General features: G+C 48.3%; 1 protein-coding gene and 1 long non-coding RNA gene across 2 annotated transcripts in view; both read right to left on the bottom strand.

The window, feature by feature from the left end:
• The window catches only part of LOC115091754, a 6948-nt gene extending 5966 nt beyond the window's left edge, over nucleotides 1–982 (bottom strand). Inside the window, exon 1 of the long non-coding RNA XR_003856808.1 lies at nucleotides 534–982. This is a non-coding gene — a long non-coding RNA (uncharacterized LOC115091754). The remainder of the gene's footprint in view (nucleotides 1–533) is intronic.
• An 18109-nt stretch (nucleotides 983–19091) lies between these two features.
• On the bottom strand, nucleotides 19092–69767 carry LOC115091753 (ecto-ADP-ribosyltransferase 5-like). Its single transcript, XM_029601930.1, has 5 exons — nucleotides 69643–69767; nucleotides 52191–52271; nucleotides 38522–39251; nucleotides 29784–29831; nucleotides 19092–19708 (listed from the first exon to the last, which is right to left on the bottom strand). The coding sequence occupies exons 2-5, from the start codon at nucleotides 52257–52259 to the stop codon at nucleotides 19602–19604; spliced, it is 954 nt and encodes a 317-aa protein (XP_029457790.1). The 5' UTR covers nucleotides 52260–52271; nucleotides 69643–69767; the 3' UTR covers nucleotides 19092–19601.
• Nucleotides 69768–71515: the final 1748 nt, after the last annotated feature.

Below are 71515 nucleotides of genomic sequence, written 5' to 3'. Positions count from 1 at the left end.
CCTTTTCTCAAAACTATCCCCACAGTTCACCCAGGACTCAGACACCGCTGAAAACGTGAACTAAAACAGGCTCTGCGATTCACACAGGACTCAGCTTTTAACCAAGAACGTGAAACGACAACAATTACCACGATCCACTCAGGACCCAGCCTATGCTGGGAACGTGAATCTAAAACCTCACAGGTGCACCTTTCATCATGATTCACCCAGGACCTGGCTTTAAACTGATTCCCCGGGCCAAGCTGATCATTCGAGGCCCTAGGGGAATCGCCAAGGAACGTGAATCTTCTATGCCTTACTAGAAACAATCAGAGTTGCCCCTACAAACATATATGGACGATTGCCCGTTGTCCTCACACGGGGCACCAATTGTTAAAAAACCCACCTGATAGGTGAAATAGTTTATAAGAACAACTCTGATTCTCTGAATCAACGTTTAACTAATAAGCTTTATTTACTCATACACTATTAATATACAAAACATATTAATATCAAAGCACAGCAAAAGAAAAGGGTGGTGCACAGATACTTACATGATTAGAGCTCAGCGCTGGCTTTGTAACAGCTACAGAATCCCTGCCCGCTTTTACTATCTATCAGCATTGCTTATATAGGTCAAAAATAAAAAAGTCAGCTAATTATCTGAAGTCTGCTCGCATGTTTTCATACCACTCAATTTTACGCTGTCTGCCTACAGGCAGCTGTTGTTTGTCTCCCCTTATCTTATTGCCCTCCTTGCATTCTTTCCCACAGACTATCTCCTGCCCCATCCTGGTTTTATACTTTGTTGATTCTCCGGCGTTTGTGAATTACTGCAAAAACAGTTTTATGGCTTTCTTCCTTGGCATCTGGAATTCAAGGTCCCCTGGTTCGTGTTCAGAGACTTGCTGGTATTTTTCCATACCAGCAGTATGTTCAGTAATGATGGAAAGGCCGGGATTGGAACCCGGGCATAATCAACAATGTGTATGAAGAATGTAATTTTAAAATATCTGCAACATTTTCTATACATTGTGACAATGTGCTTCTAAGAAACCAGTTCTGGCTAGTTTACTCTCTTGTGAAACAAAGAACATCCTGTTTTGGCACGAAAAGGAGCCACCACCCCCAAGGCTGGACCTGATTGGATTAGGAATAACAAGTCCTATTGGTAACCGGAAACAAGAAACACACCCAGGAATGTTGCTGGTGCATTCTGATTGGACACAAGGAAAGGTTTAAAAAGTTGTGCACCCAGCAAGAAAGCTGAGTAGCTTTGGAGTTTACGCTGTTGCTGTATACCACCTTGCTACTCCAGGGAACAAATTATCTTTTTTTTCTTCTCTTTTATTTATTTTTGTTCCTCTCTTTGTCTTTTTGTTTTTTCATTAATAAAACTTGCTTTCTAGATATCAACTGACTACAGCCTCATTACTCAGATCTACACTGCTTAAGAAAAGAATCAGAGGTATAGTAACTACAAATATCAGGATAGCATATGGGTAGCGGTTGGGAAATTTTAAGATTAAGCAAGCCTTCCCATAGCACCCACTCACCCCAGATCATCCCCAGAACCCGATACACCCCACCAACAGCCATGGTATACAAGTTTTTTGTTGTTAACCCTTACCCCTACTACTTCCTGTCAACTACCCCCATCCCTGGGTTAAAATCCACTGTTTCAGTTTCCTATCTCCAAACTAACTCTATAATTTGATCTGTATCTCTTATGCACAGTTTTCCTCTTTCGTTTTAAAAATTGTTCGTTTTCAACAAATGTTATTATGTAACTTCATTTTCACCGTTCCATCGTTTCAATGTAAACCGATGTGATGTGTATACGAAAGTCGGTATATAAAAATTTATAAATAAATAAATAAATTGTAAAGCGCCAAATCAGGCACCTCTATTCCTCCCGTTCTCTAGCGTTCCTTCAGCCAGGAGAGGGGAATCCTGTATTTCCCACCCTGCCAAATAAAGCGCCGGAGAGTTTCCTTCAACAACTGGATGATGTTGCGCTTTAACAAGACTGGCAAATTTTGCAAGACATATAGCACGTCACATTTTTAACCAGCACTCTATCACGCTCTTCTACTGAGGATGGTATCACTTTTGCATCCCATCTGCGTTTGTTGGCTGATTGGTGCTTCTCGGCTTCCTGAGTAGCTAATTTATAAGCATACTTTTTGCCTCTGACGTAACTCTCTCACATACTGGTGATGGGTCTTAGCATTGTGGCCCACTGGACTGATGCCAAAGCATAAGTCTACTGGAAGCCGTGGTTCTCTCCCAAACATGAGAAAGAATGGAGAAGTTCCAGTGCTGTCATTGCGAGTACAACTATAGGTGTACACAAGTGGGTGAACATGCTTTCTTCAGTGTTCTTTATGCTTATCTTCTAATGTACCCAGCATATCTATGAAGGTTCTATTGAAGCGTTCCACTGGATTACTCCAAGGATGGTATGGAGTGGTTCTGGATTTTGTTCCTGTTATTTTGCATTGCTCCAAGATGAGTTCAGATTCAAAAATTGGCTCCTTCGTCACTATGGATTCGTTTTGGAAATCCATAGTGGCAGATGAAATTTTCCCACAAGGTAACAGCAACAGATCTTGCAGTTTGATCTCTAGTGGGATAAGCTTGAGCATACTTAGTAAAATGATCTGTGACTACTAGGATATTTTGTGTGTCCTTGTCATCGGCCCCAGCATGAGAAAATCAATGCAAACTAGATCCATGGGAGCATAAGCTTTTATGTTTACCAAGGGACCTGCCTTTTCTACTCTAGCTTTTCTCTGCACGCATCTTTTGCAGATCTTCACCCACTGCTCCACTCCCTCTGCCATTCTTGGCCAATAAAATCATGCATGTGCTAAACCCAAAGTTCGTTCACAGCCCAAGTTGTTATGGAACCCTGCCCACAGGTCCCCCCGCGAGCAGGCACTGCTCACCTTTCCTTCATGCTGCCTTTTGCTTGACGCGGCTGGTGCCTCCAGAGTCAGGCCTCCTGCGCGGCTGGAGCCGCAGACTTGCCTTCCCCTGCGGCCCAGAGGCCGCCCCTGGTATTCGTCTTCACCGCAGCCGGAGCCGCGGACTTTCAGCATCCTCTTCACGGCTGGAAGCCGCCGCCGATGTCATCTCCTCTTCGAGGAACGGAGGCCGCATCCCCAGGCTCGATTGGCAGCTGGAGCCACCCCCGGGGCTTCCTGCAGCGGCTGGAGCCGCTGCTGTCATCGAGGCCTGCTTCTCTGGCCAGCCCTGCCTTCTGCGTGGAAGACGTCGGTGCAGGCCGCTGTCCGCGGTCCTGCACAAGCTCCTGCTTCCTTCCCTAGGCGCGCAGGTTAAAGGGGCACTTAGAGAAGATAAGGCCATCGTGGATAGACTGATAAAATGATAGACTCATAAAATGGAGAGCAGCAATAAAGATACTGGAAACTGTGTGCGTTCCAACTCAATTGTAATGGTAGGTTGTAAAAGTCAATTAATGGTTCTTTATAAGAACATAAGAACATAAGAAAATGCCATACTGGGTCAGACCAAGGGTCCATCAAGCCCAGCATCCTGGTTCTTTACAGCTCTTAATGATGAGAGTTCACATTTATTCTTACAAGGTAAAATTCAGTTAATTTGTGACCTTACTCTTCTAGTAAAAGTCTTCAGAATTTTTAAGCCAAGTCCTTCCTTGTTTGTACTCCCCAGGTAATTTAATCCTCAAATTCTTTCCATTGTCAATAATTAGAAAATGTATGCCAAATGATTATCAGACTGAAAAGTCCCAGTGTTCATACCTCCCCTACAGTCTTCTCCATTCTCCTCTCCTCTATTGATAGTACAAGGGTGGCACTATATTCCCCCCTCTATGCACAGACGTTTCTCAAATGAGTCAGTAGCCAAAACTCTCAAACAATACTTCCCAGCTCCCTCTCACTGATGATGCATGTGTGTCCATTCCTCCTCGTTAAAAAAACTTCTCCTCGGGTCCTATATAGGCCAAAGATACATCTTCTTCTTGACAACAACAATATGAGTCCCTGGGCCCTACGGTTCTCAGGCAATAGAAACACAGATGGGAAAATCTTACTCAAAAGAGAAACCAAATAAGAGAGAGGATGGGTGTAAAACCATAAAATACTCATCCATAGATTATCTGAAATTGATCTCACAGGTTCCACTTTAAAATGGTTCACATCATATCTCAAAAATAGAACTTTTCAGGTAAACATTAACTCCACTAAATCTGAAATAATACCGCTTGATACAGGTGTGCCTCAAGGCTCTTCTCTTTCAGCTACTCTTTTCAATATTTATCTACTTCCATTATATCAACTTCTTTCCAGTCTTGGTCTAACATACTACGTCTATGCCGAAGACATACAGATCCTCATTCCTATCCCAGATACAATTGAACAAACTAAGTGAAATGTATCTTAACATTATTAAACAGCTATTAATTCACATGAGACTCAGCATTAACCTTGATAAAACTGAATTTATTTTAATGGAATGGAAGATATCGCTTTCAAATGTAAACTATAGCATGCAGCTAGAGAAAATTTCAATCAAACTCAGTGATAAAGTTAGAGATCTAGGTATATGGATCAACTCCGAGCTAAATCTTAAAAAACACATTTCAATAAAGATTAAGGACGGTTTTAATAAACTTTTAATGCTTAGGCGTCTCAAACCACTTTTAAATTACGATTTTAGAACAATTTTACAATCACTTATTTTAACTGGTATAAACTACTGTGTTACGCGCCCCGTCCGCACCCGGCCCGCACACGGGCCTGCTCTCCTCATTGGTTCCTCTGCAGGCCAAGGGTTGGCCTCCCCAGCGGCAGCCGCGAACTCCTCCAGGCCTCAGTGTCCGGCGGCAGCAGTCGCTAGGCCTTCCACTGTGCGCCAGGCCTCACGCCGGAGTTCGACATCTCCAGTGGTGTTGGCCATGCCCCTACATGCGCGCGCTCCGCTCGGTCTTTTGTAGGGCCAGGGGCGGGTCTTAGCTCCGCGGCACGCCCTGATTGAATGCTCAATATAAGGAAGTTCCTGCCTGCACTTCCTTGCCTTGGCAATCGGGTCGGCATTGTATTGTGTGCTAGATTGTCACTGCGTCCTAAGCCTTGTTCCAGCCTCGTTCCAGCCTTGTTCCAGTCTCGTGCCAGCCTTGTTCCAGGATCCTACTGTTCCCGCCTTGTTCCTGCATCCTAGTGTTTCAGCATCCCTCTGTTCCTGCGTCTCTCTGTTTGTCTCCCAGGTAGTACCCTCGGACTGTCTCTCCTGTACTGACCTCAGCCTGTTCCTTGACCTTCCTTGATTGAAATTTTCTCTAGCTGCATGCTATAGTTTACATTTGAAAGCGATATCTTCCATTCCATTAAAATAAATTCAGTTTTATCAAGGTTAATGCTGAGTCTCATGTGAATTAATAGCTGTTTAATAATGTTAAGATACATTTCACTTAGTTTGTTCAATTGTATCTGGGATAGGAATGAGGATCTGTATGTCTTCGGCATAGACGTAGTATGTTAGACCAAGACTGGAAAGAAGTTGATATAATGGAAGTAGATAAATATTGAAAAGAGTCCCCTATGAGGAAAGACTAAAGAGATTAGGACTTTTCAGCTTGGAGAAGAGACGACTGAGGGGGGATATGATAGAGGTGTTTAAAATCATGAGAGGTCTAGAACGGGTAGATGTGAATCGGTTATTTACTCTTTCGGATAGTAGAAGGACTAGGGGACACTCCATGAAGTTAGCATGGGGCACATTTAAAACTAATCGGAGAAAGTTCTTTTTTACTCAACGCACAATTAAACTCTGGAATTTGTTGCCAGAGAATGTGGTTCGTGCAGGTAGTATAGCTGTGTTTAAAAAAGGATTGGATAAGTTCTTGGAGGAGAAGTCCATTACCTGCTATTAAGTTCACTTAGAGAATAGCCACTGCCATTAGCAATGGTTACATGGAATAGACTTAGTTTTTGGGTACTTGCCAGGTTCTTATGGCCTGGATTGGCCACTGTTGGAAACAGGATGCTGGGCTTGATGGACCCTTGGTCTGACCCAGTATGGCATTTTCTTATGTTCTTATGTTCTTATGTTCCTGACTGCTGCCTGCATCCTGACCTCTGCCTGCCTTGTGACCTCATCTAACCTCCGGAACCTGACTGCCTTGTTGACCACTCCTCGGACTGATCCCCGGATTCTGTCCTCTGCCTGATTGACCACGTCTCCTGATTCTGGCTCTGTTCCTTGCCTTGTCCTTGCCTACGCTGTTCTGGTCCTCCCTGCTCCATCTGACCTGCAGTCTCGAATCCGACCACGCTCCCTTGCTGTCCATGGGCATGCCTGTCTACCACCTCTCCAGGAGACCCTGCAAGGCCTACCTAAGTCCAAGCGGCCCGGGTCCCTACAGGCTCCACCTGGGGGGACCTCGGGCTTCCAGTGGTGAAGCTCATCCAAGCCTCTGTCTCCTCCAGTGCTCTGCTCCCTGGGGGCAGGTGCTTCCTGGTCCCTACCAGGGAGCCATTCTCCCCTGCCCCAGGACAAGGGTCCACCCCCGAGCGCAACAGGTTGCCAAGGCCATGGAATCGGCAGAGTCTCCCACCTCCAGGGCCCTACTGGGTTTGGCCGCCACAGTCCAAGAACATCGCATGGCTTTGGAATCCTAGCCTCTTCAGTGGAAGAGTTTCCTTCACAGCTGCGAGATACAGCCCTGGCCAATCCCGTGGGCCTATCGGCCTCTATGCTACAATACCCAAAGCATCATTGGCACTCCCTGCACCTCCTCGATATAATGGGGACCCACGTTTCTGTCGTGGCTTCCTCAATCAGTGCTTCATGCAATTTGCACTGCAACCCTCCTTGTTCCTGAAGGAGATCACCAACGTGACCTTCATCCTTTCCCACCTGGAAGGGAAGGCTCTTGCATGGACCTCTCCCCTATGGGAATGCTCTGATCCCATAATTTCCAAGTTATCCGAGTTTGTTACTCTTTTCAAACAGACTTTCAGAGACCCAGGCTGCCAAGCTATAGCCAGCCATGATCTACTCCACCTGTGTCGAGGGTCACGGACCCTCTCTGAGTATACGGTGGAGTTCAGGACCCTGGCTATTGAGCTCGAGTGGCAAGAAGATTGTCTACGAGCCATCTTCCTAGATGGACTCTCCAGCACTCTCAAAGATGAACTCTCCATCTGTGAGACTCCCACATCTCTAGAGGACCTGATTTCCCTCACCGGGAAGATCAACAATCGTCTCGGTAAAGGTGCCTAGAAGTAAAGGCTTCCCGCTCTCCAGCACCGTGTCCCACGCATGTCCAGAGTCCTCCAGCCAAGACTCCAGCACCACCGCTTTCTTTCGTGGTGGAACCTATGGAGGTGGACCGTGGGCGACTATCTCCGACCGAACATCTCTGTCGGAGGAAGGAGGGTCTTTGCCTTTACTGTGGCACTTCCGGACATCTTTGGCAGTCCTGTTGCGATCCCGGGTCGGCCCCAGGACCGCCACTCACCTCCTCACCGAGCCCGGCCCGCCTCCACCACCGTTCGGCCTGCACAGGCCTCTGACGCCGTGCTCCCGCTCCGGAGGAGCAGCCGGCGTCCTCCCGTGGCTGGCCCCGCCCCCTAGCCGCGCGCGCGCGCTAGGCCTCCTGATTTAAAGGGGCCAGCGCGGGAAAACGCTGCTTCCCTTCAGATGACGTCAGACGCTGTAGGGCTATTTAAGCCCTGCAGCTAGAGCCATTCCCTGCCTTGCAACGAGGTTCCTCAGGGCTCCCTGATGTCTAGTTGCTGCGTTCCTGAATTGATTGTCTCCTCTGACCCGGCTTGCTTCCTGACTCTTCTTCAGCCTTCTCCACTGGTTCCGGCATCGTTATCTGACCCCTGGCTTGACCTGTTTCCGTCTTCGACTCCGCACTTGTCTCTCCCTTGGTTCTGGTTGTTCCTCTGTCTCCTGGCTCTGACCCGGCTCTGCTATACGACTCCGCCTTTTGCCTCTCCCTTGGATTACGACTCGTCTTGCCTACAGGACCCTGCCTCGGACCTCCACGGCTCTTCGGTTCCTTATCTGCTGGCCCCGAAGATTCTCCTAAGTCCCAGCGGCCGGGCCCCTACGGGTGCCTCCTGGGGGGGCTCCGGCTTCCAGGGCGAATCTCCAAAAGTCCCAGCGGCCGGACTCCTACGAGCTCCTCTCGGGGGAGTACCGGTCTCCAGGGTGAAGACCTTTGAGCTACAGGGCCAACGCCGTCCACTCCTCATTCCATTACCGTGCCCTCGGTCGCATAGGGCTCCACCGTGGTCCATTGTCCAGCCGTCCACGAGTCCGTCAAGCCGCCTCCCAGTCGGGACACTTGCTGTGACCCTTCACAGCGCTCCATCTCCAGTCCTGACTGGCCCAAGGGTCCACGAAGCTAACAGATTGCAAGGCCATGGACCCGGCGGATCTCGCAGGTCTGAAAACTATTCCGGGCATTGCCCAGAAGCTACAGCAGCAACAGATCTGCCTCGACACCCTGATGTCGACAGTACAGCGCTTAGCAGATCGCGTCGAGGGGGTCTCCGCCGCCAGCCCTGCGGCATCAACCTCCCAGACCAGCCCCGGATCCACCGTTCCAGTACAGATGCCTGCTCCATCCCGGTATTCGGGGGACGTGAAGTCATATCGGGGTTTACTCAACCAGTGCTATATCCGGTTCAACCTGCTGCCGGCACAGTTTCCTACCGATCACGTCAAGACAAGCTACATCATCTCCCTCTTGGATGGGAGGCCCTTGGCGTGGGCTTCGTCCCTCTGGGAACGCCAGGATTCCCGTTTAGCCAACCTAGTTCAGTTTGTCAAATCCTTCCGAAGAGTCTTCGACGAGCCGTCTCACGCTTCCACGGCCGCCTCAGAACTGCTCCAGCTACGACAGGGGAACCGGGCCCTGGAGGAGTATGCCATGGAGTTTCAGACCCTTGCCACGGAATTGGCTTGGGGAGCCGACAGTTTGCACGGAATATTCCTGGAGGGGCTTTCTCCACGACTCCAGGACGAACTGGCAGCCCGAGACCTTCCGGATGATCTCCATTAGCTCATCGAGCTGGCCGGTCGGGTAGATCGATGCATCCAGCATCGGTTCTGGGAGCAAAGATCCACCCAGGGACAGACCATCCATAGGACCACACCCCCTCGTGTCCGACCCTCACCTCCCGCTCCAACTACCGCTCAGGGGGAAGAACCCATGCAGTTGGGCCGGGGGCCTCTTTCTCCAGAAGAGCGGAAGCGGCGCCGCTCCCAGGGCTTATGTCTCTACAGCGGTGGTAAGGGCCATTTTCTGGCCCGCTGTACCGAGCACCCGGGAAACGCCCGAACCTAGAGTCTAGCGGGGAGTTGATTCTAGGCAATACCTCATTTAACTCCCCATGTACCGTCCCGGTAAGACTGTGTCTCCCGGAGGGGGGCTTCGACACCTTAGCCCTGCTCGACTCCGGGTCCGGGGGGAATTTTATCCTCCGAGATCTGGTACAGCAGCTTCAGCTCGAGATCCAGCCCCTGGAGCCACCCGTACGAGTGTCTTCCATTCAGGGGACCCCACTTCCTGGGACCATCTCCACCCGAACTCGCCCTCTCAAGCTCCAGGTCGGTGTCCTCCATTCTGAAGAGATCTCGTTCCTCATCCTAGAGAAGTCCATCCACCCAGTCATCTTAGGACTACCGTGGCTGAGAAAACACTCGCCGGTGATAAACTGGGATTCTCTTCAGATCACGTCCTGGGGTCCTACATGCTTCCGTCAGTGCCTTCCCGCTCGCTCTCCGCCAACGCTTCCTCTTCTAGCAGCTCCGCTAGCAGTACCTTCGCAGTACCATGCCTTCCGGGACGTCTTCTCTAAAGAGAAGGCCGAACTACTCCCCAAGCATCGGCCCTTCGACTGCGCTATTAACCTGTTGCCAGGTACCATGCCACCCCACGGACGAGTATACCCGCTATCCCTTCCAGAGACCCAGGCCATGTCCACGTATATCAAGGAAAACCTGGAGCGGGAGTTCATCAGACCGTCGAATTCCCCGGCTGGGGCCGGGTTCTTCTTCGTGGGGAAAAAGGATGGGTCCCTTCGACCTTGTATCGACTACCGTGGCCTGAACCGCATTACCCGACGTGATCGCTACCCATTGCCCTTGATTCCCGAACTCCTGGATCGTCTTCAAGGGGCCCGAATATTTACCAAGCTGGACCTCAGAGGGGCTTACAATCTGGTACGAATCCGTCCGGGGACGAGTGGAAGACCGCCTTCAATACTAGAGACGGCCATTATGAGTACCTTGTCATGCCATTTGGACTCTGTAATGCCCCAGCTGTGTTCCAAAATCTTATGAATGAGGTACTCCGCGACCTGCTGTATTCCTCTGTAATCGTTTACCTCGATGATGTGTTAATATACTCTCGGGATCTTGAGTCTCATCACCAACATGTTCGCCAGGTACTTCTGAAACTGAGGGAGAATCGGTTGTACGCCAAATTGGAGAAATGCCAATTTGAACAAGAATCTCTACCCTTCCTGGGGTACATCGTCTCTTCCGCCGGCTTCCGTATGGACCCAGACAAGGTCGCCGCCATAGAAAACTGGCCGCAACCACTGGGAGTTAAAGCGCTTCAACGCTTCTTGGGCTTCGCCAATTTCTACCGCCAGTTTATCCCGCACTACTCCAACCTGGTAGCCCCATTGACGGCCCTTACCCGGAAGGGCGCCGACGCCCGAAACTGGACCCCCACTGCCGTACAAGCCTTCCAGGCTCTCAAGAAGGCCTTTCTACAGGATATCTGCCTCCGCCATCCTGATCCTCAGAGCCAATTTATCGTAGAGGTCGACGCCTCCGACGTGGCGGTGGGGGCTGTGCTTGCCCAACTTTCCAAGAATGGTAAATCCCGGCCCTGCTCATACTTCTCACGGAAGTTTTCCCCCGCAGAGAGGAATTACAGTATCGGGGACAAGGAATTACTTGCCATCAAATTAGCCTTCGAGGAATGGCGCCAATGGCTGGAGGGAGCCCAGCATCCTATCATAGTCTACACAGATCACAAGAATCTGGAATATTTATGTCACGCCCAGAGGCTCAACCCCCGGCAGGCGCACTGGTCCCTCTTCTTCAGCCAGTTTAATTTCTCCCTCCACTATAGGCCAGCAGCTAAGAATGTTAGGGCGGACGCCCTCTCCCGTGCTACGGAGACTAATGATGCCATCGAACCTCCTCGATACATCCTGGACCCGGCTAAGGTTCGGTTAGCCGCCTCAGAAGTTGGACCCGCGGGGAAGACGGTCGTTCCTGCTCGCTCTAGGAGGAGGGTGTTAGCATGGGCTCACGACTCACTGACGGCCGGGCATCCAGGGATTGCCCGGACCCTAGAGCTCTTGACGGAGTTCTATTGGTGGCCACGGGTCAAGGAGGACGTCCGTCTTTACGTACAGTCATGCCCTACATGCGCACAACAGAAACCTCCACCAGGCCGCCCCTGGGGCCTCCTCCAACCGCTCCCCATCCCAACAGAGCCATGGACCCACGTGTCCACGGATTTTATTGTGGAATTGCCCCCATTAGAGGGAAAAACCGTGATCTGGGTCACGGTTGACCGGTTCTCAAAAATGGCACATTTTGTGCCTCTCGCGAAACTGCCCACGGCCCCTGAACTGGCCGAGCTATTTATCCAGCATATCTTCCGACTACATGGGTTGCCCTTGCACATTACGTCTGACCGGGTTCCTCAATTTACGGCAAAGTACTGGAGGGCTCTCTGTAAAAAATTTGGAGTACAGCTGGATCTGACCACGGCTTTTCACCCTCAGAGCAATGGCCAAGTTGAACTACCAACCGTACTCTGAAGGCCTTTCTCCGAGCCTTCGTAGGAGATCTGCAAGACAACTGGGTCGCCCTTTTACCCTGGGCTGAGTTCTCTTACAACCGCCACAAACACTCCGCCACCTTACAGTCCCCGTTCCAGTTGGTCTATGGGAAGGTTCCCAAGCCTCCCCTGCCTTTGCCATTGACGGTCTCTTCTCCGGCAGCGCAGTTAACGGCTAGACAAATTCATCACCTTTGGCACTCCACTCAGGAGAAACTTCGCCGAACAGCCGCCCGGTTTAAAGAATATGCGGATAGAGCTCGGCGGCCTGCTCCAGTTTTCCTACCCGGGACTAAGGTATGGTTAAGTACCAAGAACATTCAGCTGCGAACTCCTTCCATGAGGCTAGCACCCCGATATATCGGCCCCTTCATCGTGGCCAAACGTGTTGGGGCGGTGTCCTACCGCTTACGCCTACCCTCTACTCTTAGAATACATGACGTCTTTCACGTTTCCCTGCTCAAGCCAGTGGTTCTTTCCCGATTCCAGACTCAGCCTCCAGAACCCATTGTCACCTCCGCTGAGCAAGAGGACACGTATACGGTGAGAGAGGTTTTGGATGTTCGTTTACGCCGCCATCGCTGGGAATATCTTCTCTCCTGGGAGGGCTACGGCCCCGAGGAAAACTCCTGGGAACCTTCTTCACATCTCCTGGATAAGGACCTCCTCCGCCAGTTCCATTTGGCTCACCCGGACAAGCCTAATCCCCAAAGGAGGGGGCGTAGGGGGAGGGGTACTGTTGCGATCCCGGATCGGCCCTGGGACCGCCACTCACCTCCTCACCGAGCCCGGCCCGCCTCCACCACCGTTCGGCCTGCACAGGCCTCTGACGCCGTGCTCCCGCTCCGGAGGAGCAGCCGGCGTCCTCCCGTGGCTGGCCCCGCCCCCCTAGCCGCACGCGCGCTAGGCCTCCTGATTTAAAGGGGCCAGCGCGGGAAAACGCTGCTTCCCTTCAGATGACGTCAGACACTGTAGGGCTATTTAAGCCCTGCAGCTAGAGCCATTCCCTGCCTTGCAACGAGGTTCCTCAGGGCTCCCTGACGTCTAGTTGCTGCGTTCCTGAATTGATTGTCTCCTCTGACCCAGCTTGCTTCCTGACTCTTCTTCAGCCTTCTCCACTGGTTCCGGTATCGTTATCTGACCTCTGGCTTGACCTGTTTCCGTCTTCGACTCCGCACTTGTCTCTCCCTTGGTTCTGGTTGCTCCTCTGTCTCCTGGCTCCGACCCGGCTCCGCTATATGGCGACGCCTTTTGCCTCTCCCTTGGATTACGACTCGGCTTGCCTACAGGACCCTGCCTCGGACCTCCACGGCTCTTCGGTTCCTTATCTGCTGGCCCCGAAGATTCTCCTAAGTCCCAGCGGCCGGGCCCCTACAGGCGCCTCCTGGGGGGGCTCCGGCTTCCAGGGCGAATCTCCAAAAGTCCCAGCGGCCGGACTCCTACGAGCTCCTCTCGGGGGAGTACCGGTCTCCAGGGTGAAGACCTTCGAGCTACAGGGCCAACGCCGTCCACTCCTCATTCCATTACCGAGCCCTTGGTCGCATAGGGCTCCACCGTGGTCCATTGTCCAGCCGTCCACGAGTCCGTCAAGCCGCCTCCCAGTCGGGACACTTGCTGTGACCCTTCACAGCGCTCCATCTCCAGTCCTGACTGGCCCAAGGGTCCACGAAGCTAACAAGTCCTGTCCGGCTCGTCTGGAAAACTGCAATGCCTGAGCCCGGTGGGGGTCCCGAGCTTAGGAGCTACTGTCACCGACCCCCAACTCCTTCTTTCCGTCTCTCTGGGCATTGAAGCCCACTCCTTCGCCACCACTGCCCTTGTCGATACAGGACCAACTGGCAGCTTCATCATGGATGACATTGTCAAGCTCCTTAAAATTCCTCTGCAGCCTTTAGATGTCTCTCCACATCGCCTCCATTTAAGGAGAACATCTTCCTGGGCTCATCACCCATCGAACAGTGGCTGTCCTTCTCACCATGGGCACTCTCCATGAGAAGGAGATGTCATTCTATATGTTAAACATTCTACACATACAATTATTCTGGGGCTGCCCTGGCTCCAGGCCCACAAACCCCAGTTTGACTGGCATTCCCTGCAGTTGGTGCAGTGGGGCTCCAAATGCCAGAAGACATGTCTGTGTCAAGTATCTCCAGTAGTTTCCGTTCTGAAGTCTACTACCCTAGCTGGGTTGCCTACACACTATGTTGACTTCGAAGACGTCTTCTCGAAACAGAAGGCAGATACCTTACCCCCATTACGCATTCAATTGCCCCATAGAACTTCTGCCACGCACCATGCCTCCCAAGGCCAGAACTTATCCATTGTCTCACACAGAGACTCTAGCCATGTCTGAGTATATCAAAGAGAACCTAGCAAAAGGGTTCATTCTTCCCTCTGATCCTCCTGCCAGAGCGGGCTTTTTCTTCGTCAAGAAAAAGGACAGCGGGTTACACCCTTGTATTGACTACAGAGGGCTCAACGCCATAACCCGCAAGGAACGATATCCCTTGCCCCTTATCAACGAGCTATTCGACCACCTGCAAGAGGCACAGATCTTCACCAAGTTGGATCTGAGGGGTGCGTACAATTTGGTATGCATGCAACCTGGTCCTGCATGGAACCTAACATAAGAACATAAGAAATTGCCATACTGGGTCAGACCAAGGGTCCATCAAGCCCAGTATCCTGTCTCCAACAGTGGCCAATCCAGGCTACAAATATCTGGCAAGTACCCAAACACTAAGAAGATCCCAAGCTACTGATCCCAATAATAGCAGTGGCTATTCCCTTAGTCAATTTGATTGATAGCAGTTAATGGACTTCTCGAAGAACTTATCCAAATCTTTTTTAAACCCTGCTACACTAACTGCACTAACCACATCCTCTGGCAACAAATTCTAGAGCTTAATTGTGCATTGCATGAAAAAGAATTTTCTCCGATTAGTCTTAAATGTGCTATTTGCTAACTTCATGGAATGCCCTCTAGTCATTCTATTATCTGAAAGAGTAAATAACCGATTCACATCTACCCGTTCTAGACCTCTCATGATTTTAAACACCTCTATCATATCCCCCCTCAGCAGTCTCTTCTCCAAGCTGAACAGCCCTAACCTCTTTAGTCTTTCCTCATAGGGGAGTTGTTCCATCCCTTTTACCATTTTGGTAGCCCTTCTCTGTACCTTCTCCAGTGAAACTATACATGCACACTTTTTTGTTTTAACCAATCCGTACTGCTTGAATAAAGCATTTCACAGCTGACCAAACACCAGATCCTAGTTTCACCTATACCCCCTTCAAGACCCAACCACGTCAGATCTGAACTTCTCACCTGTTTAAGACTTCTTCTCTGATTCATCAGTCTTCCTTAACTCATGCATTTCTCGCATATTTTGCACATCAACATGGTCTATGTACCCTCATATCACAATTTAGTCTACCCTTTAATTTTTTCTAGATATTTATTCTCGCTATAAACATGCCGAACATTTACCTATGTCCTGTTGACGAGTTACTATTATTATTATCTATGTAATATTTAATTTATTATTAATATCTATATGTTATAGGTTATATGCTATATGTTATACGTTATATGTTAAGAAACGCTGTTCCATGTAACGCCTTTTGTGCGAAAGTTTTGTTATATGTAAACCGACCTGATTCGATACTTGTATTGAGAATGTCGGTATATAAAAATCCGAAATAAATAAATAAATAAATCTTCACCTAATCACAAACATCCCTGTGCAGATTTGTTTTCTTACACTTCTCTTCACCCTAGGTAGACTTCTCTCCCCATCCCCACCCTTGACTGCCTTGTCTCTTCCTCCCACTCCTTCTCTTTGTGGGCATCCTCCTCACCCCCCTCTTTCCTCTTCCTAGGGAACCTTATCTTCTCTCACTCCTCCCCTCCCAATGCAGTCTCTTCTTCAAGCTCCACAGCAGGGTTTTCCTCTCCCCTTCTCAGCAGTCTTATTCTCTCCTTACTCTGTTCTCCCTTTGCTCCCTCCACGCTGCAGCTGAGGCAGTGGCAGGAGCAGAAGAAAGTGAATTGGCGCAAGCTTTTATTTATTTATTTATTTAAGTTCTTTTAATATACCGATGCTCAAGACAAGTCTTATCGAACCGGTTTACAATGAACAAGGGGAGAAACCAATTAACAGCAGGCGTAGAAAAAAGTTACAATAAAACAGGGAGTGGAAACTTGGTCATTAGAAAATGAGGGATAGATTAAACAGTAAAAAACAGTAAGAAACAGTGAAATAACAATGAGTAGAGAGCTGTTGATTAGGTAATAAAGCTTGTACATTCATTTAGTTCATTTAGTGGTTTTAGTGGAGTTGGCCAAACAGTTCTATAGTTAGGGGGGGACAGAGGGAGAGACAGGGAGGGAAGGTGGGAGGGAAGGGGTGGGGGGCAAGGAAGGGAGGTAATAGGGAGATGGGAGATGGACGGTGCTGGAAGAAGACAGTATCTTCAGCGGTATGCTTGAGTGAATAGCCAGGTTTTCAGTTTTTTTCTGAAGGAAAGCTGGCATTTTTCCTGGCGTAGATCAGGGGGGAGTGAGTTCCAGTGATGCGGTCCGGCCGTGGAAAGAGTTCGTTTTTTAATGGAGTTGTGTATAGTGGATTTGTTAGGGGGGACCTGGAAGGAGTCTCTGTAAGCGGATCTGATTGGTCTTGATGAGGCGTGGAGATCAAGAGGAATGGTAAGTTGTAGAGATGATTGCTGATATATGGTTTTGAGAATGATGGTCAGTGTCTTGAAGAGTATTCTATAGTGGATGGGTAGCCAGTGTAGAGATTTTAAGATCGGAGTGATGTGGTCTCTGTGATGGGTATTTGTGAGGATCCTGGCTGCCGCGTTTTGCAGCATCTGTAGAGGTTTAGTGGAGGAGGCAGGGAGACCGAGTAGTAGCGCATTACAGTAGTCTATCTTTGAGAACAATATGGCTTGAAGGACTGCACGGTAATCATGAAAGTGTAGAAGAGGTCTAATCTGTTTTAGGACCTGTAGCTTGAAGAAGCCTTCTTTAGTGGTGGCATTGATGAATTTTTTTAAAGCTCATTCTAGAGTCCAGGGTGGTCCCTAGGTCTCTCAACTGGTTTGTTAGTGGTATCATGGCGGTGCTGGTGACATGGTTATTATCGTTGGGGGGAACGACCAGGAGTTCGGTTTTTGATGTATTGAGAACCAGATCGAGACTGGTGAGAAGGAGATTGATAGCGTGAAGGCAGCTGTTCCAAACGTTTATGGTGTTGGAGATGGTGTCCTTGATGGGTATAAGGATCTGCACGTCGTCGGCATATATAAAGTGGGTAAGGTTGAGGTTATTGAGTAATTGGCATAGGGGGAGTAGATATATGTTAAATAAGGTAGGGGATAGTGAGGAACCGTGGGGTACTCCTTGTTTGGATGGTACGGGGGGAGATTCTTTATTCGATATTTTTACTTTGTAGTACCTGTTGCTTAGGAAGGATTTTAGCCAGAGGAGTGCAGAGCCTGAGATGCCAATATCCATCAGGCGGTTGATGAGGATAGTGTGATTTACAGTGTCGAAGGCCATGGCGATGTCGAGCAGAGCTAGCAGGTAAGATTTTCCATTGTCTAGTCCCATTAGGATGTTGTCAGTTAACGAGAGTAGGAGAAATTCTGTGTTTCGTCTTTTTCTGAATCCGAATTGGGAAGGAAAAAGAATGTCGTGGGTGTCAAGGTATCTGTGAGTCGAGTGTTTACTAGTTTTTCCATTAGCTTGGCTATGAAAGGTAAGTTGGCAATGGGCCGGAAATTTATAGGGTTAGCCGGGTCCAAGTTTGGTATTTTCAGTAAGGGTTTTATAGAAGCGGTTTTTAATGCATCCGGGACCGATCCTTGAATGAGGGAGCAGTTTATGATGTCTGCCAGCGGTTTGGCAATAGTGTTCGGGATTGTGAGCAGGAGTTTGGTAGGTATTTGGTCTATAGGGTGTGAAGAAGGCTTCATTTTCTTGATAATAGACTCAATTTCTAAGGATGAGGAAATTGAGTCTCTCAAATTCTCCCACCTCCTGCCACTGATTGGTTGACTGAGATGCAGATGTACTTCCTACACCTCATTCTCCAGGCCTCAGCTGTTACAGTCCTAGAGCCCTTCTGTGCCAGGCTTTCATAATAAACAGGCGGGCATGAGGTGCAGAAGAAGGGAAGGGGAACTCCCTATCCTTGGGGATGAGCTGCTTCCATTGCTAGCCCCCCTTTCCCCTGATACCACAAAACCCGGTGTACTTACACCATTCGCTCTGGCCCTGCTTCTGATGGTACACAGAAGTGATTCTCCTAGGAAGCTGACAAGGAGCAGTGGTGAAGTTGTTGCACAGTAAGCACCTGAAGGTTAGCTAGGAGGCGTTCACATAACAGTGTCAGTGCCTTTCAGGTGGGACATCTGTGTCCATTAACATCCATCAGCCAGACAGACAAGGGGATCACCACTCTCACTACCAGGAGCTGGGAATGAGCAGCAGGGTAAGGATTTCCCCGTCAGATGCCGGGAGCTGGGAATGAGCAGCAGGGTAAGGATTTCCCCGTCAGATGCCGGGAGCTGGGAATGAGCGGCAGGGTAAGGATTTCCCCGTCAGATGCCAGGAGCTGGGAATGAGGAGCAGGGTAAGGATTTCCCCGTCAGATGCCGGGAGCTGGGAATGAGCGGCAGGGTAAGGATTTCCCCGTCAGATGCCGGGAGCTGGGAATGAGCGGCAGGGTAAGGATTTCCCCATCAGATGCCGGGAGCTGGGAATGAGCGGCAGGGTAAGGATTTCCCCGTCAGATGCCGGGAGCTGGGAATGAGCGGCAGGGTAAGGATTTCCCCGTCAGATGCCGGGAGCTGGGAATGAGCGGCAGGGTAAGGATTTCCCCGTCAGATGCCGGGAGCTGGGAATGAGCGGCAGGGTAAGGATTTCCCCGTCAGATGCCGGGAGCTGGGAATGAGCGGCAGGGTAAGGATTTCCCCATCAGATGCCGGGAGCTGGGAATGAGCGGCAGGGTAAGGATCTCCCCAGTAGGATCTGCTGGGTACTTCTGAGTTGCTGCTGGAGACAGGATGCTGGGCTGCATGGACCACGTCTTATGTTGTTATGTGCTGCACACCCCCTTGCTTGCTGTCTCCCGTCCTGTACTGCCTGTCTTGTGCTGCTGCTCACCAGTTTCCCATGAAATTATCCACAGAGAGACACACGGACACAGCCACCACCGGAATTTCAGTGCTTTAAGTTTATTAAGTGATTAAGAAGGATTGATTAATGTTAAAACCTTATCTGGACCTGATAAATTCCTACGTATTGTTGTGCATTGTGACTTTTGCTAACAGCTACAACCTCTCAGCAAAACGACCTGCTCCTGAGCATTTTCCCAGTGCAGGATTGTAGGTCGGCAGTGCTGAGATGCTGCTTAGCAGTCTTTGGTTTGAAGACTTACCCAAGTCTCATAGAAGCATCCTCCTAAAAAAAATTTAAAAAATCAGCCTCATCAAAATCTTAATTACAATTATCCTTCCTTCTGTCCAAGCGCCATTCCTAATAAATCATTCTGTGAAAGGATATTAAATTAACACTCAGGGCACAGGATCAGAGGTTTCATTAAAAGGCACCATCAGTGTACACACCATTAGTGTCTGCAGCAATTAAAAAGGCACAAAGCATGAACGGTTCCTACCCCAAAGGGCTTACAGTGCAGCAGTGTTACATAGAGATTAGGGTAAGCATCCCCTGTGAGAGCACTTAGTAACCAGAGAGCAGTCTTGGAGTGACAACACTGATCATAATGAGGACTCCAGCGAAGAACTGAGGGGTCATCTTGCCAGACAGAAAGGCAACATTTCCTGTAGCTGTTAAGGCATAGAATAGACAAGAGAAAGCCAATCAGTATATTAAATACATTGCAAAGAATGAGTTAGAATTTTATACTCTGTGAGGCCAATATTCAAACCTTCCTTAGTGGGATAACTGGTGGGCTGGGAGTGGGTGGAAAGGGCTGGCACTACTGAGACAGAGAAGTTATTCGGCTAATTAGCGATATTGAGTCTTGTCCAACTAAGTCATGCCAAATATGGGGATATTTAGCTGCATAGCCATCAGCTGAATATCCCGTCTAAGTTAGCTGAATAACTTAGATAACCAGCGATATTTTAAATATCAACCCCTGTATTATTTATCAGGTTAAATCGCTTTCAGCTTGGCCCTCCGCATGAATAAGGCTGCTGTCATATTCATCGGGGTGGGAGGCAATGTTAGGGGCAATCGTACAGATACAAGACATGTTTTACCTCTGAAAAGTACCCTCCTCAGCTTTCCCCTGAGGACTCTGCTTCAGTGGCTGCTCTCTGGTATGGGGGTTACCTTTTCTCCCACATCCCCCCCTCCTCAGCTTCCCCCTGAGGACTCTGCTTCAGTGGCTGCTCTCTGGTATGGGGGTCACCTTTTCTCCCACATCCCCCCCTCCTCAGCTTCCCCCTGAGGACTCTGCTTCAGTGGCTGCTCTCTGGTATGGGGGTCACCTTTTCTCCCACATCCCCCCCTCCTCAGCTTTCCCCTGAGGACTCTGCTTCAGGTGCTGCTCTCTGGTATGGGGGTTACCTTTTCTCCCACATCCCCCCCTCCTCAGCTTTCCCCTGAGGACTCTGCTTCAGGTGCTGCTCTCTGGTATGGGGGTCACCTTTTCTCCCACACCCCCCCTCCTCAGCTTTCCCCTGAGGACTCTGCTTCAGGTGCTGCTCTCTGGTATGGGGGTCACCTTTTCTCCCACATCCCCCCCTCCTCAGCTTTCCCCTGAGGACTCTGCTTCAGTGGCTGCTCTCTGGTATGGGGGTCACCTTTTCTCCCACACCCCCCCCTCCTCAGCTTCCCCCTGAGGACTCTGCTTCAGGTGCTGCTCTCTGGTATGGGGGTCACCTTTTCTCCCACATCCCCCCCTCCTCAGCTTTCCCCTGAGGACTCTGCTTCAGGTGCTGCTCTCTGGTATGGGGGTCACCTTTTCTCCCACACCCCTGGCACAGTAGACCATGGTGGTGGTGTTGGACTGCTGCTCTCCCCTTCCTGTAGGTTTCAACCTCTTCTTCCATCCTTTTTCTTTCTTTGAGCCCCACTCCATCCGCCTATTCACTCAATTTCCTCTCCAGGTAGCTGTCATTTTTCGACTCCCTGATAAATACCTCTCCTCTTCTCATTGGCTTGATTCCTGGCTTTCCTTCTTCCTTGACCCATCTTCCCCTTCCCTTATTCTTAGCGACTTTAACTTCCATGTTGATGATGTCTCTTACTCTTATTCCTCAAGACTCCTTTACTTAACCTACTTGTTTGTTAACACTGCTCTTCCACCCCTACTCACATGCATGCCCATTGTCTTGATCTAGTCCTTTCTTCCTATTGTTGTCTCCTCTCCACTACTGCTTCATCTCTCCTCTCCACCATTACGAAGCAGTTTCTTCTTACATTACTATACTCTCCTCTGCTTTAGACTCTCTTGCCCCTCTCCTTACCCATCCTGTATGGTGCACCAAACCTAAACCTTGGCTCTTCCCCCGTATTTGCTTCCTACATTCCTGTGCCCACTCTGCAGAGCACCTCTGGCTAAAATCCCATGCACATGCAGACTTCATACAGTTCAAATTCATGGTGACCTCCTTCCAGTCTGCTCTTGCACCTGCCATCTGACAAACTCTCTTACATCCAACCCTCATCGTCTCTGCTACACTCAATTCCCTCCTCAAACTTCCTTCACCTCCCTGCCCCCCTCCAGTATCTGCTCATTTCATGACAAGATTCACAGAATTAGTCTTGAGTTCTCAATTGGGTCATCTCTACCGGTTCCGATTCACATGTGGGGTTTTTTCCATCGGGCCCGATCGCAGTTTTGTTTATCGGCTGCGCCCGAGCCGATAAACAAAAAACCCACTCCGACCCTTTAAAACTAATCCCTTTGCTTCCCCACCCTCCCGACCCCCCCAAAAATATTCGGGCCGTCAGCTGCCACTAATAAAAATGGGGCCGATGGCCTTTGCCCTTACCATGTGACAGGGTATCCGTGCCATTGGCCGGCCCCTGTCACATGGAGGGAGCACTGGATGGCCATCCTACCATGTGATGATCTCATCTTTATGGCTAAAACCAAAAGCGTTTACTCAATCGTTAACCTTCTTGACTTATCTGCTGCTTTTGACATTGCTGATTCTTATTCTTTGATACTTTGTCCTCACTTGGATTTCCTGTCTTGGTTCTCTTCTTACCTCTCTCATTGCACATTTAGAGTGTCCTCTGGTGGATCCTCTTCTACTACAATCCCACTATCAATTGGCGAGCCTCAGGGTTCTGCCCTACACCATCTTCTCCTCTCTCTGAATACTAGTTCCCTTGGTGCTCTGATTCCTCTCATGGCTTTCAATACCATTTTTATGCTGATGATTTCCAAATGTACTTCTCTGCACCTGAATATTCATCAGGAATCCAGTTCCAGATTTCAGCCTGCTTATCTGACATTGCAGCCTGATATTTCACCTCCACCTTAAACTTAACATGGTCAAAACAGAGCTCCTTATCTCCCCCTCCCCCCCACAAGCCCACTTCCTCTCTTCAGACTTTCTCTACTTCTGTGGATAACACTGTAATCCTCCCAGTCTCCTCAAATCATAACCTTGGAGTCATCTTCAACTCTTCTTTATTCTCTAAACTTATCCAAAACACTGCTAAAATGTGCCATATCTTTCTCTATAATATCACTAAAATCCATCCCTTCCTTTCTAATAACACAGCCAGGAACCTTATCCACTCTCTCACCTCCTCCCACTTAGACTTCTGGAACCTGCTCCTTATAGGTCTCCCAGTGAGTCATCTCTGTCCTACAGTCCATCCAAACTTCAGCTGCGGGCCTTATCTTTCACCACTATCATTACACCCATATAACATTCTGAAGTCACTGCATTGGCTCCCTATCCATTCCAGCACACAGTTCAAGCTCCTCTTTCTCAACTACAGTTCCTGATTACCACTCCTCTCTTCTCTCTCCCTACATCTCTGCTCGTGCACTCCGCTGGTTGGATAAGTCACTCCTATCTGTGTCCTTCTCCTTTACCACCAGTTCCTGACTCCCTGCTGCACAATATGCTTGGAATAGAGTTCGCGAGCTGGTGCCTCATACTCCCTCTCTTGCCATATTTAAATCCCATCTAAAATCCCAGCTTTTGGAGGCAGCTTTTAAATCTTAACCCTTGATTGTCCCACTTATTGAATTAATTGTTAACATAAGATAATGCCATACTGGGTCAGACCAAGGGTCCATCAAGCCCAGCATCCTGTTTCCAACAGTGGCCAATCCAGGCCATAAGAACCTGGCAAGTACCCAAAACTAAGTCTATTCCATGTTACCATTGCTAATGGCAGTGGCTATTCTCTAAGTGAACTTAATAGCAGGTAATGGACTTCTCCTCCAAGAACTTATCCAATCCTTTTTTAAACACAGCTACACTAACTGCACTAACCACATCCTCTGGCAACAAATTCCAGAATTTAATTGTGCGTTGAGTAAAAAAGAACTTTCTCCGATTAGTTTTAAATGTGCCCCATACTTAATAAATGAAATTCCCTGAAATGAAATGATTTGCCCTGTATTTTTGTCTTGAATAGATGATAAGCTCTGCTGAGCAGGGACTGTCTCTTATATAATTTTTGTACAGAGTTGGATACATTGAGTAACGCTATAGAAGTGATAAGTTGTAGTAGTAGAAGTAAATTGCCAGCTCTTATATTGGGGTTTCCCAGGTACTTCCGGACTGGTCACTGCCGGAGACAGGATGTTGGGTTTGATGGACCTTGGTCTGACCCAGCATGGCACTTTTTATGTTCTCGATGTGACTGAACGTTCACACATTATTCAGCAATGTGTTTCCTTTCAGCCGCACTGAGGGAGGTATTCCAGGCAGGGAGGAGAGGTCTGCGCTTAGTCTGCAAGTTCAAATCTACACGGATACCTTTCCAGCAAAATCCTACCTGAAGAAAAAGCAGGAGCAAGTGACCATGCACGCGATCTACTCGCAGGAAGCTTCAAAGCAAAGGTGCACGCGTGCTTTCACGGTGAGAATCGATGGAAAGGCGACAAGTAAAAAGCATGCATGATCTTTCTCCCAATGTGGACATTTTGAATATTGCCCTCATATTCATATGTGGAGAAACACAAATGGCCACCCATTAACTCTGTTTGAAGGTTCAAAAAAGGTTTGGATAAGTTCTTGGAGGAGAAGTCCATTAACTGCTATTAATCAAGTTTACTTAGGGAATAGCCACTGCTATTAATTGCATCAGTAGCATGGGATCTTCTTAGTTTTTGGGTACTTGCCAGGTTCTTGTGGCCTGGTTTGGCCTCTGTTGGAAACAGGATGCTGGGCTTGCTGGACCTTTGGTCTGACCCAGCATGGCAAGTTCTTATGTTCTTATGTTATTAAGGGGTAAGGCCACCTCTATAACCAATGGTGTGCTGGGCGAATATCATCAACACTGCCTCCAAACTGATTCCTACCCCTGGCATCATCACCGTCCCTCTCCACCCCCACCCCACCCCACACACACAATTACCATCCACCCTCAGGATCACCCTGGATCAGGTGAGCAGCGTTTCTTTCCTGCTGCTGCTGCTGCCCCCTCACTTGCCAAGTCCTCGGTGTACTGTGCATGGTGCATTTCAGAGGGATGTTGGCAGAGGGCGAGACAGTAGCAGGTAAGAAGTGCTGCTTGCTGACTCCCGCTGGCAGGAGGAGATCCCAGGTAGGGTTGCCAACTGTACGGATTTTCTCTGGACAGTACAGAATTTTAAAGTACTGTCCAGAACCCAAAAGGAGGGTAAAATGTCCGGAAATTGTCCAAATTCTAACCCTGCAGTCGAACACAGCAACTATTCATTGGATTGCATCTGGTCGGCTAATTTGAAGGAGCTGTGCTTTAACTCCGCAACCAAGGGTGGCGCTGCACCTCCTGAAAGCTGCCTGCCTTCACTTGACTCCCCCTTCTCTGTGTAATGCAACAAGTAAAAGCGACCAGCACCTCCCCTCCTGCTGTGGCAAAACAAGAGTCTCAGGCGGGCTGTGCGTGTGTTGAAGCAGAATGCCAAACTATGAGAGAGCCTGTATATGTGTGTGGGCGAGAGAATGCCAATGAGTGTGAGAGTCTGAGAACCTGGTTGTGTGGTGGGAGAACTTGTGAATGTGAGAGTGTGTTTGGGGGGGGAGAGTCAGTGAGTGAGAGGGTGTAGTGAGGGTGAAAAAGCCTGTGTATATGTGTGGGAAAGAGAATGCCAATGAGTGTGAGAGTCTGAGCTCGTGGTTGTGTGGCGGGAGAACTTGTGAATGTGAGAGTGTGTGTGTGTGTGGGGGGAGAGTCAGTGAGTGAAAGGGTATGGTGAGGGTGAAAAAGCCTGTGTATGTGTGTGAAAGAGAGAATGCCAATGAGTGTGAGAGTCTGAGATCCTGAGTGTGTGGCGGGAGAACTTGTGAGTGTGAGAGCCTGTGTGTATGTGTGTCTGTGTAGGAGAGTCAGTGAGTGAGAGGGTGTGGTGAGGGTGAAAAAGCCTGTGTATGTGTGTGAAAGAGAGAATGCCAATGAGTGTGAGAGTCTGAGATCCTGAGTGTGTGGTAGGAGAACTTGTGAATGTGAGAGTGTGTGTGTGTGTGGGGGGAGAGTCAGTGAGTGAGAGGGTGTGGTGAGGGTGAAAAAGCCTGTGTATGTGTGTGAAAGAGAGAATGCCAATGAGTGTGAGAGTCTGAGATCCTGAGTGTGTGGTAGGAGAACTTGTGAATGTGAGAGTGTGTGGGGGGGGGAGAGTCAGTGAGTGAGAGGGTGTGGTGAGGGTGAAAAAGCTTGTGTATGTGTGGGAGAGAGAATGTCAATGAGTGTGAGAGTCTGAGAGCCTGTGTGTGTGAGAGAAGGAGAGAGCCTCTGAATGTGAGAGAACTCCTGTGTGTGTGTGTGTGTGTGTGTGTGTATGTATGTGGAACAGAGTACCAGAGTACCAGATTCGATCTTATCCTATTCATCACCTCTTTTGAAATGTTTATGAATCATAATAAAATATGGTTTTACCATTAAGAAGTTATAATTGTTATTGGTTTTATTGTTTGTTTTGTGAGGAATGGCGCTGTTTCTGTTTTTCCATTCTTGCATTAGATACAGAATTGGGCTTGGAGCAGTTTCCAGCTGCATGTTCCTATTGATGCTTTATGGTCACTTTTTTTTCTGTATTTGGTGAGGGTCTGTCTGCGTTTTACAAGTGTGACTGAGGTGAGGGCGTTCTGCAAGCTTGGAGTTTCTGTGTAGGGATCTCTGACAGCCTTGCATTGCTCTGTTTTACTAATAAGCAGGGACGGTGGAAGCATTAGGGGGCGCGAGCGGCGGCGGCAGCAAGGAGTGGGGATTCGAATCTCCACTCCTCTTTGCCGTTGCCGCTCGCGAGAGGTAGGAGTCGGGGCTGCAGCCGGCGTGCGGGGGTCTGTGACTGAGGTGTGGGGGCGCTGCAAGGCGGAATGTGTCTAGGGCACCTAATCCCCTTGCACCGGCCCTGCTAATAAGGGTATTGGTGTTTTAAGGTCCAGGGTAATATCTGCAGTGTTGTCTTTTCTTAGGTAGGGCTGTTACTGTTTGAGTGCTGGCAGTTAGTGCTGTTTTGGTGTGGGAGGTTTATTATATTGTAACTGTAATTCAGTTTACTCCTGGCTTTCTGGCGCCAAGCCCGCACATAACACAAGTCACAATAGGGGTGTGACATCAGGTGAAGAAGACGGGTAGCGGGGGGTGTGATATCAGGTGAAGAAGACGGGTAGCGGGGGGTGTGACATCAGGTGAAGAAGACGGGTAGCGGGGGGTGTGATATCAGGTGAAGAAGACAGGTAGCGGGGGCTGTGATATCAGGTGAAGAAGACGGGTAGCGGGGGGTGTGATATCAGGTGAAGAAGACGGGTAGCGGGGGGTGTGATATCAGGTGAAGAAGACAGGTAGCGGGGGGGTGTGATATCAGGTGAAGAAGATAGGTAGCGGGGGTGTGATATCAGGTGAAGAAGACGGGTAGCGGGGGTGTGATATCAGGTGAAGAAGACGGGTAGCGGGGGGTGTGATATCTGTGGGATAGGAGTTCTGCTTTCCAGGCTCGCTGGAAAACCACGTCATGGAAAGGGGAAACTCCATTGCCATCTCTAACTGGTTTTTCCTTAACACCTACTCTTAGTATAAAGAAAACGTTTTGTGCCGACCGCAGCAAGCAAACAGATCTCCTGTCTATAGCTAACAGGAAGTCTGCAAGGAACAAATCTAGGGCACAGCTTTACAGCACTAGCTTAGTTTATGACCTACTTGCATTTCTGTGGGTTTTCACACCTAGGTAGCTCAGTACCATTGCCTCATGACCAGCTAATGACCTCCCCCCTCCCTGCCTGAAGACTGACCGCTTGCACCTACTGCCCACTTGCACCCACGTAGTAAAAGGTCAGCATAAACATTTCTGTGGAAATATTGTAGCAGTAAATATGTGACGTATGTATCCGATGCAATGCTATGTAAAAGATTTTACAATAAAAAGGGGGCTGCCCAAAATGCTGAGAGCACGCTTCACCCTGAAGACCGTCTGAGGTGTTTTCATTGCGACAGATATCAGGTGAAGAAGACGGGTAGCGGGGGGGTGTGATATCAGGTGAAGAAGACAGGTAGCGGGGGGTGTGATATCAGGTGAAGAAGACGGGTAGCGGGGGGTGTGATATCAGGTGAAGAAGACAGGTAGCGGGGGGGTGTGATATCAGGTGAAGAAGACGGGTAGCGGGGGGGTGTGATATCAGGTGAAGAAGACAGGTAGCGGGGGGTGTGATATCAGGTGAAGAAGAGGGGTAGCGGGGGGTGTGATATCAGGTGAAGAAGACAGGTAGCGGGGGGTGTGATATCAGGTGAAGAAGATAGGTAGCGGGGGTGTGATATCAGGTGAAGAAGACGGGTAGCGGGGGGTGTGACATCAGGTGAAGAAGACGGGTAGCGGGGGTGTGATATCAGGTGAAGAAGACGGGTAGCGGGGGGTGTGACATCAGGTGAAGAAGACAGGTAGCGGGGGGTGTGATATCAGGTGAAGAAGACAGGTAGCGGGGGGTGTGATATCAGGTGAAGAAGACAGGTAGCGGGGGGGTGTGATATCAGGTGAAGAAGACAGGGAGCGGGGGGTGTGATATCAGGTGAAGAAGACAGGGAGCGGGGGGTGTGATATCAGGTGAAGAAGACAGGGAGCGGGGGGGTGTGATATCAGGTGAAGAAGACGGGTAGCGGGGGCTGTGATATCAGGTGAAGAAGACGGGTAGCGGGGGGTGTGATATCAGGTGAAGAAGACGGGTAGCGGGGGGTGTGATATCAGGTGAAGAAGACGGGTAGCGGGGGGTGTGATATCAGGTGAAGAAGACAGGTAGCGGGGGGTGTGATATCAGGTGAAGAAGACGGGTAGTGGGGGGGTGTGATATCAGGTGAAGAAGACGGGTAGTGGGGGGGTGTGATATCAGGTGAAGAAGACAGGTAGCGGGCGGTGTGATATCTGGTGAAGAAGACGGGTAGTGGGGGGGTGATATCAGGTGAAGAAGACGGGTAGCGGGGGGTGTGATATCAGGTGAAGAAGACAGGTAGCGGGGGGTGTGATATCAGGTGAAGAAGACGGGTAGCGGGGGGGTGTGATATCAGGTGAAGAAGACAGGTAGCGGGGGATGTGATATCAGGTGAAGAAGACGGGTAGCGGGGGGTGTGATATCAGGTGAAGAAGACAGGTAGCAGGGGGTGTGATATCAGGTGAAGAAGACAGGTAGCGGGGGGTGTGATATCAGGTGAAGAAGACGGGTAGCGGGGGGTGTGATATCAGGTGAAGAAGACAGGTAGCGGGGGGTGTGATATCAGGTGAAGAAGACAGGGAGCGGGGGGTGTGATATCAGGTGAAGAAGACGGGTAGCGGGGGGGGTGATATCAGGTGAAGAAGACGGGTAGCGGGGGGTGTGATATCAGGTGAAGAAGACGGGTAGCGGGGGTATGATATCAGGTGAAGAAGACGGGTAGCGGGGGGGTGATATCAGGTGAAGAAGACGGGTAGCGGGGGGGTGTGATATCAGGTGAAGAAGACGGGTAGCGGGGGGTGTGATATCAGGTGAAGAAGACGGGTAGCGGGGGGTGTGATATCAGGTGAAGAAGAAGGGTAGCGGGGGGAAGCTGGCGTTGGGTTGCCTGCGAGAATTTGTCTGCTCTTAGAGGAGTCTCGACCAGGCAGAGTGGATGGAGCACTTTGGGCTTTATCTGCCATCATCTACATCTTCCTGTGAGACTGATCACCGGCTCAAGGGATAAGCAACAGTAATGGGGCAAAAGAGAGTGAAAGAGTTATTAAAGTGTGTGAGACCTGATAAATGACAAGCATTTGTGATTTTTCCTCATGGTGGGGGTGGCAGTCATTGGTATTTTTATATTTGGGAATCATTTGATTGCACCTCACGCTGTGCACAGATTTCTAGTAATAAGGCAAGTAATAAAGTGTTTTGGGTTTTTTTTAAATAAATAGTTGTGTGGAAGGACAAAGGTGAAAATTTTACTCCATGCACCCAGTCCCTAACCCCATGGGCAATGGGGAGAGGAAAGAGACAGACGCTGTGCCCCCTCCCCCCCCCCCCCAGAGGTGCAAGCTTCCCGTTACTGCTGTCGCACACCCGAGTTTTCTGCCCAGCGTGCCCAAGGGGTGGCGCTGTGAAGGAGGACGAGCCTCGCTCGAGCAGCTCCCTACGAACACGCGGGACAGGCCGAGATCTGCCAACTCCACCCGCTGGGTGATCAGAAGGAATCCGTAAGCACACGCCAGGAAAAGACGAGGAATTTCTAATGCCAGAGAACGCGCAGGGGCCTGACGCGATGTTAAATACTCACCAGAGCTGACGCAGTAGGGGTAGGCGCTTCCAACTCTGAGATTGAGACCTGCAAACGGAGATAAGATTTTAACACATGTGAAGATAAACAGTGCAACGCTGAAATTATACATTCATTTACTTTAATATTCTTCTGTTCTACTTAATTCAAACTAAATTGTTCTACGTGGATAGCCAGAAATACAGAAATCGGCAAAACAAAAGCAAAGAATAATATACCACAAGCCAATTTAAAATAACCCTAAAAGTGGCCAGAAATACATCTGCCTATGGATATTCAGCAGCATCCTCATTTTTTAGGACAGCCCATAATGCTTCTTCCCAACCCCACATCCTTTGCATTTCAGTTGCTTGGATATTGCTTTTTACATAATGAGCTGCTCCTCCCCCTTCCTGTCCTCTCTGTCCTTCCTTAATAAGTTATAGCTCGGGATAGCTGTAACCCAGTCATGACACTCAGTGAACCAGCAACAATGTCCAAGTCCATTTCCACCATTAGGGCCTGCAGGTCGTGGATTTTACTGCCCAGGCTACGAGCATTTGAGCTCACAGCTTTCCAGCTTCTCTCCCTCAGCTTGCTGCTCTTCTTGGACATCTTTTCTGCCCTATTCAGATGATTTTTGTTAATTTCTTCTCTCACTTCTTGGAGTTGTTGGAGGTGGCATTCCAATTTCCTTCTGCCACCCCCATCCTCTAGTTTAAATGCCTTATAGCATAGGATTTGAATTTATCAAATAGGATCCTATTTCCTGCCACAGACAGACATAAGCTATCTTTGTCATAGAGCCTTTTACTGTTCCATACATGGCCCCAGCCCCCAATATATCCAAAACGTTTTTCCTTACAGCAAGTTTTGAGCCATACATTGAAATAATGTATGTGGCTCAGCCTCTCCTTCCCCTTTCCATGAATAGGTAACACGTCCGAAAAGGCAATGGATGTCACCATGTGGCTAATCTGCTTCCCCAGAGTGTGGAAATCACTCTCTACCACTTGATGATCATTGATTTCCCAGATGGTTGATAATATCAACTTCAGAGTCCTTACCTCCTTCTTTGATTGCATTGACTATCTGAATAGCATTTCTACTGGCTGATGAACCTGGAAGGCTTTTAACTATAGTGTTTCTATTGAAAAGGGTTCCCAAATTAGTACCTCTGATGACTGAGTCACCCAGCACAATGAGCTTTTTCTTATGATTTTTGGTTGCATTATGGAATTTCTGTGCGCATTGGGTTTCTTTTTTACTTTTCAGTCTCCATTGCTAGAGCTTCTTCATTTCCAATACAGAGAATGAATTTTGTACTTGTGTCACTTGAGAAATTGGGTGTCTCCGCATCACAGGTCTTATCCTACCAGAACATTCTGTGATCCATTTATTCTTGGGTTTCTGGATGTGCTCTGCAAGTGAGGGAGGGCATCTGGGTTGCACAATTGGGAAGAGTGGGTGTCCTTGGGTCACAGGTTTCATCCTACCTGACCCTACTGTAAACCACTTGTTTCTGGATTTCTGAATCTTCTCTAGCAGTGGGGGAAATTTCCCTGAATGCTGTAAAGTGGTTGAGGCTTCCTTGGTGGTTGCTAATTCCTTTTTTATTGTACCTAATTCAGCTTTAAGGTGAGCTAACTCCGTCTTCATTAAGGAGAGCTGTGAACAAATTGGGCATGCCCTAAGCTTCCAGAAGGTTTACCTCAAGACTAAGGCACCACAGTTGTTACATTGAATAATAATTTATTTTGTTCATTTGATTTGATAGAAAACTCTTTCAATCTGATAAAGATTAGCAAATTAACCTGTTACCAGTTACTGCAATTATCTACTCCAGAAAAACTATTTTAGAAGAGCAAGCCCTTGGGTGGTTGGGCAGAGAGGTAGGGAGGGGCTAACTCCTGAGCTTATCCGGACAATCCATCAGAGCCCCGGCTTACAATTTTGCTTTGTGCAGTCTAAAAGCAATGGGAGGCTGTGTTTAGGTAACAGAGTGAAATGCTAGAACAAAATGAATAGCCTTCCCTTTCTTTCTAAAGGTTTGATTCCTCTCTCCTTGCTACTTCAAAAGCTTGGTTGGTAAACTTTTTCAACCAAGGCTACATCTTGGCTCTTGGCTATACCAGGGATAGAGGGTAGGTGGGACATCCCAATAAATACCAAGATACAAGATACAAGATAAATACCAAAGCAGAGTGAGTAATACTGAGAGGCAGTGACATGGCTATGCCGCTGAATATAGCCGAATAAATCACTAAGTATTATCCAGCTAATTTTAGAACTGCTATTGAGCAGCTCTAACTTATCCAGTTAACTGAATTAGAGAAGAATTATTCGACTATGTTAGCCAGGTAAATAGCTCCTCCCTGGAACATCAATATCCTGCCCACAACTTATCCAGCTAACTACTCACATGTGAATTTCCAAAGAGTTAAGCATGTAAACAGAAAATCGTTTATTGTTTGCTCATTTCCATTCCTTGAGCTCCACAGATCAGTCCAGATAAATAGGGTTTTCTCCCCTACCAGCAGATGGAGACAGAGAATAGCTTTACTGCACCAGTGGTAAATTAGGCAGTGTGTCACCTGCAGTCAGTATGACCTGTACCCAAGCTTACAAATAAAGGTCATAACTATTCTCACTCCTAACCAAGCAGGGGGACGTAACCCCAAACTGAAGAGCAATGTTACTTAAAGGCAACCTCTGAGCTATTTACACACAGACTACAGCGATCTTCAGAAAATCATGTCAGGGCTCTGGACTGATCTGTGGGATTCAAGGAACGAAAATTAGCAGGTAAGAAACAATTGTCCTTTTCTTATCATCTCCCAGATCAGTCCAGGCAAAGAGGATGTTCCCAAGCTTCCCTAAACTGGGCGAGAACCCGAAAGACCCGGTCACAACACACTCCTACCAAACCCAGTTGAGTCCGGAGCATAAACATCCAGCCTGTAATGCTTAATAGAAGTGAAGGAAAGGAATCCCTACACAACAAATCCTGTAACTCTGAGACACACAATACGCCGAACAAATCGCAACCAAAAAGACTGACTTCAAGGTGAGATCCTTCATCAACGCTCTTTTCCAAGGTTCAAAAACCACCCATACATAAGGCCTACAAGACCGCATTAAAGTTACATCAAGGAACCGCCCGCCTTACTGGAGGATGTAGTGCTTCACTTCTTCGAGGAAATTAAAAATATCCAGATGCGATGTGAGTGCGATCCCTGGGATGCCTGAACCCAGATAACAGTCCCAGAGGCCGTATCTCACACGTCTGTTTAGGTGGACTCTGTAGCTATTCATTATATTTATTCTCCAGGGTTTCCTGCATGGAAGGAAAGTTTACTTTCAAGGCTCTCACATTGCATTCACTTTTCCCATAATTACGTCTCTTGCACACAGCACTGATAATCATAGCATTAGTTGTTTGCTGGTTTCCAACATTTCCTTTCTACTGATAAGATGCAATGCTGAGTTTAAAGTCTGTGTACTTCATTGTTAAGATGTTACAAGTTCTTTTAGTAAGTCTGGGAGTTTTTACAGTCTTTCTTGATTTCAGATGTTTCTCCAATTTAATTAATTCAGCAGAAAAAGGGAGGTGATATTACTCCTGTATAGGGCCCTGGTGAGACCTCACGGATTACTAAGTACAGTTCTGGAGACCTCACCTTCAAAAGGATATAAACAGGATGGAGTCGTTCCAGAGGGAGGCTGCTAACATGGTCAGTGGTCTTCATTCTAAAGCATTTGGGATAGACTTAAAGATCTAAAGAATACCCTAGAGTAAAAGCGAGAAAAGGGAGATAGGACAGAGACATCACACTCTCACATATTCCAGTGTCTGCAATGGAACCAAGTGGATCTTCATTATATTTACAACCCAACCTAGGGATTGTAACACCATTAACACTAGAGATGTGAATCGGAACCGGAATCGGGCTATGGCCAACATGGCCGGCGCCATCTTTAAAGATGGCGCCGGCCATCCAGTGCTCCTACCATGTGACAGTGCTCCTACCATGTGACAGGGGCCGGCCAATGGCATGGATACCCTGTCACATGGTAAGGGCAAAGGGCCATCGGCGCCATTTTTATTAGTGGCAGCCGATGAGCCGATAGCAGGAGATCGCTCCCCGTGCCCCCACTGGACCACCAGGTACTTGTAAAAGATTTTGGGGGGGTCGGGAGGGTGGGGGAGGCTAAGGGGTCATTTTTAAAGGGTCGGGTGGGGGGGGTTTTTTATCGGGCCCTCGGCGCCATTTTTATTAGTGGCAGCCAAAATGGCGCCGATGGCCCGAGAGCGGAAGATCGCGCTGGGACCCCCCCACTGGACCATCAGGTAATTTAAAACATTTTGGAGGGGTTCGGGAGGGTGGGGGAGGGTAAGGGATTAGTTTTAAAGGGTCGGGGTGGGTTTAGGGGTTGTTTTGGTGTGCCGGTTTTCCCGCTCTCCCCCCAAATAAATCCCGTTAGTGGACACTAACCCTATTAATGATTTTTCACGATAAATCGGGGGAATTTCTATTGTATTAATGACGATTTTAAAAATATCGGACAATTTTTTAAATCGTCAAAAAACGATTCACATCCCTAATTAACACCCTCTGTACCGGTTGTTGGCAAACCTCCCAAGATTTAACTTAAGTAAGCTGGTCATCCAGATAAGGGTATACCAGAATACCCTGCCTGCGGAGAACTGCCGGCATGACTACCATCACCTTGGTAAATGTGTGAAGCACCATAGTGAGACCAAAAGGAAGAGCTCAAAACTGAGAATGGTTTCCCAGCACCATAAAACTGAGGAACCTCTGGTGCACCTCGTGAACATGTACATACGGATAAGCATCCATGAAATCTAGGGAAGCCAAGAACTCTCCTTTTCTGACCGCTGCAATGACAGAACACAGGGTCTCCATTCAAAAGCGAGGCACCCAAAGGGAAGTATTCACCTTCTTGAGATCCATAATAGGTTGATAGATGCCCTCTTTCTTTGGAACCATAAAATACATTGAATAGCTTCCCTGCCCCTGCTCCCTTGTGGGCACTGAAACCACCAACTCCAAATTTAGGAATTATTGCAGCGTAGATCAAACTGCAGCCCACTTGATTCTGGAGATGCATGGGGAAACCATGGTATAGCAGGCATGCAAATTCTATGGTGTAACCATCTCATGATGGAGAGAACCCAATAATCCATCATTATGTTAGTCCACTCCTCGGAAAACCGGACCAAATGATCCCCAATGCTCTCTCTTGAGGAGTAGACCAATCATGTTTCATTGTACCCCTTTAAGACCTCTGGAGCTGGATCCAGAGTTCTCCCTGGCAGGCTTTTGGGATCTCTGAAAGGACTGTGATTTGTTTGAAAATTGGTGCTGTGAGGAGAATCCTTACCCTGGCCAGTAGTGCCATGCCTCCAGACTACTTCTGTCTATTAGGAAAATTCTTGCTGTTTCTGTTGGGCTTATCCTTGTGCAACTTATGCACCAGCTTCTCCAAGCCCTCTCCAAACAACAGCTTGACATTGAAAAGGGAGGCCGCCAAGATGTGACTTGGACCAAGCATCTGCTACTCAATTGCTCAGCCATAGCAGTCTCCTAGCCAAGACTACTGACATCATATTTCTGGCCAATGTGCACAGCAGATCATACAAAGCATCTATTATAAAGGCTAAACCTGCCTCCAAACGATCTGCCCTTTTGGACAAAAGTGAGGGTCCCGGCCCCTCAGCCGGAATCTGTTGAATCCAGTGCAAGTAGACCCACATCATGAAGCTAATGTATACTGCCTTCCCAGACACCCAAAGCCGAGACCTCAAACATCCTTTAAGATACAGCTCCATTTTATGATTCTGAGAATCCTTTAGGGCTGTGCAGCCTCCATTGGAATGGTGGGCCTCATCCATCTTAGGCAATTTTAGAAACTCCAGAGCCTCCTCTGGTAATGGGTAAAGCTTCACCATGGCCCTTCCAACTTTCAAGCCCGCTTCAGGGGTATCTCACTCCCTAAACACCAGCTTCTGTATAGTACAATGGAAGGGAAATGCCCTAGCAGGACTCCTAAGACCCTTCATGATAGGATCTTCACATTCATGCTCATATTTTTCTACATCTTTTTAATCCAAAGTTTCTTTAGGACCTGGGATATCACAGATTAAAATTCCTCCTTACAGAATAACCAGATCACCTGAGGGTCATCACCTTCCATTACTGGGTTCTCCCCCTCCTCCAAGGGATCTTCATCCTCCTCCTCATCTCACATCCTCCTCTGAAACCTATGATTCCCCATTCCGAGTCTGGATCAGGAAGTTGTTTCCTTTTAGAAGGGTGAGTTGGGATTGCAGAGTCTCTACCACAGGCCACCTTCCTACCTTGACAGGAAGCAGAATCCCCTTGGTGTGGGGCCACATCCCCACCACTCTTTTACTAGCCAGGTACACTTTGTTCATTAGAAGCACAAACTCGGTTGAAAAACCTATCTTGAATCCTCATCTGGAGACTCTACCGCCTCTTCAGACCTCTCCTGAACAATATCCGAGGCCTCTACCACACAAGATGATGCCAGAGGAGAATCAGCTCTCTCGCTCCTGACATCCCCTGCACTGCAGGAACAGAGGCCCAGATGACCACTGTTCCTGTGCTGCAGAGCAGACTCAGGTTGCCTTCCTCCGGAGCCTGCAATGCCTGCTTCCTCCCTGCTGCCTTCCTTCCATCTGTCACGGCACTTACAGCCACCGGGCTGCCCTACCCGTCACCAACATAGGGCCCGCTCTAGCCTGAAAACTGTAGCTGCGTTCCTTTGTCCCCACACGCTCAGCAGGAACCGCCATTATTATGCACCAAGTGGTCAGACTTCACCCCAGCCCAGCATTTCACCGTGGTCCACCCAACCCAAAATATCTGTCCCACGGCCCATGCGTGACTGCTGACATACTCTCTCTCTCTCTCTCCCTCTTGAGCAATGGCGCTGCAAGCTGAGGCTCCCTGCCAGTGAAATGCTCTGCTCCTCCATCCTCTGTAGTTTTTACAAATTCTTAAAGAAACAGCTCCTGCATCATCAAAGGAGAAGTTAAAGAAATACTTTCCTGAACTGGATATCACCGCAGGCAGGGATACAGAGGGAAAGAAGGAGAGAGACGGGAAATGAGGGGCTGAGACCACTGTCTATGAAATTCCCCCACACACAACCAGGGCAAAGCCATTCCAAGGATCACCAACCCCTGCTTGCCCCTACTCCCCCAGGATAATGGCCTCAAGATAGAGCTTAATACCCCTGGGAGCAATTTATCTCTTCTTCAGCTTGACTGACCTCTACCATCTGCTGGAGACAGAGAATACTGAGCAACTGCCGGTGGCACACTGTCTTATCTAGCACTGGAACAGCAAAGCTTTTTTTCCTCTGTCTCCATCTGCTGGTAGGGGAGAAAAACCCTTTCATCTGGACTGATTTGAAGGACGATAAGGAATGTAACATATCATTGTAGTAAATTTCAAAAGCCATTTAATTGCGTTAAGTGCACGTTACGTGGGTAAAACGTATGGACAATTCAGTAGTATATCTTGTGGCAATTTTTAAAAGCCATTTAACACGGGTAAAGTGCATTTACACATGTAAAATCCAGTGTAAATGCTTTTGAAAAGCAGGCCCTATTAACAGGCCGATACAGTACAGTGCGCTCCGACGGAGCGCACTGTCAGCCTGCTCTTGGACGCGTGTTTTCCCTTTCCCCTTATTCAGTAAGGGGAGGAAAACGCGCGTCCAACCCGCTGCACCTAATAGCGCCCGCAACATGCAAATGCATGTTGATGGCCCTATTAGGTATGCTCGCGTGATTCAGAAAGAAAAATGTGCAGCCAAGCCGCACATTTTACTTTCAGAAATTAGCGCCGACCCAAAGGTCGGTGCTAATTTCTTCCGGCACCGGGAAAGTGCACAGAAAAGCAGTAAAAACTGCTTTTCTGTGCACCCTCCGACTTAATATCATGGCGATATTAAGTCGGAGGTCCCGAAGAGTAAAAAAAGTAAAAAAAAAAAAAAAAAAATTTAATTCGGCCCACGGCTGTCAGGTCGAAAACCGGACGCTCAATTTTGCTGGCGTCCGGTTTCCGAGCCTGTGGCTGTCAGCGGGCTCGAGAACCGACGCCGGCAAAATTGAGCGTCGGCTGCCAAACCCACTGACAGCCACCGCTCCTGTTCAAAAAGAGGCGCTAGGAACGCGCTAGTTTCCCTAGTGCCTCTTTTTACCGCCTGGCCTAATTTAAATAAATTAACTTACTGTATCGCGTGCCGCGTTTTTTACTGTATCGGCCCATGGATAAGTGGTGGCTGCTGAACAGGACTGGATATTTAGCCATGATTATACGGCTAAGTAGCACTGAATATTGGCCTCAGAATAGTTAACATACAACGGGAATCTTATTCGCTGAAAGGATTCAGATGTTTTTCCAACACTGACATCCTCCCTGAGAGCGCACGCGTGTGTGTCAGTACATGCACATTTTATACATGCAGTGTTAGGACCATCAAAAATGGTAGTGGGTGAAAATAAAAGTATTTATGTGCTTAGAGTTACTCCCCTGACCTTCTCACCCTGAGGAGCGCCCGTTTCCCAGCTGCAGTTAGAAAGCCTGTGCGCTTTTCACAGCGAGAAAAAGCGATTGAGCAGTTAACACCGTGCGAGCCTTTTCACCTGTACCAGAGCTGGACAATGTCTCCATTTCTGCACACTTACCCCCCTCGGTACTTACCCCCTAGGTATGTGCAGTTGTATTTGCTACACGTCTGCTTAGTGCTGTCCAAAACAAAGGCATGGCTTTCCGGGTCAAAGCTTGAACAAGTGAAAACTTCATTGACCGGCATCAACACTTCGTCTTCGGCAGGAATAGCAGAGTATTCCTGAATGCAAACTCCGAAGCAGGTCATCAGGGTAAAAAAAGAATCTTTTCCAAAACTCTCAGCCACTTTTTTATTGGTGGAAGTAGAAGTGAACCCTCCAAACCTCAGCTCCTTATCTTGGGTAGTTGGTGGGGAGAAGTGAATATCCTTTATGCCCCTGTACACAGTCTGACATGTTTCTTTGCAGCTTCCTTGTAAGAGTTTTAATGCTGTTGTCAAATAAAAGTGAAGAACTTTGAAATGAAAGCTCTGCATGTAATATTCTGGAGATTTGCCTCCACCTCTCACAGCAGCATTGAAGTCCATATAAATGTCGGAATCAGTATAAACCAGTAAAGCTATCCCATGCTCGTCCTTGAAGCCTTTGGGGAGTGGAGGAAGTTTCTTCTCTTCTACCCTTCTTCTCCATTCTGAACTTGAAGTATCCCATGAATATCTGAACATCAGATTCATGGCTTTTTCTGCTTCCAATAAGTGCGTGGAGAGCATTTTTTCAGCCATTTTTTCTTCACATCCTATATACTGGTCATCAAAAGCTGTAGGTGCCATGTTTAATACTATGTCTGTGATACCGCATGTCACCTAAAAAAGATAAGATTCATTTCATGAGTTCCAATTAACTAAGCCCTGAGATATGACTCCCTACTGACCCTGTGACTTCCAAAGACATTGACATCATACTAATCCTGCCATTCCACAACACATTCATGCCACTCTGGCACCATCAGTACCAAAGACATTGATTCTCTAATGACACCAGAAAACACTGACTCCTTAATGACTCCATCACTCTCCAGACTTGGTGCAAAGTTCATAGATAAAAAATACCAGTGGACTTTATCCCAAGGTTAAGAACATAAGAACATGCCATACTGGGTCAGACTAAGAGTCCATCAAGCCCAACATCCTGTTTCCAACAGTAGCCAGTCCAGGACATAAGAACCTAGAAAGTACCCAAAAATTAAGGCTATTCTATGTTACTGTTGCTAGTAATAGCAGTGGCTATTTTCTAAGTCAACTTAATTAATAGCAGGTAATGGACTTCTCCTCCAAGAACTTATCCAATTCTTTTTTAAACACAGCTACACTAACTGCATTAACCACATCCTTTGGCAACAAATTCCAGAGTTTAATTGTGCATTGAGTGAAAAAGAACTTTCTCTGATTAGTTTTAAATGTGCAACATGCTAACTTCATGGAGTGCCCCCTAGTCCCTCTATTATCTGAAAGAGTAAATAACCGATTCACATCTACCCATTCTAGACCTCTCATGATTTTAAACACCTCTATCATATCCTCCCTCAGCCATTGGAACAATCTACCTGAAGACCTAAGATCTCAACACAATATAAAAACCTTCAAAAAAGACTTAAAAACTTTACTGTTTCGTAGATTCTTCTTGGATCCACAATCATCTACACAGACCAACTCTCAAATAAACTCATAACCTTAATCCTCAACTTCTCTAACCTCACTCCACATTCAACCTTATATCTGCTGAGTCTTACTTGGTTATGTTTATCATTATAGTTACTACAACATGTTTGTTGATATCTAATAACCTCTTTGTTAAAATTTATTCCTTTGTAAACCGTTATGATGGCTTTCCGAATAACGGTATATAAAACTCTTCAAATAAATAAATGAATAAATCTCTACTCCAAGCTGAAAAGTCCTAACCTCTTTAGTCTTTCCTCATAGGGGAGCTGTTCCATTCCCCTTATCATTTTGGTCGCTCTTCTCTGTACCTTCTCCATCGCAATTATATCTTTTTTGAGATGCGGCGACCAGAATTTAACACAGTATTCAAGGTGCAGTCTCACCATGGAGCGATACAGAGGCATTATGACATTTTCCATTTTATTCACCATTCCCTTTCTAATAATTCCCAACAATCTGTTTTCTTTTTTGACTGCCGCAGCACACTGAGCCGACAATTTCAATGTGTTATCCACTATCACACCTAGATCTTTTTCCTGGGTGGTAGCTCCTAATATGGAACCCAACATTGTGTAATTATAGCATGGGTTATTTTTCCCTATATGCATCACCTTGCACTTGTCCACATTAAATTTCATCTGCCATTTTGATCCCCAGGTTTCCAGTCTCACAAAGTCTTCCTGCAATTTATCACAATCTGCTTGTGATTTAACTACTCTGAACAATTTTGTATCATCTGCAAATTTGATTACCTCACTCGTCGTATTTCTTTCCAGATCATTTATAAATATATTGAAAAGTAAGGCACTCCACTGCCCACTCCCTTCCACTGAGAAAACTGTCCATTTAATCCTACTCTGTTTCCTGTCTTTTAGTTTGTAATCCATGAAAGGACATCGCCACCTATCCCATGACTTTTTACTTTTCCTAGAAGCCTCTCATGAGGAGCTTTGTCAAACGCCTTCTGAAAATCCAAGTACACTACATCTACCGGTTCACCTTTATCCACATGTTTATTAACTCCTTCAAAAAAGTGAAGATTTGTGAGGCAAGACCTGCCTTGGGTAAAGCCATGCTGACTTTGTTCCATTAAACCATGTCTTTCTATATGTTCTGTGATTTTGATGTTTAGAACAATTTCCACTATTTTCCTGGCACTGAAGTCAGACTAACCGGTCTGTAGTTTCCTAGATCACCCCTGGAGCCCTTTTTAAATATTGGGGTTACATTAGCTATCCTCCAGTCTTCAGGTACAATGGATGATTTTAATGATAGGTTACAAATTTTTATCAATAGGTCTGAAATTTCATTTTTTAGTTCCTTCAGAACTCTGGGGTGTATACCATCTGGTCCGGGTGATTTACTACTCTTCAGTTTGTCAATCAGGTCTACCACATTTTCTAGGTTCACCGTGATTTGATTCAGTCCATCTGAATCATTACCCATGAAAACCTTCTCCAGAACGGGTACCTCCCCAACATCCTCTTCTGTAAACACCAAAGCAAAGAAATCATTTAATCTTTCTGCAATCGTCTTATGTTCTCTAAGTGCCCCTTTAACCCCTTGATCATCTAATGGTCCAACTGACTCCCTCACAGGCTTTCTGCTTCGGATATATTTTTTAAAGTTTTTATTCTGAGTTTTTGCCTCTACGGCCAACTTCTTTTCAAATTCTCTCTTAGCCTGTCTTAAGTTATCAATGTCTTACATTTAACTTGCCAACGCTTATGCATTAGCCTATTTTCTTCTGTTGGATCCTTCTTCCAATTTTTGAATGAAGATCTTTTGGCTAAAATAGCTTCAATCACCTCCCCTTTTAGCCATGCCGGTAACTGTTTTGCCTTCTTTCCACCTTTCTTAATGTGTGGAATACATCTGGACTGTGCTTCTAGGATGGTATTTTTTAACAATGATCACACCTCTTGCATACCTTTTACCTTTGTAGCTGCTCCTTTCAGTTTTTTTCTAACAATTTTTCTCATTTTATCATAGTTTCCCTTTTGAAAGTTTAACACGAGAGCCGTGGATTTGCTTACTGTCCCCCTTCCAGTCATTAATTCAAATTTGATCATATTATAATCACTATTGCCAAGCGGCCCCACCACCGTTACCTCTCTCACCAAATCCTGTGCTCCACAGAATTAGATCTAAAATTGCTGAGGAGGATGTGACGTCATCCCAGCAAATGGCTGGTTAATCCCGCGGCTCTCGCCAGACATCAGCTTAATCGCCTGACATCGGGTACCCTGACTAGTGCTTAGTGTCGCAAAGACCTCTCCCGCTCGTGAGAATCCCGGCAGATGTCGCACAAAAGGAAACCGGTAGATTTAAAAAAGTTTTCTTATAATAAATTGCCGGTAGAAGGAGAGCCCCTAGGTGACAATATGGCGGGCGCAGGGCTCGAGGCGGCGGAAATCGTGGGGGAGGGCACGGACGGCCCGGCGGACGACAGCGCGATCCCCACTAAGGGGGAGATGAAGGGCTGGTTTGCCGAAATAAAATCCGAAATCGCGGCGAAAACTGAGGACATTATGACCTCTATTGAAGAGCTCAAGGAGGACCTGGCCGAACAGGGCCGCCGCCTTTTTGAGGTTGAAACTCGAGCGGAAACAAATAGCGCGGACCTGAAGGAACAGCAAGCAACGTTACATACCCTGCAAGATGATATGGAACGCCTGAGAGACAAAATGGAGGATTTAGAAAACCGGTCTCGGCGCCATAATCTTCGGTTTCGGGGCATCCCGGAGGGCCCTGAGTATACTGACTGCCTGGATACTGTGGCACAGATTAGCGCCATGCTCCTTGCTGCAGGTGCGGGAACCGCTACCCCGGAGCAGGTGGTGGAAGTGAAAATTGCACGTGCCCACAGAGTTTATGGCCCCCGGGTGAATAATCTGCCTAAGGACATTATTGCTTGTTACCACGAATTTGCTATTAAAGATAAAATCGCTAACATAGCTCGGCAGCAACCCAGCTGGAAATGGCGGGGCCATGAGGTCATGATTTTTGTCGATCTCTCACCTATTACGATAAAGAAGAGGCGGGACTTTAAACCAGTCACGGACCTCCTACGCAAGGAAAATATCAGGTACAGGTGGCTGTTCCCATTTGGGATCAACTTTTCTCTGAAAGGTGAAGCTCATAGGGCGAAAACGCCGGCGGAGGCCTCCACAATCTTGCGTGCAGCAGGATACCCTGAGATCCTGGGCTTAAATGTTCTTCCAAAGCAACCTGTGCGGAATGAGGGCTCTCAGCGTTGGCAACGGGTGACCAGAGGAGATAAACGGCTGCGGCGGCAGCCAGATTCATTGCCACAGAGCTGAGATTGAGCTGGGTGAGATAACAAGGGAGCTGATTTGGGCTAATTGATTCTCTCTGCGCCGCAGGACTGATGCAGTCCAGAACTGGACGGCCAACCTGGACATAAGGTGCAGGTTCCAGTTATGGCAGCTTACAATATGGACCGGATTGTTCACAGTTGTGCCATTCCTGGTTCTTATTACCATTTTCATGCTCTGCTGTAAAGTTCTGAGTTATACAGTTTAATGGTTGGGGATGCTCTAATATGTCAGAAACTGTTTTATTAAAAGTCTTAGATGTCAATGGGGGACGGCTATGAAGGGATGATTGACTCCTCCCTTATTCAGACAGCATGGCCCTGGACTAGGGAACAGGCTGTGGGGGAGGTGGGAAAGCGGGGAGGGTTGTTAGAGGGTAGAACCTCTTATATGACTTTTGCAAAGGAGGACACTTGGTACACAGAGACTCACAGACTAACTATTACTCTGGAATGGCGGGGACAGCAGGTGACATTCATGGGGCTCCTAATATCTGGCTTTTTCTTACCATGACGGCCTTCAATATTATGTCCCTCAATGTAAAGGGACTGAATTCACCTTACAAACGGCAATCCCTGTTCGATGACTTACATTTCCATCACACTAAGATTGCCTTTGTGCAAGAAACCCATTTAAAGAAGAGATATGAGCGTTTACTTAAACATTCTAGCTTTCCTAGACAGTACTGGGCTGCTAGGCCTTTGGCACGAAAGTACTTGGGCGTGGGGATTTTAATGCATAGAGATCTGATATATGAAGAAATCTTATGCCGGGCGGACCCGGAGGGAAGACACCTCTTATTGGTTATTGCTATTGGGGGGGAAAAATACACCCTCATTAGTTCATATGGCCCTAATGTGGGGCAGGGTGTCTACCTGGATGGACTGTCGCGGCTTATTGACCTGTGGGCAGAGGGCCACATAATCTTGGGCGGTGATTTTAATTTGACCGCAGACCCTCGATTGGATAACTCTCACTCTAAATCACTGCTTAGTCGGCGGGAGCGCCAGGTTTTCCGCCGTTTCTTAAGGCATCATGGTTTAGTTGATGTGTGGAGGGTCTGGCATCCTAAATCTAGGAATTATACCTTCTTTTCTAAAGTACATAAAACATACTCGCGTATCGATTACTTGTTAGTAGACAAGGGTTGTTGTGCTCAGGTTAGCGCCCCGTCCCTGGGCCCGATTACATGGTCTGATCATGGTCCTGTGTTTATGGATTTCCATTTCTCTGGTATGATAAAGGCCAAAAGTATTGGAGACTTAATGACAGTCTCCTTGAAGATGAGGATTTTTGCACCCAACTATATGGGGATATTCAGGACTATTTCCAACTTAATGAGGCCCCTAATATTGCCCCCACAGTTTTATGGGATTGTCTAAAAGCGGTGCTGCGAGGCAAGCTTATTGCAAGGGGTGCTTACGTCAAGAAATGTAAACAAAGGGAAAAAGTTGATGTCTTAATGCACTTGCAACGACTGGGGCGTGAGCATTTGGTTACTGGGTCCGAGAGTCTCTTAGAGCAAATAGATGCTCTGCGCCAGCGCTTGGCAGATTTGGAAGCGGCGTCTATAGCATATAACTTGACTCGCAGCAAGCAGCTATACTATGAAGGGGGAAACAAGGCAGGTAGACTGTTGGCAAGAAAATTGAAGGTTCAACAGGCCCAGACTACTATTGTAAAATTAAAGGACGAACATGGGACAATGTTAACCTCCAATGCAGACATCCGGAAACGATTTCTCCGCTTTTACACGGAACTCTATGCTCCTAAACCTGCTACCTCTCAGGAGGAGCTGGAGGCCTACTTTCACCATATAACCTTACCGCAAGTCTCCTCGGAGGCCCAATTATTCTTAACCCGGGACATCACCGCAGCGGAGGTGACTTGGGCCATCAAGTCGTTGAAATTGGGCAAGTCGCCCGGACTCGATGGCTACACGGCTACATTTTATAAGAAATTTATTACGCTATTGGTCCCACCGCTGGTTACCCTATTTAATTCATTGCAGGGGCCGGCCGCGCTCTCCCGGGAGGATAATATGGCTGGGATAACACTGCTGGTGAAACCGGGCCGTGACCCCACCGTGTGCGGTTCTTATCGTCCCATTTCCTTAATTAATCTTGATATGAAATTGTTAGCGAAAATTTTAGCTAATAGACTTAATGTTGCCCTACCCGGTTTGATTCATCCCGATCAATCTGGCTTTATTCCCGGTCGTATGGCGTCAGATAATGTCCGCAAAACGGTTGATGCCATGGGATGGGCTCGCTCGCACGACATTCCAATGCTCCTGTTAGCCATCGATGCCGAAAAGGCTTTCGACTATGTGCATTGGCCATTTTTGTTTCACACCTTGCGATTATTTAATTTAGGGGACAAGTTTATTACTTGGATTCAAAAATTATATGACGCCCCCACAGCCTGCTTAAAGATTAATGGGGGGTATTCATCTCCTTTTGCGGTTGGTAGAGGGACACGACAGGGATGTCCGCTTTCCCCCTTACTTTTTGCGCTCTTTTTGGAGCCTTTTGCTCATCACATTCGGGCTAATCCCTTGATTACTGGTGTGCGGGTGGGAGACTTTTCTTCCAAAATGTCTCTTTTTGCAGATGACATTTTGTTCACCATTGCTGACCCCCTTTGCTCTTTACGGGCCGTCTCAGCAGAGCTAGATGCCTTTAGCAAGGTTTCGGGGTTCTCTGTTAACTGGGATAAATCGGAACTGTTAAATGTCACTGCATCCTCTGACCTGCGGGCCCAAGTTGCCATCGAGTTCCCTTTTAAGTGGGCGATTCACAAACTGAAGTATTTGGGGGTCTATTTAGGCACGGAACAGGATCTTTTTCACTTGAATTACATACCGCTTATGGACAGAATCTATAAAGACCTGGAGGAGTGGGACAGGTATCACATTTCCTGGCTGGGGAGACTAGCTGTGTTACAGATGAACATTTTGCCTCGGATGCTGTATTTACTACAGACATTACCCATAGTTATTCCGGTTAAGCTGCTAGATAAATGGCAAAAGAGGCTTAATAAATACTTATGGAAGGGGAGACGACCCCGGATTGCCCAGAGGACATTATATTTGCCGAAATATAGAGGAGGGATGGGTGTGCCTAATCTGGCCCGGTACCACGGAGCAGCCCATTTGAAAGCGGCCATAGAGTGGCATGATCCCAGACAGAGTAAACCATGGGTGCGTCTTGAGCAAGCTCTGTTGGGTAGCTTCCCTCTCACAGCGTTGTTATGGCAAACTAAGGTCTCTCGGTGTGCCAGCCTGACATTACCTGAGACTGTGGCATCCACTCTAACTGTTTGGGACCGCTGGAAGAGAACATTAGTGGGGTCACAAGGGTACTACCACAGTACTCACTTATTTTATCATAGGGAGTTTCGTCCGGCTGGCAATCCGAGAGCGTTCAAATCCTGGATAGATAAGGGTATACTTCAATGGGCGCAACTATGGTCTCCTGGGGGGTTGGCAACGTTCCCTACCCTCTGTCGACAATATCAGCTGGGGTCCGTAGATCGTTTTAGATATTTACAAGATCTAAAATTGCTCCCTTTCTTGTCGGTTCCTGAACCAAATGCTCCATAAAAATGTCATTTATTCCATCCAGGAACTTTATATCTCTAGCATGTACCGATGATACATTTACCCAGTCAATATTGGGGTAATTGAAGTCTCCCATTACTACCGCACTACCAATTTGGTTAGCTTCCATAATTTCTCTTAGCATTTCACTGTAAGTCTCACCATCTTGACCAGGTGCACAGTAGTATACTCCCATCACTATAGTCTTCTCCGACACAGAAGGGATTTCTACACATAAAAATTAAATTGTGCATTTATTTATTTATTTCGTGTTTTTCTATACCGGCATTCGAGATAAGATCACATCATGCTGGTTTACATTTAACAGGGGGTGAAAATGCAAATAAACTCAAACAGTAACAAGTGAAAGGAAAACTCTGAAGTTACAATAAAACAGGGGTGTTCAAAACTGGAAGGAGAAGGAAAGGCCAGAGGAATTTAACTCAACAAACAGTTGTTTGCAATGTTCAGAGACTGTCTGACTGTAGTTGTTGGTGAATTAATGGTCAGGTGGGGTCTGGAAAGGCTTGCTTAAACAACCATGTCTTAAGCCTCTTTCTGTATCATCGGTACATGCTAGAAGGCACGGTTCCTGTCGAAGATCCGGTGGAATGGAGTTCCATAGCGATGGTCCAGCGGTAGAGAGGGCCCAGTCTCTGAGTGTTATATGTTGAGAGGTTTTGGTGTGTGGAACATGTAGTGAATCTCTGTAGGCTTCTCTGATGGGTCTAATGGAGGTATGTTTTCTGAATGGGATTTGTAGGTGGAGTGGAGCATGTTGATGTATGGCTTTGTATATAATGGTGATTGACTTATGAATGATTCTGTAGTGAATTGGCAGCCAGTGTAGGTCTTTGAGAATGGGAGAAATGTGGTCTTTTCTCCTCGTGTTTGTCAATATTCTAGCAGCCGTGTTTTAGACCACCTGGAGAGGTTTGGTGTGAGATGAGGGGGAGACCTAATAAGATAGAATTGCAGTAATCTATCTTAGAGAAGATTATTGCTTGCAGAACCGTTCTGTAATCATGAAAGTGAAAGAGTGGTCTTATTCTTTTCAGGACATATAGTTTATGAAAACAGTCTTTCGTTGTTTGGTTAATAAATGATTTTAGGTTTAGACGATTGTCAATAATAACTCCTAAGTCTCTTGCTTTGGTGATGTGAAGGTTGGCTGGTGGATTCTTCGTGATGTTACTGTTTTCTGGTGATATGAGAAGGAGTTCACTTTTTGATGAATTTACTATTAAGTTTAGGCTGGTGAGGAGGCCGTTGATTTCTTAAAGGTAGTTTTCCCAGAGTTCAAGTGTTTTTGTGATGGATTCTTTAATGGGGATCACGATCTGGACATCGTCTGCATATAAGAAGTGTTTGAGGTTCCATTTGGTTAGCAACTGGCATAGTGGTAGAAGGTAAATATTAAAGAGCGTGGGGGATAGGGGGAACTCCTATGGAGGAAGGATAGCGAAGGGATTCTTTATTGTGGATTTTAACCTTGAAGCCTCTATTCCTAAGGAATGTTTTGAACCAGGCCAATGCAGTTCCTGTTATGCCGATGTACGCAAGCTGTTTGAGGAGGATGGAATGGTTGACAGTGTCAAATGCTGACGAGAGGTCGAGGAGAATCAGTAAGAAGGCATGACCTTTATCAAGGCCCATGATGAGGTAGTCTGTCAGGGAAATGAGTAGGGATTCTGTACTTAATGCTTTTCGGAATCCATAATGAGTGGGGAACAAGATGTTATGGTCTTCAATGTATTCTGATAGTTAAGTATTAACTAATTTTTCCATGACCTTGGCTATAAATGGTAGGTTGGATATCGGATGGAAGCTGTTGGGATCTAAAGGATCCAAGTTTGGTTTCTTTGGGAAAGGTTTGATGGATGCCAGTTTGAGATCATCTGGACAGATTCCCTGGGATAAAGAACAGTTAATGATGTCTGCCAGTGTTTTGGCAATGGTGTCGGGGATTAGTAGTAGCAGTTTAGTCGGGATTTGGTCAAAAGGGTGTGAAGATGGTTTCATTTTCTTCAGAACTGCTTGTATTTCTGTGGATGTAATGGTTTCAAAGGATTGGAGAGATATGTCATTGTTGGGGTTGCGATATGAGCTGGAGGGTGATATGACTTTGGGAGTAAGCTGTGTTAGGAGGTTATTGACTTTATTAAGGAAGAAGAGGGCCAACTCCTCTGCTTTGGATTGAGCATGGTTAAGTGGGATGTCTGGAGCGTTGATTTGTGTTAAATTGGAAATGTATGAAGAGTCAAAGATGAGATCATGGATCTTATGACCATAGAAGTCCCTTTTTGCTTTTAAGGTGGAGCTCTTGTAGGATTGAAGGGTGAGTTTGTAGGCAGTGATGGTATTGGGGGATGGTGCTTTACGCCATTTACTTTCTTTCTGTCATAAACTCTGTTTGAGTTTTCGGAGTTCATTAGTGAACCATGGTTGTCTTTTTGACGAGTTGTGGTTGAGTTTTTTTGTTGAAAGTGGACATAGTTTGTTTGCTAACACCTCTGTTATTTTAGACCAGGAGTGGATGGCTGAGTTGGGTGTGGAGATGTCAATGTGTGGGAGTTCTAAGGCCAGATGTTCACTGAGGATGTCGGAGGAGCAAGATTTCCTGTAGAGAAATGGTTGTTGAGGTGGTTGGATGTTACTCTTATGAGCCAGCGTGATGGAGGTAGAAATTAATGTGTGGTCTGACCAGGGGACCTGCTTGCATAACGGGAGTGAGGAGTGTGACATGCCAGAGTTCACAAAGATGAGGTCAAAGGTGTGACCAGCTTTGTGGGTGGGTTTGTTGATTATCTGCTTGAAACCCATGGCTGACAAGTCTCATGCAGGATGTTTATCCTTTTGCTCTATGCCATCTCGGACATAAAGTGCCACACCACCTCCTGGGTGCTCCTCTCTGTCATTGCGATATAATTTGTACCCCGGTATAGCACTGTCCCATTGGTTATCCTCTTTCCACCATGTCTCTGAGATGCCAATTAAGTCTATGTCATCATTTACTGCTATACATTCTAATTCTCCCATCTTATTTCTTAGACTTCTGGCATTAGCATACAAACATTTCAAAGTTTGTTTTTTGTTTGTATTTTCATTCTGCTTTTTAATTGATAGGGATAAGTTGGAATTTTTTAGCTCAGCTGACTTTTTATTTACAGGCACTAGGACTACTTTTCTTACTATTGGAACCTCACTGTCGGGATGCCCTAATTATATTGCATCATTACTATCCTTTGAAGATATCTCTCTCCGAACCATGTGCTGCTGAGCGACTGTTGGCTTTCCCCTTTGTTCTAGTTTAAAAGCTGCTCTATCTCCTTTTTAAAGGTTAGCACCAGCAGTCTGGTTCCACCCTGGTTAAGGTGGAGCCCATCCCTTCGGAAGAGACTCCCCCCTTCCCCAAAAGGTTCCCCAGTTCATAACAAAACTGAATCCCTCTTCCTTGAACCATTGTCTCATCCACGCATTGAGACTCTGGAGCTCTGCCTGCCTCTGGTGACCTGCGCGTGGAACAGGGAGCATTTCAGAGAATGCTACCCTGGAGGTTCTGGATTTAAGCTTTCTACCTAAGAGCCTAAATTTGGCTTCCAGAACCTCCCTCCCACATTTTCCTATGTCGTTGGTGCCCACATGTACCACGACAGCCGGCTCCTCCCCAGCACTGTCTAAAATCTTATCTAGGTGACGCATGAGGTCCGCCACCTTCGCACCAGGTAGGCAGGTTACCAGGCGATCCTCACGCCCACCCGCCACCCAGCTATCTACATTCCTAATAATCGAATCACCAACTATAACGGCTGACCTAACCCTTCCCCTCCTGGGCAGTAGGCCTTGGGGAGATATCCTCAGTGTGAGAGGACAATGCATCACCTGGAGAGCAGGTCCTTGCTACAGGATCCTTTCCTGCTACACCTGGTTGGTGCTCTCCCATTATGAGACCTTCTTCCTCCAAGGCAGCACCAGGGCTGCCAGTCTGAAGTTGGGACTGGACTACTATGTCCCTGAAGGTCTCATCTATATACCTCTCTGTCTGCCTCAGCTCCTCCAGGTCTGCCACTCTAGCCTCCAGAGATCGGACTTGTTCTCTGAGAGCCAGGAGCTCTTTGCATCGCATGCACATGTACAACTTCTCACCGGTGGGTAAAAAATCATACATGTGACACTCGATGCAAAAGACTGGGAAGCCCCCCTCTTGCTGCTGGACTGCTGCCTTCATCTCAAATTTGTTCACGTGTAACCCTTTAAAAATCCCCCTGTGTGCGCCGAACCTATTTTGCATATGTCCCGGGGCTTTGAAAAAGGGGCGGTCCAGGGGCGGGGCCGGTGCAGGGCGGTCCGGGGTAGGCAAGCATAACTCCGTGGAATAACGTAGAGGGGGATTTAGGTAGGGCTGGGGGGTGGATTAAATAGGGGAAGGGAGGGAAAGGTGGAGGAGCAAAAAAAAAGTTCTCTCCAAGGGAACGGGGAAAGCCATTGGGGCTCCCCTTGGGCTCGGCGCATGCAAGGTGCACAAGTGTGCACCCCCTTGCGCACGCTGAGTCTGGATTTTTTAAAGTGGCACCTGCCTATAAATTAAAGGATGAGCGGGTTGGGAAATCCAAACAGTCTAACTTCAGTTAGTCAGCCTGAGTGACTCACTGCTCTCTTGATTAACAAATGTTGGTACCTAATCAAACCAAATCACACTACCTCAACACCTTTCCAAGGTGAGTAACTGAACTGAACTTTTCAACCTTTTTACTTAGGTACACACTGCTCCTAGCTTATTTCTAGCTTCTGGCTACTTTTTTCTTTCCTTTTGTTTTTTTGTTTGTTTGTTTTGTTTTTAATGTACAGTCTAACTTCTGCTTACTAGCTGCCTTACTGACTATTAAAAGCACAAACACACTAAATAATATTCCCAAATAGTTAACTTTGCCCCAATACTTTTAAAAAAGACAATGTCCCAAGCAAAAACTTACTGATTCCTTTCAGCCACCAGCAAGGTGATGCTCACCTCTCAGTACTCCCACTGGATTGGCAGTTTAAAAATGTCCCCTTATAAATGTTTTACCTCTTACTAAGATTCTGGCTTTCTTCCAGACCAAAATGACTACTAGAATGTTACAGTACAATAAATAATGGCCTTACCTGAGCGATTTCCAGCAGAGCTAAGATGTAGAGGGAAGCACAGGTGGCTGACACAGACCCCCTTTTCATTGTCAGATAGTCCTTTAAGAAAAAAAGAAATGTCACTGAACCAGAAACAAATTATCTCCATCCAGGCACCACAATGGGTCAATGCAGGAGAGAAAATGGTGATTTTGCCTCTGTTCCCTGCTCTGAGCATTATGAGGAGTGCCTAGGAGAAAGATAGTAACAAAGGCAATGAGTGGCAGATTAGGCACAAAAGCCACGGTTTGTATCATAGAAACATAGAAATGACGGCAGAAGAAGACCAAACGGCCCATCCAGTCTGCCCAGCAAGCTTCACACATTTTTTCTCATACTTATCTGTTTCTCTTAGCTCTTTGGTTCTATTTCCCTTCCACCCCCACCATTAATGTAGAGAGCGGTGATGGAGCTGCATCCAAGTGAAAATATCTAGCTTGATTAGTAGGGGTAGTAGGGGAAGTAACCGCCACAATAAGCAAGCTACACCCATGCTTATTTGTTTTACCCAGATATGTTATCAGCCCTTATGGTTGTTTTTCTTCTCCCCTGCCGTTGAAGCAGGGAGCTATGCTGGATATGCGTGAAGTATCAAGTTTTTCTTCTCCCCTGCCGTTGAAGCAGGGAGCTATGCTGATATGGTGAAGTATCAGTTTTTCTTCTCCCCTGCCGTTGAAGCAGGGCAGCTATGCTGGATAGCGTGACGTATCAGTTTTTCTTCTCCCCTGCCGTTGAACGCAGGAAGCTATGCTGGATATGGCTGAAGTATCAGTTTTTCTTCTCCCTGCCGTGAAGCAGAGAGCTATGCTGGATATGCGTGAAGTATCAGTTTTTCTTCTCCCCTGCCGTTGAAGCAGAGAGCTATGCTGGATATGCGTGAAGTATCTAGTTTTTTCTTCTCCACTGCCGTTGAAGCAGGGAGCTATGCTGGATATGCGTGAAGTATCAGTTTTTCTTCTCCCCTGCCGTTGAAGCAGGGAGCTATGCTGGATATGCGTGAAGTATCAGTTTTTCTTCTCCCCTGCCGTTGAAGCAGGGAGCTATGCTGGATATGCGTGAAGTATCAGTTTTCTTCTCCCCTGCCGTTGAAGCAGGGAGCTATGCTGGATATGCGTGAAGTATCAGTTTTTCTTCTCCCCTGCCGTTGAAGCAGAGAGCTATGCTGGATATGCGTGAAGTATCAGTTTTTCTTCTCCCCTGCCGTTGAAGCAGAGAGCTATGCTGGAAATGCATTGAAAGTGAAGTATCAGGCTTATTTGGTTTGGGGTAGTAATACTCCTTGTTACCTTGGGGTAGTCACTTCACTCTCCTTTGACGAGGTACAACCCTTGATTGTAAGCCTTCTGAGGCCAGGGAAATATAGCTCCTGAATGTAGTAGTAAGGAAAAGGTATCAGCTCAAAATCTAAATAGATGTAAGCTAGTGGCTCATTACGTTGTTCTTTTCCCTGCCTGTTAGTTACAGAGGAAAGTATATGCCAAATGTTCTTTGAAAGTCAAACGAAAGGTCATTAACACCTTCTTGTGATGTCCCTTGGACAAACTCTCTTGATTTCCCAGAGGGAGTCCTTTGGCTGAAAGCCAGTACTATATAATTTACTAGACTACACTGAAACCAAGTGGACATTACTTTCCATGAAATACTGGGGCAGATTTTCAAAGGGGTACGCATGTAAGATACGCGCGTAACCCCCGAAAAGCTGCCCCTTCCACCCCCTGCGCGCCCTGCCGAGCCTATGTTGCATAGGCTTGGCAGGGCGCACAAGCCCCGGGATGCGTGTCAGGGGCGTGTCGCGGCAGCGCGTCATCGGGGGGGGGCATGTCGGGGGGGCGTGTCGCAGCCGACGCATCATGGGGGAAACGTTTAAAGATAGAAAGACAGAAGGAGAAATACAGGAATATAGCCATGAGGTGAGAGGTTTACCTGCAGGTTAGCTGCAGGCTGAAATAAAAAAATAGCATTGTTTCTTTCTCTTACTTTCCTATTTTGGGAGCAGGAACAAACATAGGGGCAGACTTTCAAAGGGTTACGCACGCCGGGCCTATTTTGAAAAGGCCCGGCGGCGCTCATAAAGCCCCGGGACGCGTGTAAGTCCCGGGGGCTTGAAAAAATGGGCGGTCTGGGGGCGGAGCAGGGTGGTCCGGGGGCGTGGCCAGAGACATCTCCATGGCCACTGGGCCGGGGGATCGTGTGCTGGCAGTCGGCCGGTGCACGCAAGTTACGCCCGCCTCTGGCAGGTGTAACTTGTGAGATAAAGGTACGGGGGGGGGGTTTCGGGCTGGGGGCTGGGTCAGGTAGGGGAAGGGAGGGGAAGGTGCAGGAGGGAATGGAGAAAGCCAGCTGGTCTCCGCGAGGGCTCGGCGCACACAAGGTGCAGTACTGTGCACCCCCTTGCGCGCTCCGACCCCTGATTTTAGAACATGCACGTGGCTGCACGCGTATATTATAAAATCGGGCGCACATTTGTGCGCGCCAGATAGCGCGCAGAAATGTGCGCCGTGTGCGTACCTTTTAAAATCTGCCCCATAGGCTTTGTTGTTGTTGTTGGGGGGTTTTTTTGGGTTTTTTTTAGCAAGAGAATTAAAATGATGTTTTAAATACGTTTTGTTTTGTTTAGACTAATTTAGTGCAGGGAAGTTTTAGAATATTTGTCAGGATCTGATACAGAACAAAGAAGGAATATTATTACTCTTTTGTCTGGACATTCACCCCCATGAAGAAAGTTAATCCTGGGTCTCCATGCAGAGCTGGAAACAAATCTTCCCAAGCATCAGGATCTGCTTCATCAACCATCTGCACTGCAGAGAAGTTCATCTAAAGCATTCGGCCATCATAAAGAGATTATCTGAGAATTTATGCAAATATTCTGGCCAGAATTTAGAAGGCAATTTTGAAACCACAATAATTTTTAATCTTCTAAAAAGTGAACTGAACTGAGATTTAGACTGGGGTTAGTGGTTCTCTGTTATAATTTACAAATTTGCTAAATTTTGAATGCTGATAGGTTCTTCTTTGACTCTAATGCCACGTGCTTCTGTTTTCTGTAAAGTGTAAGGATCCAAATGTGTTATGTAAATGTGCATGTGCTTTGTGATTATGTTTGTTTTAGTTTATATATATATATATATATTATTTTTCACTTTCTGCTCCAGCCTCTCCTCTCCATAACTAGGAGAACCTTTATTGTGCGAGTGTGCTACACATCCTGAGAGGTGGAATTATTTACGTGGCCTCTCCCATAGGTGCTGGGGATTTGCATAGATAAAAACCAAAATGGCCTATTTAGTCTGCCCAGTTGAGATTCTTCCACTTTGTGTAGATGAGCATATAAATTCCCAAATACCAGCCTGCAGAGCAAATCTGGTCCATCCTTGTCTTCTGTCCAGCCCAGTAAAAGTTTGTAAAGTTACATTAGGTGTGGCTCGCAAAGCTTTTTCTCTCTGCTGAGGACCCAGGTCACCATCAAAGGCCCAGAGGTTGCCTCTGATGATGCAGTGAAACCTGTGTCGCCAGGTACAGCCTTTTAATGAGGACGTCAGCACACAGGGGAAGGGGAGGTGAGCACATGGACAGGCAGGTCAGCATCTGCTCAGCGCGGCGCTGGCCCTTTAAAAGAAACCAATCACAACAGTACATGGGGGAAAGGAGGGCAGGTGAGCGTCGCTGCAGCAGCCTGGGCTGGCTTGCTATTGGCGCTTTTTCTACAGCAAGCCAATGAGAAGAACAATTTTCTCATCCTGCTTCACTGCAGCAGCTGCCTCACCTGCAGACGTGGCAGCGTCGTGGTGCTTCACTGCAGCAGCTGCCTCACCTGCAGACGCGGCAGCGTCGTGGTGCTTCACTGCAGCAGCTGCCTCACCTGCAGAATTTGCAGCGTCGTGGTGCTTCACTGCAGCAGCTGCCTCACCTGCAGACGTGGCAGCGTCGTGGTGCTTCACTGCAGCAGCTGCCTCACCTGCAGACGCGGCAGCGTCGTGGTGCTTCACTGCAGCAGCTGCCTCACCTGCAGAAGCGGTAGCGTCGTGGTGCTTCACTGCAGCAGCTGCCTCACCTGCAGACGTGGTAGCGTCGTGGTGCTTCACTGCAGCAGCTGCCTCACCTGCAGACGCGGCAGCGTCGTGGTGCTTCACTGCAGCAGCTGCCTCACCTGCAGAAGCGGTAGCGTCGTGGTGCTTCACTGCAGCAGCTGCCTCACCTGCAGACGTGGCAGCGTCGTGGTGCTTCACTGCAGCAGCTGCCTCACCTGCAGACGTGGCAGCGTCGTGGTGCTTCACTGCAGCAGCTGCCTCACCTGCAGACGTGGCAGCGTCGTGGTGCTTCACTGCAGCAGCTGCCTCACCTGCAGAAGCGGTAGTGTCGTGGTGCTTCACTGCAGCAGCTGCCTCACCTGCAGACGTGGCAGCGTCGTGGTGCTTCACTGCAGCAGCTGCCTCACCTGCAGACGTGGCAGCGTCGTGGTGCTTCACTGCAGCAGCTGCCTCACCTGCAGACGTGGCAGCGTCGTGGTGCTTCACTGCAGCAGCTGCCTCACCTGCAGACGCGGTAGCGTCGTGGTGCTTCACTGCAGCAGCTGCCTCACCTGCAGACGTGGCAGCGTCGTGGTGCTTCACTGCAGCAGCTGCCTCACCTGCAGACGTGGCAGCGTCATGGTGCTTCACTGCAGCAGCTGCCTCACCTGCAGAAGCGGTAGCGTCGTGGTGCTTCACTGCAGCAGCTGCCTCACCTGCAGACGTGGCAGCGTCGTGGTGCTTCACTGCAGCAGCTGCCTCACCTGCAGACGCGGTAGCGTCGTGGTGCTTCACTGCAGCAGCTGCCTCACCTGCAGAGCGGTAGCGTCGTGGTGCTTCACTGCAGCAGCTGCCTCACCTGCAGACGTGGCAGTGTCGTGGTGCTTCACTGCAGCAGCTGCCTCACCTGCAGAAGCGGTAGCGTCGTGGTGCTTCACTGCAGCAGCTGCCTCACCTGCAGACGCGGCAGCGTCGTGGTGCTTCACTGCAGCAGCTGCCTCACCTGCAGATGTGGCAGCGTCGTGGTGCTTCACTGCAGCAGCTGCCTCACCTGCAGAAGCGGTAGCGTCGTGGTGCTTCACTGCAGCAGCTGCCTCACCTGCAGACGTGGCAGTGTCGTGGTGCTTCACTGCAGCAGCTGCCTCACCTGCAGAAGCGGTAGCGTCGTGGTGCTTCACTGCAGCAGCTGCCTCACCTGCAGAAGCGGCAGCGTCGTGGTGCTTCACTGCAGCAGCTGCCTCACCTGCAGACGTGGCAGCGTCGTGGTGCTTCACTGCAGCAGCTGCCTCACCTGCAGAAGCGGTAGCGTCGTGGTGCTTCACTGCAGCAGCTGCCTCACCTGCAGACGCGGTAGCATCGTGGTGCTTCACTGCAGCAGCTGCCTCACCTGCAGACGCGGTAGCATCGTGGTGCTTCACTGCAGCAGTTCACCTAAACAACAGCCTTACCTCCAGCCTTCTCTTTTCTCATTCTGATGGTAAGGAAAAGAAAATCAGTTATACAATCCAAGGATTCTCCAAAACCTATCGAGACCTGAAAATCAGAACCTTGCCTTCTATGAATACTACATTAAGTACTTTATCTAAGTATTTACTTCTTTCTTTAGAAACATAGAAATGACGGCAGAAGAAGACCAAACGGCCCATCCAGTCTGCCCAGCAAGCTTTCATTCTTATTTTTCTCATACTTATCTGTTACTCTGACCGCTGAGGTCAGGGCCCTTATTGGTAACTTTTTGGTTCTAATTTCCTTCCACCCCCACCAATTGATTTAGAGAGCAGTGCTGGAGCCACATCAATGTGAAGTATCAGGCCTAATTGGTCTATAGTTACCTGGATCGCCCCTGGAGCCCTTTTTAAATATTGGGGTTACATTTGCTATCCTCCAGTCTTCAGGTACAATGGATGATTTTAATGACAGGTTACAAATTTTAACTAACAGTTCTGAAATTTCATTTTTTAGTGTTGCGTCCTTCGGTGATAGACAGCTTCGCCCCGTTTGCCTCACCTTGTTCACGGCTCCTCCCGCTTACCTTGGGAAAATGGCTACCGCCGCGTCTACAAGCCGACCTCTCCAGCATCCCTGGAATGGCTATGGTGCTGCCTCCTGCCATGCTCCTCCCAAGGACCTTCTAAGGTGCGTGCCACCCATGTCTTTATTCCAGCATTGGCGCAAACCTCTGGGGCATTCCCCTCTTGACGTCATGCCATCCGGGTATATAGCCTCTACTCATTTGCTAGTTCATTGAGTTAGCAACGATTGGTCTCGGCCAGTCTAAGCTACTCTGCCGCTTCCGTGCTGCCGCTGGAAGCTCTCTCTCTGCCCTTCGGGGTATTGACTGACCTGGGTACCCGCTCCTCGGGGGCCCTCTGCTTTATTTCAGGTGCCTTACAGGGATCAGGTACTCGCTCCTCGAGGGCCTGCTCTCCCTGCCTTGGTGCCAGTACCATCTACTTCTACCTGGTGGAATCACTTACCTACATCTACCATGTAGTGAGAAATCTAACTCTCAGTCTGTCTCCTCCACAGCACTGCCTTGCTGGGAAACCTACACCGGAATTCCCCTATACCAACGGGGTGAGAAGGGTCCCCTCTGCCGAGGGTCCTGAGACTGCTACATCCAGACTACCTCACTACTGCCACCTCTGGTGGTATCCATCAAGCTGTTTAATAAAAGAACTAACTCTGTGTTTGTGCGTCCTGAGTCTAGACCAGTACTGTGGCTCCTCACGGGGCTCCTCCCCGTGGGCATGGTCACCTGCCACAGTACCCAAGAATCCACCCAAACACTGCTTAACCATAACATTTAGTTCCTTCAGAAACCTGGGGTGTATACCATCCAGTCCAAGTGATTTACTGTTACGAGAGCAGCCTTCAGGGGCCGATGGTATGGGCTCAGCGTGCAACACTTGGCTCTTGGGAGAGCGGAACCCTTGGACCACAGGGCGGCTCAGGTCAGGACATGAGTCGCACCCATGGTGAGATGTGTGTGTGGGAATGGGTGTCACAGGAGCAGAGCTGGACAGAGCGAGGAACACAGGACTACAATGTAGGTTTCTGGCTAGGACTAGGAACTTGGAACTTAGAACTCACTAGGAGGACGATGCGGAGCTTGAGACTTGGAACGTGGATACGTAGAGACAAAGACTTGGGACTTGGAGCGTGAAGACTTGGGACTTGGAACATAGAGCTGAAGACTTAGGACTTGGAACGTAGAGCTGAAGACTTGGAATGTAGAGCTGAAGACTTGGGACTTGGGATGTAGAGCTGAAGACTTGGGACATAGAGCTGAAGACTTGGGACTTGGAACATGGAGCTGAAGACTTATAATGTGGAGCTGAAGACTTATAACATAGAGCTGAAGACTTGGGACTTGGAACGTAGAGCTGAAGACTTGGGACATGGAACGTAGAGCTGAAGACCTGGAGCGTGGAGACGTAGAGTTGAAGACTTGGAACTTGGAATGTAGAGCTGAAAATTTGGAACTTGGGACGTAGATCTGAAAACTTGGAACTTGGAGATATGGAGCTGAAGACTTGGAACTTGGAACATAGACAAGGAAGGTGAGTCCCTCAGGTGCCCTACACAGCACATAGGGTTGGTCACGGACCACACTGGAGACTCGGGTGAGGAACAAGACACAGGTGGGGATGAGCAAGACCCTCAGGCGCCCTACACAGCACACGGGGCTGGTCATGGACCATACTGTCCCCTTCACGCCCTACACAGCCGGATGGCTGGACGCGGACCACGAGGAGATTGGGGTGAGCTCAGGAAGTCTCATAGCACAGGGTAGTGGAAATCTCTCGCATCCTTCGGAGTCAGAACTAGGAACAGATAAAAGCAGGAAATCTCCGGTAGGGATGTGCAGAGGGACGCCATACGTTGCATTCGGGATACGTATTCGTCGGGTGGCAAATACGTTGTATACGTGCGTATGGCATCCTGATACGGTTATACGTCTAATCCTATTCGTTACCCAGCTAAAATTCAATTTACTACAACCCCCCACCCTCCTGACCACCCCAAGACTTACCAAAACTCCCTGGTGGTCCAGCGGAGGACCGGGAGCACTCACACCCTCTGTACCAAAATGGTGCCGGCGCTACTAGGGCAAAGGTAGTGCCGGCGCCATTTTGAATACTGGCAATATGGCCCGAGTGCAGGAGGTCGCTCCTGGACCCCCGCTGGACTTTTGGCAAGTTTTGTGGGGGTCAGGAGGCCCCCCCAAGCTGGCCAAAAGTCCCTGGGGGTCCAGCGGGGGTCCGGGAGCTATCTCCTGCACTCGTGCTGACGGGTGCCAGGAACCAAAATGGCGCCGATAGCCTTGCCCTTACTATGTCACAGGGGCTACCGACGCCATTGGTCAGCCCCTGTCACATGGCAGGAGCACAAGATGGTGCCAATGGCCATGTGACAGGGGCTGACCAATGGCACCGGTAGCCCCTGTGACATAGCAGATCAAAGGCTATTCAGATGGACTGAATCAAATCACGGTGGACCTAGAAGATGTGGTAGGCCTGATTGACAAACTGAAGAGTAGTAAATCACCTGGACCGGATGGTATACACCCCAGAGTTCTGAAGGAACTAAAAAATGAAATTTCAGACCTATTAGTAAAAATGTGTAACTTATCATTAAAATCATCCATTGTACCTGAAGACTGGAGGATAGCAAATGTAACCCCAATATTTAAAAAGGGCTCCAGGGGCGATCCGGGAAACTACAGACCGGTTATCCTGACTTCAGTGCCAGGAAAAATAGTGGAAAGTGTTCTAAACATCAAAATCACAGAACATATAGAAAGACATGGTTTAATGGTACAAAGTCAGCATGGCTTTACCCAGGGCAAGTCTTGCCTCACAAATCTGCTTCACTTTTTTGAAGGAGTTAATAAACATGTGGATAAGGGTGAACTGGTAGATATAGTATACTTGGATTTTCAGAAGGCGTTTGACAAAGTTCCTCATGAGAGGCTTCTAGGAAAAGTAAAAAGTCATGGGATAGGTGGCGATGTCCTTTCGTGGATTGCAAACTGGCTAAAAGACAGGAAACAGAGAGTAGGATTAAATGGGCAATTTTCTCAGTGGAAGGGAGTGGACAGTGGAGTGCCTCAGGGATCTGTATTGGGACCCTTACTGTTCAATATATTTATAAATGATTTGGAAAGAAATACGACGAGTGAGATAATCAAATTTGCAGATGACACAAAATTGTTCAGAGTAGTTAAATCACAAGCAGATTGTGATAAATTGCAGGAAGACCTTGTGAGACTGGAAAATTGGGCATCCAAATGGCAGATGAAATTTATGTGGATAAGTGCAAGGTGATGCATATAGGGAAAAATAACCCGTGCTATAATTACACAATGTTGGGTTCCATATTAGGTGCTACAACCCAAGAAAGAGATCTAGGTGTCATAGTGGATATACACATTGAAATCGTCGGTGCAGTGTGCTGCAGGCAGTCAAAAAAGCAAACAGAATGTTGGGAATTATTAGAAAGGGAATGATTAATAAAACGGAAAATGTCATAATGCCTCTGTATCAGCTCCATGGTGAGACCAGCACCTTGAATACTGTGTACAATTCTGGTCGCCGCATCTCAAAAAAGATATAATTGCGATGGAGAAGGTACAGAGAAGGGCTACCAAAATGATAAGGGGAATGGAACAACTCCCCTATGAGGAAAGACTAAAGAGGTTAGGACTTTTCAGCTTGGAGAAGAGACGACTGAGGGGGGATATGATAGAGATGTTTAAAATCATGAGAGGTCTAGAACGGGTAGATGTGAATCGGTTATTTACTCTTTCGGATAGTAGAAAGACTAGGGGGCACTCCATGAAGTTAGCATGGGGCACATTTAAAACTAATCGGAGAAAGTTCTTTTTTACTCAACGCACAATTAAACTCTGGAATTTGTTGCCAGAGGATGTGGTTAGTGCAGTTAGTATAGCTGGGTTTAAAAAAGGATTGGATAAGTTCTTGGAGGAGAAGTCCATTACCTGCTATTAAGTTCACTTAGAGAATAGCCACTGCCATTAGCAATGGTTACATGGAATAGACTTAGTTTTTGGGTTTTGCCAGGTTCTTATGGCCTGGATTGGCCACTGTTGGAAACAGGATGCTGGGCTTGATGGACCCTTGGTCTGACCCAGTATGGCATTTTCTTATGTTCTTATGTTCTTATCGGCGCCATTTTGAACTGGTACCAAGGGTGTGAGAGTGCAGGGGATGGTTCCCGGACCTCCCGCTGGACCACCAGGGAGTTTTGGTAAGTCTTGGGGGGGATCAGGAAGGTGGGGGGGTTGTTTAAATTGGCGGCCAAATAATTCGGCGAAAATTCGTTGTATCCGTGGGGAATCGCGATACGTTTCACTTCCCCACGAATACAACGAATATTGACACATCCGTTGCGGATAGGGACCGAATGCACACCCCTAATCTCCGGAGGCATGGGTCCCACCAGACCTGGAGCATTAGGACCCGGACAATATCAAAGGGAGACAAGGGACATCACAGGACGAGGTCTCATTGGCCTCTTGGAACTAGGAACGTGGAACCTGGAATATCTAGGAACATCTTGAAACAGATTGCCGAACTTGGAACGGACTGCAGGACTTGGAACATGGGACTTCTTGGAACGGATATCCAGATCTGGACTCACGGACATCTGGCTTTGGAACGGACTTCGGGATCTGGACTCACAGATGTCCGGACTTAGAACAGACATCGGGAGCTGGACTCATGGACATTCGGATCAGGACTTACGGACATCTGGACTTGGAGCAGACATCGGGAGCTGGACTCACGGACGTACAGACTTGGAGAAGACATTGGGAGCCGGACTCAGGAACAGGACATCAGATGAAGAGATGTCTTCAGGAGAATCTGAGCTGATGCGAAGATAAAGCTGGAATGAAGCAGGGCCCTCTTATAGGGCTGAGAGCACAGCTCCCTGGGAGGAGCTGCTAGGAAGACCAACCTCTCTGTCCCTTCAAGAAGGGAAGAGAGCCATGGGCCTGCCCCCTAGGAAGGGCAGGAACAGGAAGTCCAGAACCCTGGACAGCGGTGTCCCTGCTGCTGTGCAGGGAGGAGACAGAACAGAGGAAGCTGGGCATGTGCGCAGGCCCCGATGATGTCGGCGGTGTCCTGCCGCTTTGGAGAGGAGAAGGCTGGGCCGCAGGCAGGCCCCGACGAGGAAGGCGGCCTCCAGGCCGCATTGGAGAGACCCAGCACAACTCCTGCCGTGCCGGCAAGATGGTGGCCAGACCGCGGAGGTCCGTGGCAGTGGTGACTCTGGGCTGGCCGCAGGATCGGCGAGAAAGCGGCCTCCGGACCGCCGGGGAGTCAGGCTGTGGCCTGGTCGGAACAGCGCTGGAGGTAAGAGGCAGCTCGTGGCTCCAGCCACGGCCGCATCGCAACATTTACTACTCTTCATTTTGTCAATCAGGCCTACCACATCTTCTAGGTTCACCGTGATTTGATTCAGTCCATCTGAATCATTGCCCATGAAAACCTTCTCCAGTACGGGTACCTCCCCAACATCCTCTTCAGTAAACACCGAAGCAAAGAAATCATTTAATCTTTCCTCGATGGCCTTATCTTCTCTAAGTGCCCCTTTAACCCCTCCATCATCTAACGGTCCAACTGACTCCCTCACGGGCTTTCTGCTTCGGATATATTTTAAAAGGTTTTTACTGTGAGTTTGTGCCTCTGCGGCCAACTTCTTTTCAAATTCTCTCTTAGCCTGTCTTATCAATGTCTTACATTTAACTTGCCAATGTTTATGCTTTATCCTATTTTCTTCTGTTGGATCCTTCTTCCAATTTTTGAATGAAGATCTTTTGGCTAAAATAGCTTCTTTCACCTCCCCTTTTAACCATGCCGGTAATCGTTTTGCCTGCTTTCCACCTTTCTTAATGTGTGGAATACATCTGGACTGTGCTTCTAGAATGGTATTTTTTAACAATGACCACGCCTCTTGCACACGTTTTACCTTTATAGCTGCTCCTTTCAGTTTTTTTCTAACAATTTTTCTCATTTTATCAGTTTCCCTTTTGAAAGTTTAGCACGAGAGCCTTGGATTTGCACACTGTTCCTCTTCCAGTCATTAAATCAAATTTGATCATATTATGATCACTATTGCCAAGCGGCCCCACCACCGTTACCTCTCTCACCAAGTCCTGTGCTCCACTGAGAATTAGATCTAAAATTGCTCCCTCTCTCGTTGGTTCCTGAACCAATTGCTCCATAAAGCTATCATTTATTCCATCCAGGAACGTTATCTCTCTAGTGTGTCCCGATGATACATTTACCCAGTCTATATTGGGGTAATTGAAGTCTCCCATTATTACTGCACTACCAATTTGGTTAGCTTCTCTAATTTCTCTTAGCATTTCACTGTCTTTCTCACCATTTTGGCTGGGCCAAAAATGATTCACTTCTATAATAGCATCAGCGGGATCAAAAGTACAGTTTCTTGGCAGCGAAACCAACAAGAACAAATATCATGTTTATGGAATGCAAAAAACCGAAACCAAAGGCCAGCTTCTCATCAGCCAGGCACATAAAAACTAATAAAGTGAAAGGTCGCACGACCTCGGGGTCTCCAGCTGCAGCCATTCAGCAGCCTCTGTCGCCCTCTCACCCTCTCATTCTCTCTCTCTCTCTCCCTCTCTCTCTCTCTTGCCCTCTCTCATTCTCTCCCTCTCCCTCACTCTTCCTCTCCCTCTCTCTCTCTCTCTCACCCTCTCATTCTCTCCCTCTCCCACTCTCTCACTCTTCCTCTCCCTCTCCCTCTCTCTCTCTCTCACTCTTCCTCTCCCTCTCCCTCTCTCTCTCACCCTCTCACTCTCTCCCTCTGTCTCTCTCATCCTCTCTCTCACCCTCTCTCTCTCACCCTCTCATTCTCTCCCTCTCCCTCTCTCGCCCTCTCTCTCACCCTCTCACATTCTCTCCCTCTCCCTCTCTCGTCCTCTCTCACCCTCTCCCTCTCTCACCCTCTCCCTCTCTCTCCCTCTGTCACCCTCTCACTCTCTCCCTCTGTCTCTCTCGTCCTCTCTCTCACCCTCTCATTCTTTCCCTCTCTCGTCCTCTCTCACCCTCTCTCTCTCACCCTCTCCCTCTCTCACCCTCTCCCTCTCTCTGTCACCCTCTCACTCTCTCCCTCTGTCTCTCTCGTCCTCTCTCTCACCCTCTCTCTCTCTCTCTCACACCCTCTCGCCCTCTCATTCTCTCCCTCTCCCGCCCTCTCTCTCACCCTCTCATTCTCTCCCTCTCCCTCTCCCTCTCTCACCCTCTCTCTCTCCCTCTCTCTCTCTCTCTGTTTTTTGGCTCTCTTGACTATAGGCGTGCCTTCACTGGGGAAACCTGGCCGCCAGCCACCTGCTCCTCTCCAGGCTCTTCTCCTGTGAAGCAGGCGAGGTGCAAACCATGGCCTGGATTAAACATGTGCAGTAGTTTCGGTCTTTACTCCATTACCTAGCAACCCCATTTGTGGGAGGCCTCTCCCTGGCACTAGCAGAAGCCCGACTTTCTGTGGATGGACATAGGGAAGACAACTTTCAAACAGCTGTGCATGCCCCACATATACGTGTGTATAGGGACACACAGAAATCTGCTTCCGTATTTTATAACCTACAAGCACATGATATATATGAATCATAAAATATGCGCAATTGTGCCCTGCAATATGCCGACATATGCAGAAATAAAAAAGCGTGAATGCATATGCACTTATTTGCATAAATTCTGCTAGTTAGCCGGATAAGTCTGGACAGCGCCACTTATCTGGATTAGTACCGCGATTTGAGACTTATCCATCTATCTTACTTATCCAGATAAATAGCAATTTTAAGACTTATCTTGATAAATAGGGGCTTTGCAGTTACTTAGCTGGATAAATTGGAATTTATCCGGATCAGAAGCGTGCATCTGCTATACTCGCATATTTTTACATCTAATTTCAAAAATATACATATGAAGATGTTACTTGTTTACTGTACATGCAGGTAGCCCCTGAAGGTCAGGAGATTTTTAACATATGTGCAATTACCGGGGGATGCAGCCTGGGGAGGCTGTCAGCGCAGGTGGGGGATATGTTTGGGATTCTGGATGTGTACACTGGGGGGGGAGAAGGTGCCGGGGAGGAGGGAGCCCCCTGTGATGGTGTGAGGGCCCTTTCTCAGAGGCAGAAATGATTGGAGGTGCGTTTGAAAGTCAGGCTCTCGTGCCCCTTTAAGCATTAATGGGCTTGGCCAGGAATCTGCAGTCCCCACCGAGATGTCACCGACACAGGAAGTAGCCACCGTGGTATTTGCTAAACTGCAGTATGGAATTACCAGGAGCTAACGCGTCGCTCAGTACATTCAACATGGTTTAGTAAATAGGCTGATATTTACGTGGCTGGAGCCTCCAGTCCCCCACTAAATACCCCTAGTTCCACGTCGCTCTCCTGCCACTGTGGAGAGCTGGGATTAAGAACATAAGACATAACATTGTGGATTTCTTTCCTCTTAACTCTCCCACTGGCTAAGTTAGTGTTACGCTCCAGCTTGTGGACCCTTGACCGACGGGAGGATGGTTTACCCTTCGGAGGGTCCGTAGGTTCTCTCGTCGGGAGGCGAGGCAGAAGAGGAGGCGGGACCAGCTGACCCTCGGCACTGGAGACTGAGGCGGAGACTGATGAAGAGACAAGAAGAGGAGCTGTGTCTTCACCCCTGGAAGTCCGTGGTCCCCCCGGGAGGAGCTCGTAGGGACCCGGACCGCTGGGACTTAGGCGGGCCCTTGGAGACGGTGGTCTTGAAGGAGTCCTAGGTGGAGTGCCAGAGGGTCAACGTTCACCAGTCCGAAGTCATGTACCGGAGAATCACCGCTTGCCAATCCAAAGTCAGGAAGCAGAGAATCACCGTAAGCCAATCCGAAGTCAGGAACCAGGAACACCAAGACGAAACAGGAACCAGAGTCCAAGCGCAAGGAACTCACCGAAGCAAGCAGACTAGACAGCTTTGGAGGACGTTGCCAAGTCGAGGAATGAGCAGAGGAAGCCTCCCTTTATACTTCCCCTGCTCAGGCTGATTAGGCACAGGTGCAGCTGGTTAAAGGGATCAGGTCCCTTTAAGTCTAGGAAGGGGGCGTGGCCTCGCGCCTAAAGATGGTGGCGGCCATCTTGGATTTCCTTCGCGGGGGAAACGCTGCAGGACGCCATGAGGGAGGAGCAGGGGCGGCTCCTCCTGCGGCGATCAGCATGGGGGGCCCGGGCCGGAGCGAGGGCCTGGCGTCGGGGTCCTCCCCCGGGATTCCCGCGGCGGGTCGCCGTCGTGGGTGAGGTAGGGGGTCCGCGGCTGTGGCTTCCCACGGCCGCGGAGCACAACAGTTAGTTCTTTCTTGTTACCCATCAGTTACTCCCCCCCTTCCCCGTCTCGATATTTCACCAGGCATAGGCCTTCGTTTCCATCTTATTATTAAAGTTATTATTTTTAATATTTATGTGATTATATTATCATGTTATCATTATTATCATTACAACATTATATGATAGTGTATTTCTAATGTTTCTAATGTTTCACATGTTTCATTGTATCCGCCATCCGGCGACAGTTCAGTTTCATGTAAACCGGTGCGATATGTATCCCATACAGGAACATAGGTATATAAAAGTTATAAATACATAAATAAGACATTGCCATGCTGGGTCAGACCAAGGGTCCATCAAGCCCAGCATCCTGTTTCCAACAGAGGCCAAACCAGGCCATAAGAACCTGGCAAGTACCCAAACACTAAGTCTATTCCATGTTACCATTGCTAATGGCAGTGGCTATTCTCTAAGTGAACTTAATAGCAGGTAATGGACTTCTCCTCCAAGAACTTATCCAATCCTTTTTTAAACACAGCTATACTAACTGTTTCCCTCCCTGCTGAGGTCTCCTGTCTCATCAGGTCTCCCCTTTTTTGTAGGGGCTTGGCCTCTGTGCACAACCTGCCAGAGGATCCCTAGGTATTTAGTTCAGTAAGAGAGAGTTTTGCCCGATTTACCTTTGGGGACAAAAGGACTCTCAAGCCAGAGGACTGAAGACCCTTGAGCACCACTCTACTTCCCAGGTGGGCAAAACTGGCGACAGAGCTGAACTAGCGTGCGGGAAGTAAAGGACACCTAGCCACAGTGAAGCCATCATCTGTAAGTGGGACACCTAGCCACAGTGAAGCCATCATCTGTAACTGGGACGCCTAGCCACAGTGAAGCCATCATCTGTAATTGGGACGCCTAGCCACAGTGAAGCCATCATCTGTAACTGGGACGCCTAGCCACAGTGAAGCCATCATCTGTAAGTGGGACGCCTAGCCACAGTGAAGCCATCATCTGTAAGTGGGACGCCTAGCCACAGTGAAGCCATCATCTGTAAGTGGGACGCCTAGCCACAGTGAAGCCATCATCTGTAAGTGGGACGCCTAGCCACAGTGAAGCCATCATCTGTAAGTGGGACACCTAGCCACAGTGAAGCCATCATCTGTAACTGGGACGCCTAGCCACAGTGAAGCCATCATCTGTAACTGGGACACCTAGCCACAGTGAAGCCATCATCTGTAACTGGGACACCTAGCCACAGTGAAGCCATCATCTGTAAGTGGGACACCTAGCCACAGTGAATCCATCATCTGTAAGTGGGACACCTAGCCACAGTGAATCCATCATCTGTAAGTGGGACGCCTAGCCACAGTGAAGCCATCATCTGTAAGTGGGACACCTAGCCACAGTGAAGCCATCATCTGTAAGTGGGACGCCTAGCCACAGTGAAGCCATCATCTGTAAGTGGGACACCTAGCCACAGTGAATCCATCATCTGTAAGTGGGACACCTAGCCACAGTGAAGAAATCATCTGTAAGTGCACAAGTTCTTAAGTATTTAAATCAGTATTTATCACGCAGCCCCCAGCATCTCCCTCCAGAGGTTGCCGCACTAAGGTTTCTGCCACTGTCTGGGTCACGGCTGGAGCGGCCCCATTAATGGTTATAAGTGTGACTGTGTGCCCTTGGCTTACATTTACCTGAGAAAACAGTGGATGGGGGTGGGAATGCTGGGGGCTCCATGTGCTTTCGAGGACGCTTGCCCTCTCCTGCTAAGTGGGCAGAGCCGCGTGCAGTCAGGCCCTTCGGCCCCCCCCCCCCCTGGGTCTCTTCGCCCCTTATTTCACAGGGAAACCTCTGCACTGGAAGCTGCAGAGCAGGAGCCGTGCCCTCGGGGAGCTGGAGGCCTCCTGTGCCCCACCTCTCTGGCACCGCTGTGCCTCTCCCTGGTCGCCGGGCGCTGCCAGTCAGACCGCAGCGTCCTTGCTTACAAGTCCATGTTAAGCCCCGTTCGCGGATGCCTTGCAGACTCAGTGCATGCAAGCAGTCACAGCCACCCTGCATTCTTGCACACCCACCTCAAACGTTCATGCATTTTTCCTCTCTTCCCTTCATTATTGCTAATTCACCAAAACGTCCTCTGTTGTCCTCGGGTCGCTGTCGCCTGCTCTGCTCTCCCCCTCTCAGCTCGCCTGCCCTTCCCTGCCGAGTCATAAACTGCAGAGCTGGAGGCTCCTCCTGCAAATCCGTCCCTGCTCCTCCCCGCGGGCTGAACAAACCGGTCAGCTCTTCCCTCTCCTTTCCAGGACAGCCTCCTCCCCTCTGCCAGGTCCCCATCAATCGCCTGAGGGGAGGGGGGGAGAAAGAAAGATGAGTTCCTAAGCACGGGGAGGACTAACTTCAGTTAGAGAGTTACACGTGTAAACTCCTTAACAGCCAAAACTAGGCCGGCGAGTCCCAGCAGTAAAAGCCATCACGAGGCCAGCACTGGGCGGAGGGCAGGGCAGGCAAGGTCTGTACAAGGATCATAGGTCAGTGTAAGGTTCGTGGACCCTTGTTGCTGTGGCTGGTTGGAGACTGCTCACAGCTTCACCTATACCAGCTCTTTGCTCCTTGGGTTGAGCCCTCGGCTTCCCGGGCCCAGCAGGTCTTGGGCACGAGTCTCTTAGGAGTTGGTAAGAGCATTGGTCCCACTAGGGTCAGAGGCAGGCGGAGGTTGAGGATGGTAAAGGTCCAGGCTGAGAAACATGGTATCAGGTGGCAAGAATGGTCAGAGTACAAGGCTAAGGTCAAATCTGATAGTCAGTCCAAGGGCAGGCATAGAAGACATTGGGAAGGACAGAGACAAGGGACTGGAAAGTCAAGGCAGGCTGGGCTGGGAGAGATGAGGCAGACTGGGCTTGGGGAGATGAGGCAGACTGGGCTTGGGGAGATGCAGGCTGGACTTGGATCAGGAACGCAGGATCAGGAGCACAGGCATCAACTCATTCCACAGGATGCAGATGTCCAGTTGCTGAGGCATCAGTTGTTGCACGGCTGGGTTTACATACCCAGCCGTATGATATCATCTCCTGGCAACAGCAGAAGAGGCTCCCACCACAGGAACCTCTTAAAGGTAGGTGCGCATGGAAGCCCAGAGTCATAAAAGTGGCTGGGTCCCCGCCGCGAAGAGAGGAACTTCATCAGCGGGTCCCAGGGCGAGTGTGCTGGCTCACAGGGACATCCCGTGAGCCGGCAAAAGTAACAGTACCACCCTCTTAATTCCCCTCCTCAAAGTCCAAGGCTTCAGCTTGAAGGGAAATTGACAGTGGAACTCTTACCAGAAGGGAAGGCCTAGAGATTACTTGCTGGAGTTCTCCTCCAGCCCATAATGTTCCCTGGCATGAGATATTCCAATTTGTTGTATTGTCTTCATGAGTCCAAGATTTCCTGCCCCTCGAATTGTGAATCTTCTTGGTAGAGATTTCTGTGGACTTGGGAGGTCATTGAGAGGGCCAGGAGAGTACTATCAGCTTCCGTAAAGACACGTGGAACACATGAAATGAGTTAATAATATGTCACCAATACAATCTGCAGTAGAATGGGAAAGATACCTATGAAGTGAGGTGCCAGGTGGAAAGATGGGATGCATGGACGTAGATGTCGTGTGCCTAACCACACTAGATCTCCTGCTTTGATTTGAGATGCTGGTCAACATCGGGTGCCTGGGTGCTTCTTGGCTTGGGTGGCAGCCTGAGGGATTAATTAGCACATTTGTATCCAGAGGTTCTGGGGGGTTTTCATGGTTAAGCAGGCTGCGGGGCAGACCACAATGAGAGACAGAGGTAGGGGCACCCATGGATGTTTACTGGAATGGCGAGGGCCCAGTGGCACTACTCGCATGGTTGTTATGCAAAAACTCTGCCCAGGGAAGAAGAGTGGCCCAGTCATCTTTCCTTTTCTTACCGTACA

The sequence above is a fragment of the Rhinatrema bivittatum genome, chromosome 5, assembly GCF_901001135.1.
Source record: "Rhinatrema bivittatum chromosome 5, aRhiBiv1.1, whole genome shotgun sequence".
NCBI classification, from domain to species: Eukaryota; Metazoa; Chordata; class Amphibia; order Gymnophiona; family Rhinatrematidae; genus Rhinatrema; species Rhinatrema bivittatum.
Note: the sequence above shows the minus strand (reverse complement) of the source record. Positions and strands in the feature narration are given on the sequence as shown.

Excerpts from the sequence above, each read along its gene's own strand:
- LOC115091753 (XM_029601930.1), bottom strand. The coding sequence starts at position 52,259 with ATGAAAAGGGGGTCTGTGTCAGCCACCTGTGCTTCCCTCTACATCTTA. Across the intron at positions 29,832-38,521 it reads CAACTGCACATACCTAGGGG|GTCTCAATCTCAGAGTTGGA; the intron begins GTAAGTACCGAG and ends CTCCGTTTGCAG. Across the intron at positions 19,709-29,783 it reads CCCCTACTGCGTCAGCTCTG|CTACAGGAAATGTTGCCTTT; the intron begins GTGAGTATTTAA and ends ATGCCTTAACAG.